Source organism: Trachurus japonicus, chromosome 11 (assembly GCF_045865225.1).
Source record: "Trachurus japonicus isolate A0001 chromosome 11, Traja_1.0".
In the NCBI taxonomy this organism is placed as follows: domain Eukaryota; kingdom Metazoa; phylum Chordata; class Actinopteri; order Carangiformes; family Carangidae; genus Trachurus; species Trachurus japonicus.
The window spans coordinates 11,586,739-11,647,686 of NC_140917.1; the positions used below are offsets into that span (position 1 = coordinate 11,586,739).

General features: G+C 42.2%; 8 protein-coding genes across 10 annotated transcripts; all 8 read left to right on the top strand.

The window, feature by feature from the left end:
• Positions 1 to 10,594: 10,594 nt before the first annotated feature.
• Positions 10,595 to 13,228, top strand: LOC146978278 (uncharacterized). The gene is made up of 6 exons (XM_085790956.1): positions 10,595 to 10,832; positions 11,464 to 11,606; positions 11,951 to 12,015; positions 12,657 to 12,836; positions 12,936 to 13,040; positions 13,136 to 13,228. Exons 1-6 carry the CDS (start codon positions 10,713 to 10,715, stop codon positions 13,171 to 13,173), a joined length of 651 nt encoding a protein of 216 aa, XP_085647082.1. The 5' UTR covers positions 10,595 to 10,712; the 3' UTR covers positions 13,174 to 13,228.
• A 5,486-nt stretch (positions 13,229 to 18,714) lies between these two features.
• LOC146978279 (uncharacterized) lies at positions 18,715 to 21,372 on the top strand. The gene is made up of 6 exons (XM_085790957.1): positions 18,715 to 18,952; positions 19,599 to 19,741; positions 20,086 to 20,150; positions 20,801 to 20,980; positions 21,080 to 21,184; positions 21,280 to 21,372. The coding sequence occupies exons 1-6, from the start codon at positions 18,833 to 18,835 to the stop codon at positions 21,315 to 21,317; spliced, it is 651 nt and encodes a 216-aa protein (XP_085647083.1). The 5' UTR covers positions 18,715 to 18,832; the 3' UTR covers positions 21,318 to 21,372.
• A 5,781-nt stretch (positions 21,373 to 27,153) lies between these two features.
• LOC146978280 (uncharacterized) lies at positions 27,154 to 30,272 on the top strand. Its single transcript, XM_085790958.1, has 6 exons — positions 27,154 to 27,338; positions 28,725 to 28,867; positions 29,020 to 29,084; positions 29,701 to 29,880; positions 29,980 to 30,084; positions 30,180 to 30,272. Exons 1-6 carry the CDS (start codon positions 27,219 to 27,221, stop codon positions 30,215 to 30,217), a joined length of 651 nt encoding a protein of 216 aa, XP_085647084.1. The 5' UTR covers positions 27,154 to 27,218; the 3' UTR covers positions 30,218 to 30,272.
• Positions 30,273 to 32,927: 2,655 nt separating this feature from the next.
• LOC146978281 (saxitoxin and tetrodotoxin-binding protein 2-like) lies at positions 32,928 to 43,792 on the top strand. The gene is made up of 13 exons (XM_085790576.1): positions 32,928 to 33,113; positions 33,386 to 33,531; positions 33,729 to 33,820; positions 34,604 to 34,732; positions 34,839 to 34,958; positions 35,079 to 35,127; positions 39,939 to 39,985; positions 41,298 to 41,473; positions 41,696 to 41,841; positions 42,031 to 42,122; positions 43,194 to 43,325; positions 43,415 to 43,534; positions 43,654 to 43,792. Exons 1-13 carry the CDS (start codon positions 32,985 to 32,987, stop codon positions 43,707 to 43,709), a joined length of 1,434 nt encoding a protein of 477 aa, XP_085646702.1. The 5' UTR covers positions 32,928 to 32,984; the 3' UTR covers positions 43,710 to 43,792.
• On the top strand, positions 35,440 to 37,453 carry LOC146978282 (saxitoxin and tetrodotoxin-binding protein 1-like). 2 transcript variants are annotated; one of them, XR_015037070.1, is made up of 6 exons: positions 35,440 to 35,687; positions 36,313 to 36,455; positions 36,615 to 36,706; positions 36,839 to 36,962; positions 37,080 to 37,199; positions 37,320 to 37,453. XR_015037070.1 is itself a non-coding variant. In XM_085790961.1 (6 exons), exons 1-6 carry the CDS (start codon positions 35,559 to 35,561, stop codon positions 37,373 to 37,375), a joined length of 669 nt encoding a protein of 222 aa, XP_085647087.1. In that variant the 5' UTR covers positions 35,440 to 35,558; the 3' UTR covers positions 37,376 to 37,453. The 2 variants fall into 2 exon arrangements, 1 of the variants encoding a protein (XP_085647087.1); XM_085790961.1 differs by having other exon boundaries at positions 36,839 to 36,967.
• On the top strand, positions 38,310 to 39,894 carry LOC146978283 (saxitoxin and tetrodotoxin-binding protein 1-like). The gene is made up of 6 exons (XM_085790960.1): positions 38,310 to 38,508; positions 38,771 to 38,916; positions 39,102 to 39,193; positions 39,295 to 39,423; positions 39,538 to 39,657; positions 39,743 to 39,894. Exons 1-6 carry the CDS (start codon positions 38,380 to 38,382, stop codon positions 39,796 to 39,798), a joined length of 672 nt encoding a protein of 223 aa, XP_085647086.1. The 5' UTR covers positions 38,310 to 38,379; the 3' UTR covers positions 39,799 to 39,894.
• A 639-nt stretch (positions 43,793 to 44,431) lies between the features above and the next one.
• Positions 44,432 to 48,922, top strand: psmb4 (proteasome 20S subunit beta 4). Its single transcript, XM_085790962.1, has 8 exons — positions 44,432 to 44,556; positions 45,534 to 45,660; positions 45,761 to 45,840; positions 46,571 to 46,717; positions 46,809 to 46,890; positions 47,587 to 47,703; positions 47,942 to 48,030; positions 48,760 to 48,922. Exons 1-8 carry the CDS (start codon positions 44,438 to 44,440, stop codon positions 48,770 to 48,772), a joined length of 774 nt encoding a protein of 257 aa, XP_085647088.1. The 5' UTR covers positions 44,432 to 44,437; the 3' UTR covers positions 48,773 to 48,922.
• Positions 48,923 to 49,586: 664 nt separating this feature from the next.
• Positions 49,587 to 58,424, top strand: rfx5 (regulatory factor X, 5). 2 transcript variants are annotated; one of them, XM_085790963.1, is made up of 11 exons: positions 49,587 to 49,697; positions 51,726 to 51,880; positions 52,468 to 52,501; positions 52,593 to 52,675; positions 53,412 to 53,534; positions 53,640 to 53,756; positions 53,894 to 53,972; positions 54,671 to 54,869; positions 55,602 to 55,684; positions 55,778 to 55,906; positions 56,715 to 58,424. In XM_085790963.1, exons 2-11 carry the CDS (start codon positions 51,759 to 51,761, stop codon positions 57,891 to 57,893), a joined length of 2,148 nt encoding a protein of 715 aa, XP_085647089.1. In that variant the 5' UTR covers positions 49,587 to 49,697; positions 51,726 to 51,758; the 3' UTR covers positions 57,894 to 58,424. The 2 variants fall into 2 exon arrangements, with proteins under 2 accessions (XP_085647089.1, XP_085647090.1); XM_085790964.1 differs by having other exon boundaries at positions 55,781 to 55,906; positions 56,715 to 57,959.
• Positions 58,425 to 60,948: the final 2,524 nt, after the last annotated feature.

The following is a 60,948-nucleotide window of genomic DNA, read 5'->3' on the forward strand; positions in this document are numbered from 1 at the left end:
CCCGTATTCGTGTGGACTAGGCCTAAAAGGTCAGGAGTCTGTGTTTGAAGTGACTGTTTACTATTTTGTGCTGGAAAGTCCACTACAAAGACCCCCCCCCCAAAAAAAAAATCAACAACTATGAAGTGATGTATAGGAACAAAGAAGAAGGCAAAACTGACCACAGAGAGAGATATATAGTCATCACAAAACATGCAAAATTGACACAATACATGACATTAAATGGTCACAGTTAAAATGTGACCATTAAGTGTTGTAAAATAATGGCAAAAAAGAGTCGTAACAACCACTGAGAAACAAAAATAAAATGAATGAGACATGAAAAAAGATGCAACACGGCAAAAAAAAAGACTAGAAACATAAATTGACCACAAATAGACAAAGATGATATGATATGTGGGTGGACTTTCCCTTTAAGTGCTTGCTGTTGGACTTGTGTCTGCCCTGAAACTGTGAAGTCTCTTGTTTTAAATGCTTTTTTTTTTTTTTTAAAGAAAAAACAACTTAATGACAAACTGCACCTGTTTTTGGTCTTTTTCAGTGTTGTGGCTTTGAAAAAGTTGTGTCACAGAAACAAACAATCACTCACTGTAAATTTCAGCGCAGCATTTTTCAGGGTTTCGTACGAATCACGTGTCCTTCTCTCTGCAGTGTGTCATTATCTGGTGACGACAAGGAAAACGGCATCTGTGATGTTTTCTCAGTCATAGCACTGTATTATACCTTTAACGTTGTATTTTATCAATGCAAAGTTTTTAGTTTTGATAAAGAATGTATGTTATGCGCTTCATGGACACGTGAGCTTTATTTCTGTCTTTGTTTTTATATTTTGCCTCTGCACTCAAAAACAAACCAAACACACAAAAAAACAGCCGGCCAGTGTAAGAAACAGTCAAGAAAAAAGTTAGTTAACCACTGAAATCACAAACCTTAAATCTTTAGACTGAAAATATTAATTGAATTTCTCTCTGCATTTTTAGATGAGGCAGATGACATGTTAAATATGTTCTGAAATGCTGAAATGCAAAAACCTTTTCATATGAAAATTTACATTTCAAACTTAAACTCAATTGTCAATGAAATTTAGGAAAGAATTGCTCAGTATTGATACTTGTGGGGTTTTTTTAATAGCGTTGTGTTTTGTTTTGTTTTTGACATTTGAAATGTAACCTTTAAAACAAGCATGTAGGCATCATGATTTCCAAAGTGTAACATCCAACTGCTAAATCTACTGTAAGTTTGACAAGACGTCTTTAGAGACTTTATTATTCAAGATCTTGAAAGTTTGAAATAATGTACATGTACAAAATGTATCATCCACTCTGGCTTAATGAAATCGGGACCTGGCTTGTTTCAAACAACACAACCAGCTGTTTTCCTTGCTGTTTTTTGTTTTTGTTTTTTTACAGTGTAGTTGACGTGCAGATTTCCTGGCTCTCTGTTTTTATTATTTTTACAGTATAAATGACGTGCAGATTGTATGTATCAGTGTGTGAACAGAGCTCCTCTATATTTTCTAAGTGGTTGAAAGTTGTCGTGTAGGTTTATCTTCCTGCCTTCAGTTGAGCTCCTTTATGAGTCTGCGCTCTTGTTTTGTAAAGAAATAAAACTTCCTGTTGGACCAAAATTAAAATTGTGTGTGCATGTGGGTTTTATTTTTGTTTTGTATTGTAGTTCATTTGTTTGTTTTGTGTTTGCATGCTAACATTAACTAGCACAGTGTGTAACTGAGATCAATGAGAGTAATGTCTTGAATTCTTTAGGTATTTTACAAACCAAATTGTTGGACAAATTAAAATGTGGCCTGAAGATGGCACTACATAAAAAAAAGTTATTTTATTTATTTGGTTACCAGTTTCATTTGAGTTACATTTTTAAAAAACCTGTGTGAATTTCAAACAGCCAAAGGAGAAAGACGTAAAGACTTTGAAACATTAAGCTGCTCCACCCTCCTCACTACGTGGACAGTTATATGGAAATCTAATATTAGCCTGTATTTCCATAATCTGCATGCGTGTGAGTCATCATACATGATGGTGGACAGATGGTCGGTGGGCAGAGTGACAGAACACAACATGCCTTTACAGGCACCATGTGTCCTTGAGTCCAGAGCCTTCGACATAACACACTATATCACTGTTCGGTCAACGTGGAAGACTTGAAGATTGTCTGTGTCCTCATTTTACCTTGGAGCTCATAGTTCAGCTCTACACATGTTCAGAATTTGGATCCAATCCACTCAAAACCCGACCTGGAAAAACTGATTTAGCCCCAGTTCATGGACGACCAGAACCAAACATCTGATGAAATTAGATTTAAAAACACAAACACCAGCAGCTAAACACTTGATATCAGAACACCAGATGCCAGGACTATTCAGATCCACCTGAGTCCGACCGTGTAGGATTTGTCCACGTCGGACTTGGGTTCTCAGTTGGTTCTTGGTTCCAGTCACTTAACCACATATGTGTGTGTGTTTGTGTGTGTTTCTGTTAAGCCATCCTATAGTGGACTCTTGCTAGTGAACACACGCCAACAGGCACACAATCACCATCACCACAACCCAGTGGCTTTTCATACCAATCCAGCTGTTCCCATGGCAACCAGACCTGGAAATAGTAGTAAGGATGCTAACATCTCCCACTGGCAGTGACACACACACACACACACACACACACACACACACACACACACACACACACTGTAAAATAAGGTGAAAGGTCATGGAAGGCAAAAAAAAACATAAAAATATCAGGTGGTGACATACAACCAGAAGAAACAATATTATTATTGTAATAAATACAGTTAGTGAGAATTAAGAATGAATAAAGAAACAATAGCTGTGGGTTTAATCAGCAGCTGGTGTGTCCACATCTTCATTTTTAATTCTATTTTTACAGAGCAGTGTAAATAACTGAGATCTTCTTCTAGCGCCAAAAAATGTTCAATCTTTTAATCCACAGCAACATGTCAGCGAAAATTAAATGGAACCACCCCAAGGACACAAAACAACTAGGAAAGCACACAAAACAACTATAGAGACACATAAAACAATCACAAAGGCCCAAAAGACTATCACAAAAACACAGAAAACAATCACACAGACACATGTAACTATCACAAAGACACATAAAACAATCAAAAAAAAACTGTAGAGAAACACACAGTCTCATAGTCTGAACAGCTCCGGTCTTTGGCTGAAGTCACACAGGTCAGTGTTTTGTCCCACGCTCCACCATTATCTCTCTGTGAGGTCACTGCCAAAGCCTCATGGGAGCTGTAGTTTTTCACCCTGACAAAATGTTTTATCTCAGAGGGCGACAAGGGAAAAGGTGGAGCCATTAGATCCCCAGGAAGAAGACTAAAGACTTTGAGTTATTGCACAAACACACACACACACACACTGAACAGACTGTGCTGTGTTGGATGAGTCAGCTGTGACGGACGGCTTCAGGGAGGGAAATGTGTTCCTGTTACAGGCATCATCGACACTGAGTTAAATTTCTTGTTAAATCCATAAAAAACCTCAAACACCTGCAGCAGTTGTAGTTTGTCACCAGGACTTTCAGAGGCGGAGACTGGAAACACTTTTCTGTATCAACACATTTACTCTTTTTAATTACATTTTTAATGAGTTCTTCTGACGACTAGAGAGCCTGTAGCCATCAGACTGATTCAGATGCTGCGTCGTTCAGATCCGTACGAATCAGCCAGTCAAGTGCCTACACAATACAGTAGCCTATACACTGATGAATATTACAGCCACCTGCCTGATAGATATATAGGCCTACACGTAGATGCCGCATTCGAGTTTGTCAGGCGCGTCAACACGGCCGCCATCTTGGGCAGGGCTTTCTGACCATAGACAAATTTCAGTGTATGTATGCATGTGGGTGTGTGTCTGAGTATGTAAGTGTATGTATAATATGAAAAAAAAAATCTATTTTGAATCATAAATATAGGCTCTGTCTGACATTTATAATAAACCAAACGGCTTGAAAATCGGTTGACTAATGCAGTAAGTAGGCATGGCTTCCCCCTGCCCAAGATGGCGGCCACGTCGACGCATCGTTCCAATGGACAGCAGCGTCAGAGGCAGCATTTACATGTATATATTTATGGATTAAACCACCTGACCTGTTGACTGTTTGTTGCTAGATGACATCTGGTGGCATGAGCAGAGGAAGACATGCACTGGCATACACTAGTGCTGTGTCTCAATTCCAATAGGCTACGTCCGTACTTATGGTGCGTTCCAGGCAACCCGTAACTGGTGTTTTTCCGACCCGTGAACTCATACCAGATCAATCTGGTTACGAGTTCACGGGTAGAAAGTTACGGGTTTGACTGGCATTCCAGTGCACTTTCACGGGTAACAGGTCGGAAAAACACAAGTTACGAGTTGCCTGGAACGCTAAAAAGTCGTAAGTCGTGACTTACTGTACGGGTTCAAAAGCCTGCCTGGAACATGGCATGTGTAAGTGCGTTCACAATATGGCAAAATGCAGTGTACTGTAAGAACCCGGATGGTGCACTCATAACAGTCAAAAAGTCCTCCACTTATTAATGAACACAGTTCAAAAATATATATCTGATGCACACAAAAATATTGTCTTAAATCGACAATATATTATATTCATATGTGTAATAATAAAAGGCTATAGTCATGTGGTTGGCTGAAAGACGCAAATTCAACTGTGTGTATAAAATCTCGCTAGACACATAAAGTTTTTTATGGATTTGCAAATTATTTTTAAAATGTGTATTTGTTGTAAATATATTTACATTTTACATATTCAAAACAAGACATTTGTAAGTGCATCAGTTTGTGAGCTGTATTGACTTCTATGTGGATTCTTTTTGAATGACGAATATTTTGTGAAGAGAGCCATTTAAATATAAATCTAGAAATACATTTGTGCATCTTTCTGTGTGAACTTATTGATTTTGAGCCTGATCTGTCTCCACATGTGAGCAGCTTAAGTCCTGTAAGCAGTGATGTCAGGTGGTCCCAGAAGATCCTTCAGACCACGGATCGAACCCACATGAGGAGAATGTGAAGGTCCTCGTCTTCCTCAGATCTCAAACCACTCCTGAAGGATGTGTGCAGTGCAGCGCCTCGCTCTTAAAGCTGATGTTTCTCTCTCTAAATGTCAAAGTGTCTCCAGCCCTCAACCTCAGATCTGGTTTCACTGACAGGCCTCCTTTAGCTCCCATATGTGTTATTAGTCGAGGGGTTTGCTGCTGTAAATGTTTGCGCGAGAACAACAAATTGATCTGTGTTAGTTTAGATATAGAGTATGTAGCTCAGATGAAGATAACATCGTATCTTAAGTCAAATTTAAACATAAATTCAGATGATTTCAAAGGTTCACTGCCTGTGTGTTTCAGGCTGAGGAGATGAGCTACTGAGCTCGTCTCTCCTCTGTGTGTTATATTAATGAACTGCCTGTGGACCAGCGTCGATAATGTAAATCAGCTGTAACCTGAATGTATGTGTGTGTGTGTGTGTGTGTGTGTGTGTGTGTGTGTGTGTGTGTGTGTGTGTGTGTGTGTGTGTGTGTGTGTGTGTGTGTGTGTGAGTGTTTTTTTTTTTCACTGATACCTGAGGGAGCTCCATTGATCACAGATATTTGATCAGTTCCTCAGCAGCTGTGGGACCTCAGTCCCTGCAGAGCATCATCCATTATGAATGAGCGAACACTTCCACTCAGCGCCGCCGTCATTTGTAGCTACACGACGTATCGATCAACTGCCTCATCAATGAGTGAAAACAGATTCAGGGACGAGCGACGAAACAGAGACTCAGTTAAAGACGAGATCCTCCTCTGATCCTGCACACTGTCTCATCTCACCTCACCTCATTCAGGTGTGGAGGATTTCTTGGTTTCCCTCATCGAACTCATCAAATACACAATCCAACAACTCCAAAACGCTCTTGTTGACAAGTTGTGACCTGCACATTTACCACGCTATGAGATAATAACAGAACGTCATGAGACAGAGTTGTTTTCGACGCAAATACAGAGACTTCTTGCTAAAAAACTGCCCCCGATGGGAATGTGCATCAGAGGTTTTGCATGAATTTACCTCGAAAATAACTCCGTCCTCATAGTGTTCCGTTATTATCTCATAGCGTGGTGAATGTGCAGGTCACAACTTGTCCATGACAGCGTTTTGGAGTTGTTGGATTGTGTATTTGATGAGTTTGATGAGGGAAACCAGGAATTCCAATGAGCCTCCATAGCGTAGCTCTGAGCAGCTCGCGGCTCTGCTCCGCCGTTCTAAAAACAGGTTGCACCGACAATTAAAGGTAACGAACCTACTGCTATGACTATAGGGATTATGGCAATGGGCCAATCAGAGGAGGGTCAAAATAGGATGAATTCATCAATAAAGACCAAGTTAAGAGAGAAAAAAAATCACGAAGCACTGAAAAAAAAAACAGATACAAAACAACAGCAATTAGACACAAAACAACAATAAACAAATATACAAAAAATTATACAATATACAACAACCATAGAGAGACATATAAAACAAGGGGACAAAAAGGGACGCCAAGTAACAACCGAGAGACACAAAACAACAATAAAGAGACAAAACAAACAAAGATACAAAATGACAACACAGAGACACAAAACATCTCTCTCTCTCTCTCTCTCTCTCTCTCTCTCTCTCTCTCTCTCTCTCTCTCTCTCTCTCTCCGTCGTCCTGATCAGAAACCTGCTCAGGTCTTCTCAGGGTTTCATCTCCTTCATTAAAATGCTTCGCCCTCGGGCGGCCGCATCGCTTCACAGGCCTTATGCATTTACACAGGTGTTAGATAAGGTAAGACACACACACTTTCTGTCTCTCTTTAATCAAGGTAAAAGTCAGGAGACAGCACAGACCTTCAGCAGGTTTTCAGAAGACGAAGAAGAAATACACACACACACACACAGGGAACTGAACTCTTTATGTAATCCATCCTGATCAGTGAAAAAACACACACACACACACCTTACTGCTACCTTGCTCAAAGACATGTCAGTTACAGTAAATATCAAATACCAACGTCACTTTAAGTACTTTATACAAGACTGTTCAGGTTTGCACACACACACACACACACACACACACACACAACTTCCCCAATGAGAAAAAATGTTAAATTTTGTGAAATATTACATTGTTGAATATCCTGAAAAATAACAAAGAAAAAGAGCATTTTAGAGTCTTTCAACCCCCCATTTTTAACTTCACACTTTCAAATCTTGCATTACATGAGCAGAAAAAGTAGAATAATAGAAATAAAGACTGTCGGGTCTGTGGCCGAGTAAAACCCTCAGTTATTGTTTTACAGTGCTGGCCGGCCTCTTGTGAAAGGTCAGCTCTGAAGTTAAAGAGAGAAATTAAAGTTAAGATTTTTTCTTTGTGCTCATTTAATGTTTTGTCTCTTCCTCAGACATGATGTCACTTCGTCCCTCGGGGACACGGTCGAACCTTTGTGGGCGTGATCTGCGCTGATGGTGGAAAACCGCTCTGTTCCACCCAGCATGTTGAAATCTGCAGAGACAGACAGTGAGGGTGTATTTACCCTTTAATTAAATTCTATTTAGTTCATTTTAATTCCTCATCAGCGCAGCAGGCAGCAGCTGCCAGTTAGTCTTTTGTTAATAATAATAATAATAATAATAATACTAACCGACGCTCCTCCGTCCTGTAACACAGTTTATATTTTGATTTAATTTTTGCTGGAAGAAGATGATTATTTTTTTCTGTCCTTTATTACTCAGCTGCAGTGTTTTTCCACATGAGGATTTAAAGCTTTAACTCTTTCACACTCTGTTGCTTTAATTAGGATATGGAGGCGACAGGACTGAATGGAGGAAAACAGGAGGATGTTTTTTTATTCGGTGGCTGCAGGTTTTATCAGTTATGTGCTGAATGTGCTGCATTCAATAATCATTAAAAAAAAATGTAATCATGACATAAAACTTTATTTCTTTCACTGCACTGAAACCAATTTTGGTTAATTTTCATGTTTTTTTCTGATGTCTCAGTTTAAAGCTCTAAAATATCCAAATTATAATGGCAAATGACAAACGGCACAGTGACATGATAAAAACCTACTAAACACAAGCCATAATCCCTAAAACTATTATTATAGAACAGCTAAGGCCTTTAAAAAATATCATTTGCAGAAATAAAACTACACCACAGTCTGTTAGTGAGGTGAGGTTAGAGTCGATAAGCCTCAGGTATCATCAGTTAGTGATACAGAAACAAACTAATATGCAGGTAATTTCATTTTTTGCTGTCTCATCACTTAACACTGGGTAATCTATTTTTCCCGTCATATACAGATCAACAATAGATTTCTGTATTCCATTTTATGTCTGAACACTTTGACAGAGATCATTCATTTTTTTGATATCAGATTCATCAATCTGAGAAAAGTGTCTTGTCGATGTTGGATGGGATAAGTCGACCCTCGTCATCTGCAGCAATAAATCACAACATTTCCTGATTCTGGAGAAAGTCATGGGGCAATCTGCAATGACTCCCAGCCAGGGCATCAAAGCTGAAGTTGTACAAATTGGGATAAATTAAAAAATGATGGTCTTTCTCTAGTGTTCCCTCTTTATTGTGGTAAATAAAGCCACTAGAGACAGAAAGTTGAGTGAAGGGAGAAAATTGGATTGAACGTATCAAATCTGAATCTGTGGTTCACTGTAAGTTTTATCTTTGGCTCCCTCTAGTGTTTATTAACACACAACACATACAGGAGGTGAAGCGACGTGTTTCTTCTTCGCTGACTCTGGGATGCAGGGGCACAGATATTGAAGTGATGATGTGAGTCTGGAGTCTTTGTCCCTGGAAAATAAACAATAGTGAGGGTTTTACATCAGCCAGTCCACTCTGATCGACTTCTGACACCTGACCACTTATTAACAAATAAGAAAAAGACATAATGAGATGAATAACAAACAACTATTTTCACTGATAATTTTTCCACTGATCAATGCAGCACAAAAACGAGTATAAATAAGTAAAAATAAACAGTAATATGATGACAACAATGGGCGTAATTCTTTATATTATAATGTCAGTTTTCTGTTCACCAGTGAATTTAACTAGAAACTGGATATAAGCCAGACCTTGCAAAAGACTGAGCTAGTCCAGGCAGTCCCACTGAAATTGATTGATTTTATCCTTTTAGATGTTTGTGTGACTTGGCCTTTGCTCAAAAGTTGTAAAACCACTCCATCAAAAGAGAAACTATTCCATATTATCTTTGTTCTAGTATAGTATTATCACAAGTAGGAGAAGTAAAAGTACTAATGGGGCCTGTCAGTATCAAACTGCTGTCTGTTCATGATGTTGGACTACTGTACTTGGCTACGAACACTGTTTGCAATATTTTGACGTCGCATTTCGTCAAAGTGGATCCAGAAACAGCAACCTCAGACTGGACTCTATCGATCAGTAACCTGTGGTCATCTGTGTGGGAGGTAAATCTAACAAGATAAGGAGAGTACATTTACCTTTGTCTCGATCATTCGTTAAAAATCAAAGTACTCAAGTGAATCTGCATTTATACAAATGTATGTAGATATTTAGTAAATGTAATCACACAAGCAGAGACACAAATGTTTTTTTCTTCTTTTTTTTAAATCACACATCAACATGTAAAGTATTAGTAGGCCTGCTAACAGAGGCTTGCTAACACTCTTGCCACCATTATAAGACCCTATGATCACCCTAAGATAAGATAAGATAAGATAAGATTCAAGCTGCTTTGCAGAAAGAGAGAAAATCTGATGTTTAAAAATTCCATTCTTACATTGACTCCAGTTGTTCACATGAGAGCAGAATTCAAAATGTTTTCAAAATTATTGATAGATAGTTATTGAGATAAAATTCTGATATTTTCAAAGTTCATCAACCATGACTCTTTTTTCAGGAAGATTGAAAATGTATTTAGAAAGAATTGGATGGTACATGTTTACAGTACATTTTCATGCACTGCAGGCTCAATTTTTCAACTATCAAAACGCCGGTTGGTATTTTTGTGGAGGACGTTCTGAAGATGCTCTAGCAAATTTGGTGACAATTGAGAAAAATTGGTTTAATAAGTTTTACATTTTTTGAAAAAAACAGAGTGATGGACCTCATAATTTGTACTGAGTTTAATCGTACAAAAGTTTCTGCAGTATTGGGGCTATACATTTTGGTGAAAGTTGCAAAACTGTAGCATGTACGGTTGGGTTGGTAGGAATTTTCAAAGTTTTTAAATTTAAACGCTTATTAAATTATTATTATTTATCACCCATACTTAACTGTCACCTTTTAGCTTCCGGTCAAACCGTATGTGCTCCTCATACCAACTACATTTCCAGCATTTCACTTATTATAAATTTTGCTGTGTTTTAGCTGCAGCAGAGGCAAGCAAAGGGTCATTCAATACACAGTAACTCATTGATAGGCAGAACTTTGAACCGGTAGAAAGATAACCCAACAGTGAAATACTTCTTGCTTAATTCTGGGTAAAAAAAGAAAAAAGAAAAACTGGGAACAAATGTAAATAATGGGAAAATCCAGACATACCAAACTCTAACCCAACCAGAAGGTATAAAAGCCAAGAGGCTTTGCAGGGCTCAGTCTACTTTACTTGGGTGAGGTGTACTTGGCGTGTCTTTTCAAAGCTGACCAGCTGTAGCATCATCATGAATCGTTTGTCCAGCAGTCTGTTCCTGGTCGCCGGGTTATTTCTGTGCAGCTCGGCTCTGACGCCTGAAGAATGCCAACCCTTGATCACGCCTCTGCCAATGGCCGACAGCTCCATGGTAAACCCTCCTCTGACCTTAGGTTTTGAATGTGTTCAATAGACATTTGCATTGGGGGCATCAAAGCAGCATTGCATGTGGGTAACAGGTTCAAATTATAACCTGCAACTCTAGTGTAGGCATGGTTTAAATTTCAAAGTACTGCTACCACTGAACAAATATATCGACACACTGAAAGGGTGACGGAGCATTTTACACCGTATATGTACAATATACAAATGATGCAGAAACAGATTTCTTCTGATTGTCATCCACTGTGAGACCGGTCTTTGTCTGTTATACAAATGTATTGGGCTTCACTACTCAGATTTTTTTTTTTTTTGCCTTTATTTAACCATGCAGAATCAATTAAGAACAAGTTCTTTACCAACGGGAACATGTTTGCAGTGGTAGGTTTTGAAAAACAAACGTCATAGTGCTTACTTATTGGCAATGTTCAGTACTGCAACACAATGCAGGACAAACAATTGTAAAGAAAGTGCCAGTAGTACATTTTGGGGGCCTGAATGTGTGTGAGTGGGTGGGTGGAAGTGACATGTATTTTTCTTTCGTTGAGTGAGACTAGAAAACATAGGTCCAGTCAATTTACAATTTTTCTGTTGTCACTAACTGATTTCATGTTTCTTTGCAGCTGCATGGAAGGTTTAACGTCTTCATGGGATACAGTGACCATCAAGCATTTATCGAATTGCTTAAACTCACTGACAGCTCCTGGCTTAAAAATGAACCATTAGACAAGCCCAGCAGATTTGTAATGACTGAGGAAAATAAAATGTAAGTTATTTGAGGGATGATCCCCCTTAAAATGAAATGAACAGTTTTCAGATTACAGTTACAACAAATGTAGAGAATTGGAAAAACGGATAAACAAGATTGATTTAGATTAAGTTATTTTTCAATGTAAACAATGAATTTGTCTTTATCTGTGTTTTAAAATCAATTCTGAAAATGTAGTAAAGAGGAATTATCCTGTGTTTACCATGAACCAAGCTCCAAGAATCAAAATCTGATTATATCCATCCCAACTCAAGATCCACTTCCTTCCATCACCCAGATTTGAAAGTCAGACGCAGCTTGATCAGAACGTAAAGCTTTCTTTCCTTGCATCTTTTCTCCAGGAATGGAAAGTGCTTCGGCTCCAAAGTCAATGTGACCATTGAGAGTAACACTGCTACAACAGACAGTGAGTTATGTCATCTAACACTCTTACACAACACTTAAGTTTCACATCCAGCAGTGGAGAACAAGTTTCAAACATCCATCAAATTATAAGATTTAGGTTCATCACATGTAGCCTATCATGCCTCTAGATGTCTATGAAGATTGAATTAACTGCAGCTTTTATTTGAGCCTTTCATGAAATATCTGATACATAATTGGTCAGGAATAAAACCTTTGAGGAAAATGATGTCAAGCTGTTGCAGTTCGCCTGAAACGTGACACTGGAGTAATGCTTGGTATTGTGGCTTCCTGTCTGCTAAACTAGATAGAGATTGAAGTAAAATTTGTTTTTTTACCATTTATGTAGTCTCTCCCCAGGTCAGGTGTTAACTCATCATTAGTCCCATCAGACCCAAAATCTACAACTGTATTTCTGATTGGTGGTTTCACATCTATCAAACGACAACTTTGAAGAATCCAGGAAACAGATTTCACCCAGTGATCTTGTAGACAAACCTACAGATGTGTCAACATGCAAAGAGGAATCTAGTAATCTGCTGCACACTGATAGCAAAGAATGTGATGATGAAGATAAACTGTACGATAATTTTCTTTGTGGTTGAGCTTTCACTATACTATCCTATGTTTTAATTTCCCTGACAGATATGTTGTCTTCAATGATCAACGCCACTTCATCCTTCCATGTGCTGCCAAGCTCCGACAGCTGTCTGGTCTTAAGCATAAACACCACTGCCAGCAATTTGAGCAATCTCTCTAAATTCTTGAACATGACCACCACAATTGGAGATGAGGAGATCCACGTTCACTCACTTTATCTGTTGGGTATGTAGGAACAATCCAGAATGAAAAAAAAGATACTTGACTGTATGGAAAACTTATTTTATTTTAATCTCTTACTTTATTGTTGTCATTTACCAACAGGCAAAGAGTCAACAGTGAAGGATTCAGACATTGAGAAGTACAAGCAGCAGGCAAGCTGCACCGGTTTTGACAGAGAACCAGACTTTGTGTACGACGCAAAGAACGGTGCGTCCTCTTTAAGTCTCCTTGCTCAGACAGGGATATCAAGATGTGTGATATCAGACATAAGTGGTTTCCTCATTTGTTCTTTCTCTCCACAGAGTTCTGTGCTGAGGGCGAGGGCATCAGGGTACAGTAACTCACCTGTTTCAACAGAAACAAAGACAGTAAAGTGACCAAATGATTAAACATCAGTCGTGTTGTCTGTGTCTTTATTATTTATGAGACTGCCTGTTTCTAACTTTTCTTTTGATTGGTTGGTTGGTTGGTTGGTTAGTTGGTTGGTTGGTTGACTCTTGTCTTTGTGGATTTATAGGTTCAGCACTTATACAGACAGAAGGTCTATAAAGTGAGGACCATTAAATAAAAACAGTCCAGTCTCTTATACTATGGGAAATTAAAATATGGGAATATCCCCCTCTGGACTGGTCTAACTGGAACTGTTCATCAGCTACAAATTGGTTAAAATGAGATGACTGAAGAGAATATGTGAAGGTCTAAATTCCTCTCATTACAATAAGAAGACAGGTCATATGTCACTCATCTAAACAAATACCATTGCCTTCCGAATCAAATCCAAATCACTGATTCTTCTTCTTTCATTCAACCCTCATGTTAATTTGGGAATACATTGAGATAGAGACCTCATTTACATTGTAGCCGAGGAAAAGATCAATCAAAAAGGTCCTGGACACAAAAAACAGCAATATCAAGCTTACATGAAAGTGGCAGGAGACAAAGACACAACAAAACTAAATGTGGCAAGGTGAAGAGGGCCTGGGCGGGAACTGAACCCACATCTCCCGGGTAATAGTCATACACGCTTGCCAGTCACCCAAAGGGACATCCCTTTGGCCAAGTAGCCAGGGCACATGATCAATCGGAGGCATAGTGACAGGACCTGTCAACTGTCACATAAAGAAGAGTCAAAAGAATGGACAGAAAAAGCCACAATCAGAGCAGGAGTGTCTCTCTCTGTCTCTTGTAGGAAAGGAAGAGAAGGTGCAATCTTCCAGGAGCACCTCCTTACTCTAATTTTTTCACACTAAGATAGGCAGGCAGTGTCTAATGGCTGTAGTAGGCTACTGAGTAGGTTGTTGTTGTAGGCTACAACCAAGGCCTACCGAGATTTTGAGTTTTTGAAAAAAAAAAACAATAATGGACTTAATGATTTGTACTGAGTTTATTCGTACAAAAGTTTCTGCAGTATTGGGGTTATACATTTTGGTGAAAGTTGCAAAACTGTAGCATATACGCTTGGTTTGGTAGGAATTTTCAAAGTTTTTAAATTTAAACGCTTATTAATTATTAAAGGGACAACGAGGAGTTTTGGAAAGCGAAGTGTTTTCATATTACATTTACCATGAGCCTCTGCGCGCACTGTGAAATTCTTGGACCGGCGCAAGACGGACGTCTTGCCAAGAATGTTTTCATTCATAAAGAATTAAAGTCAGAGGTTCAAAGACGATCAGATACCGCCGTAGTTCCGACCATAAACGGCGATTCGGCTGCGTTATTCTCATGTCCCGCCAGGCAGCGTCCGCGAAACCGAAAGTAAGGAAACACTTACTTACATACATTTTCAATCTGTCGTTTCAAACTGGGACATTTCCCACCAAAATGAAAATTGCCAAAGTTGTGCCACTGAGAATGGGGACACACATGAGTTTACCAATTACAGACCAATCTCAATACTGCCACAACTGTCAAAAATCTTGGAGAAGCTTTTCAACAGTAGACTAGACAACTTCATCAACAAACACAAACTGCTATATGACAGCCAATATGGATTCAGAAGGAACCACTCGACTGCCTTAGCTCTAACTGAGTCTGTGGAAATCATTACTGACGCTATTGACCGAAAACTACATTCAGTAGGTATCTTCATAGACCTGAAAAAAGCATTTGACACCATTAACCACGATATTTTAATAGCTAAACTGGAGAGATATGGCATTAGAGGTGTAGTTCTGGAGTGGGTTAAGAGCTACCTACACAAGAGATCCCAACATGTTAAAATAGGTGATAACACATCAACTTGCCTGGACTTAATCTGTGGGGTCCCACAGGGGTCAGTTCTGGGTCCAAAGCTGTTTATACTATATATAAATGATATATGCAATGTGTCTAATATTCTGAAATTAATATTATTCGCGGATTATACTAATATCTTCTGTTCTGGGGGTGACCTGAGCCAACTTGTGGAAACAGTAAATCAGGAAATGGCCAAGCTTCATGTGTGGTTTAATATAAACAAATTATCACTAAATCTAGGGAAAAGTAAATACATGCTATACGGGAAAAAAGGTTGTAATAAGAGTATTAACATCCAAGTAAACGGAGTGAATATTGAAAGGGTCAATGAGAATAAAGTACTGGGAGTGATTATTGATGACATGTTAAGTTGGAAACCACACATAAGACACTTAAAAAGCAAGTTGGCCAGGAGTGTGTCCATACTCTGGAAAGCACAAAAAATAATAAATCAAAAAGCACTTCACCTGCTGTATTGCGCACTAGCCTCTCCACACCTGCAATACTGTGCAGAGGTGTGGGGTCACACATAAAGGCTCCACTCATCCCTTGTTAATACTCCAAAAAAGAGCTCTGAGAATCTTGCATTATGCCAACTATAGAGCACACACAAATCAGTTATTCGTCGAATCAAGAATACTCAAACTATATGACTTAATAAACTATCGCACAGTACAAATGATGTACAAAGCTGCGAATAAAAGCCTCCCAAACAATCTGCAAATACTTTTCCTAGAAAGAGAGGGGAGACACAATCTTAGAGGGAACAAGATTCTCAGACAAAGAAAGGTTCGAACTACGTTAAAATCCTTTTGCTTATCGATCACAGGTGTGCAATGGAATGCATTAGAAGATGAAGTTAAAAAATCAGAGACACTGAATGTCTTCAAGAGAAAGTATGTAAATTCAACTTTTGACCGGTACAGAATAACACAGGAGGGCTGATAAAGGTCAGAGACACGAATCAGCAGACACTGACTGCGTTTACATGCACTTCAGTACCCCGATTTCAATCGGGGTACTGAAGTGCATGTAAACGCAGTCACTGTGTTGAGATGGCATGGGAGCATAACAATAACATTCTGAACCCAAACAATACGTTCAACCAGAGAAACTTGTATGTCAAAGGTCTAAGTCAGGTTGTTTGTAGCAGGATGTTGTTATAATGTCTATCAACAAGGTGGAGATAAATTAGGGTACTAATGCATGCTGTAACATGACTGTGAGAGATCAGAGAAGAATTCAACTGAGTCCTGTAAATCGACAAGCTAAGTTCAATCAACTGGTCCACGATGGATTTGCTGAGCTGGTCACTGAATGCCATTGACAGAGTGTTCTCAACAAGGCGTGCAGGTTCTGGTGAACCCAAATGCCCGGACGGGACCTTCATCTCCGGCTACATCCTGGATGGATGGGAAAAGTGGAGAGTCCTCTGCACTGGATGTGGAGGATGTTGAGGACGTGTACATATTCACGTTCATGACAATTGGAATGTTCACCCTGGGATGCGTAATTTTCATGCAATATCGGAAAATGAGGAAGATCACCACTGAGCAGAGCAATGCGAGGGGGGACAACGCCACTACTCGAGGTGCCGTGGTCGGGATGCGCTCCGACATCTCAGCAGTTTGTGAATTCGTGTCAATAATGCGAGCTGACATGGCCAAAACTCGGGAGGATATGGCGAAGTTAAATGCGGCGAAGGCTGCAGAGGAGATGGATGAATAAAAGAAAAAGGCAGACTCTCAGACCATCCCAACAAATAATAAGTACACTGGACTTTGCTCTCTGTCGATTGGACCATTCTGTGACTTTGTGACATGCCAAGCTACAAGATGAGACTGTTGTTCACTCATGACGGACAAATATGGACACATGTGCAAACACACACGTAATCTGTATGTACTGTCTAGAGCAGGGGTAGGCAACCTTTGTGACATGGAGTGCCAATTTGAAATTTTCTTGTCAATGAGTGTGCCACTACAATAAAACAATGTGACACAAAAACAACATGCCCGACCCAGTTATGTTGTTTTTGTATATATGGATAGATAAAATCATTTAATATAGCCCACATCTAATCATATTTTGAAGATATTTTCCCATTATTCACAACACCGCTTTTCAGAAACTTAGCCTATTATATCATATTGCAGTGGGAGGAAAATGCTGAAACAGAGACTACAGTGCATCCAGAATATCAATCAGAATGAAACAGTCACAACATTTCACAGACCTGGCTGGACAATCTGGACACTGTGAGTGACAAACAAGCAGCCAATCATTTAACAGCTGTGTAGTTGTGTTGCAGCGTCATCGTCAGGTTTATTGATAAAAGAACAGCTGGGGTGAGAACGTGAGGCTGAAGGAGAGGAGATTAAAAGGGGACACGTAGCTCATCGGTACGGTAACAGTGCGTCTGGCCCGACTCTAGCAGCGGCGGCGTTAATGACGCAGCGTCAGGCCGCTCACCGTCACTGAAACACTTGATTGAATCTCTGATTAAATACACCGAGCTGCTGGCGTCTTGCATTCCCCGCTGCATGAAAGCAACGTGAACGTACGTGCCGCTCACACTCAGTAGAGTTACGCCAAGGGAGGCAGCGTAGCCTCGGCCTCCCTCCCCCTCCCCCTCCCCAGAGCGACTATCGCTCCGCCCCTCCCTTGTCTCGCTCCAGCTGTCCTTTCAAAATAAAATGCACAGAAAGCCCGAAAAAAAAAAAAAAACTCTGACTCGTGAGCTAGTAGCGGCGTGCCAACCGTGGCACGCGTGCCGAGGGTTGCCGACCCCTGGTCTAGAGCTAAAGTTCAGCTCTGTTTACTACCTGCTGCCAACATGTTATGTCAAATGTCATAAGTAAAAGTATGTTATATCAAAATGTAAAAAAGCAAAAAGAAAAGAAAAGCAAAAAGAAAAGATTATGATAAATATTTTTTATTCTGTGGGTAATGGGGGCGGGACTAGATAAGCTTTGCTTCTCCCGCTTTCCCTTTCGGCCATGTGTATTGTATTATTTTAACTAAGATAAAGTGTGCTGACGATGATTTAAATTGACATGCCCGAAATAAACAAATTGATTGATTGATTGACACTGGTCGGCTCGCCCAGCACTTCCACCATTAATTAAAATAACAAAATCACAATAGAGACAAAACGGTATATTTATCGAAAATGGAGCCATTAACAAGTGTGGGTAGCGTAGATTCATCCACATTAATGTGAGACTTTTTTTATAACCAAATACAAACTCCTCGTTGTCCCTTTAAACTTTATCACCCATACTTAACTGTCACCTTTTAGCTGCAGTCCAAACCGTATGTGCTCCTCATACCAACAACATTTTCAGCATTTCACTTATTATAAATTTTGCTGTGTTTTAGCTGCAGCCCCAGTGCAGACCAGTGTTAGGTATTGTCATATTATGGCCAGACAAAAGCAGTCATACTGCTCTGTATATTCAGTGTATTTGTGGCATTAACAGCAAAGGGTCATTCAATACACAGTAACTCATTGATAGGCAGAACTTTGAACCGGTAGAAAGATAACCCAACAGTGAAATACTTCTTGCTTAATTCTGGGTAAAAAAAAAAAAGAAAAAGGAAAAACTGGAAACAAATGTAAATAATGGGAAAATCCAGACATACCAAACTCTAACCCAACCAGAAGGTATAAAAGCCAAGAGGCTTTGCAGGGCTCAGTCTACTTTACTTGGGTGAGGTGTACTTGGCGTGTCTTTTCAAAGCTGACCAGCTGTAGCATCATCATGAATCGTTTATCCAGCAGTCTGTTCCTGGTCGCCGGGTTATTTCTGTGCAGCTCGGCTCTGACGCCTGAAGAATGCCAACCCTTGATCACGCCTCTGCCAATGGCCGACAGCTCCATGGTAAACCCTCCTCTGACCTTAGGTTTTGAATGTGTTCAGTAGACATTTGCATTGGGGGCATCAAAGCAGCATTGCATGTGGGTAACAGGTTCAAATTATAACCTGCAACTCAAGTGTAGGCATGGTTTAAATTTCAAAGTACTGCTACCACTGAACAAATCATATCGACACACTGAAAGGGTGACGGAGCATTTTACACCGTATATGTACAATATACAAATGATGCAGAAACAGATTTCTTCTGATTGTCATCCCCTGTGAGACCGGTCTTTGTCTGTTATACAAATGTATTGGGCTTCACTACTCAGATTTTTTTTTTTTTTTTTTTTTTTAACCTTTATTTAACCATGCAGAATCAATTAAGAACAAGTTCTTTACCAACGGGAACATGTTTGCAGTGGTAGGTTTTGAAAAACAAACGTCATAGTGCTTACTTATTGGCAATGTTCAGTACTGCAACACAATGCAGGACAAACAATTGTAAAGAAAGTGCCAGTAGTACTTTTTGGGGGCCTGAATGTATGTGTGTGAGTGGGTGGGTGGAAGTGACATGTATTTTTCTTTCGTTGAGTGAGACTAGAAAACATAGGTCCAGTCAATTTACAATTTTTCTGTTGTCACTAACTGATTTCATGTTTCTTTGCAGCTGCATGGAAGGTTTAACGTCTTCATGGGATACAGTGACCATCAAGCATTTATCGAATTGCTTAAACTCACTGACAGCTCCTGGCTTAAAAATGAACCATTAGACAAGCCCAGCAGATTTGTAATGGCTGAGGAAAATAAAATGTAAGTTATTTGAGGGATGATCCCCCTTAAAATGAAATGAACAGTTTTCAGATTACAGTTACAACAAATGTAGAGAATTGGAAAAACGGATAAACAAGATTGATTTAGATTAAGTTATTTTTCAATGTAAACAATGAATTTGTCTTTATCTGTGTTTTAAAATCAATTCTGAAAATGTAGTAAAGAGGAATTATCCTGTGTTTACCATGAACCAAGCTCCAAGAATCAAAATCTGATTATATCCATCCCAACTCAAGATCCACTTCCTTCCATCACCCAGATTTGAAAGTCAGACGCAGCTTGATCAGAACGTAAAGCTTTCTTTCCTTGCATCTTTTCTCCAGGAATGGAAAGTGCGTCGGCTCCACAGTCAATATGACCATTGACAGTAACACTGCTACAACAGACAGTGAGTTATGTCATCTAACACTCTTACACAACACTTAAGTTTCACATCCAGCAGTGGAGAACAAGTTTCAAACATCCATCAAATTATAAGATTTAGGTTCATCACATGTATCATGCCTCTAGATGTCTATGAAGATTGAATTAACTGCAGCTTTTATTTGAGCCTTTCATGAAATATCTGATACATAATTGGTCAGGAATAAAACCTTTGAGGAAAATGATGTCAAGCTGTTGCAGTTTGCCTGAAACGTGACACTGGAGTAATGCTTGGTATTGTGGCTTCCTGTCTGCTAAACTAGATAGAGATTGAAGTAAAATGTGTTTTTTTTACCATTTATGTATAGTCTCTCCCCAGGTCAGGTGTTAACTCATCATTAGTCCCATCAGACCCAAAATCTACAACTGTATTTCTGATTGGTGGTTTCACATCTATCAAACAACAATGTAAAGACAACTTTGAAGAATCCAGGAAACAGATTTCACCCAGTGATCTTGTAGACAAACCTACAGATGTGTCAACATGCAAAGAGGAATCTAGTAATCTGCTGCACACTGATAGCAAAGAATGTGATGATGAAGATAAACTGTACGACAATTTTCTTTGTGGTTGAGCTTTCACTATACTATCCTATGTTTTAATTTCCCTGACAGATATGTTGTCTTCAATGATCAACGGCACTTCATCCTTACATGTGCTGCCAAGCTCCGACAGCTGTCTGGTCTTAAGCATAAACACCACTGCCAGCAATTTGAGCAATCTCTCTAAATTCTTGAACATGACCACCACAATTGGAGATGAGGAGATCCACGTTCACTCACTTTATCTGTTGGGTATGTAGGAACAATCCAGAATGAAAAAAAAGATACTTGACTGTATGGAAAACTTATTTTATTTTAATCTCTTACTTTATTGTTGTCATTTACCAACAGGCAAAGAGTCAACAGTGAAGGATTCAGACATTGAGAAGTACAAGCAGCAGGCAAGCTGCACCGGTTTTGACAGAGAACCAGACTTTGTGTACGACGCAAAGAACGGTGCGTCCTCTTTAAGTCTCCTTGCTCAGACAGGGATATCAAGATGTGTGATATCAGACATAAGTGGTTTCCTCATTTGTTCTTTCTCTCCACAGAGTTCTGTGCTGAGGGCGAGGGCATCAGGGTACAGTAACTCACCTGTTTCAACAGAAACAAAGACAGTAAAGTGACCAAATGATTAAACATCAGTCGTGTTGTCTGTGTCTTTATTATTTATGAGACTGCCTGTTTCTAACTTTTCTTTTGATTGGTTGGTTGGTTGGTTGGTTGGTTGGTTGGTTGGTTGGTTGGTTGGTTGGTTAGTTGGTTGGTTGGTTGGTTGACTCTTGTCTTTGTGGATTTATAGGTTCAGCACTTATACAGACAGAAGGTCTATAAAGTGAGGACCATTAAATAAAAACAGTCCAGTCTCTTATACTATGGGAAATTAAAATATGGGAATATCCCCCTCTGGACTGGTCTAACTGGAACTGTTCATCAGCTACAAATTGGTTAAAATGAGATGACTGAAGAGAATATGTGAAGGTCTAAATTCCTCTCATTACAATAAGAAGACAGGTCATATGTCACTCATCTAAACAAATACCATTGCCTTCCGAATCAAATCCAAATCACTGATTCTTCTTCTTTCATTCAACCCTCATGTTAATTTGGGAATACATTGAGATAGAGACCTCATTTACATTGTAGCCGAGGAAAAGATCAATCAAAAAGGTCCTGGACACAAAAAACAGCAATATCAAGCTTACATGAAAGTGGCAGGAGACAAAGACACAACAAAACTAAATGTGGCAAGGTGAAGAGGGCCTGGGCGGGAACTGAACCCACATCTCCCGGGTAATAGTCATACACGCTTGCCAGTCACGGGACACGGGTCAAGGGACATCCCTTTGGCCAAGTAACCAGAGCACATGATCAATCGGAGGCATAGTGACAGGACCTGTCAACTGTCACATAAAGAAGAGTCAAAAGAATGGACAGAAAAAGCCACAATCAGAGCAGGAGTGTCTCTCTCTGTCTCTTGTAGGAAAGGAAGAGAAGGTGCAATCTTCCAGGAGCACCTCCTTACTCTAATTTTTTCACACTAAGATAGGCAGGCAGTGTCTAATGGCTGTAGTAGGCTACTGAGTAGGTTGTTGTTGTAGGCTACAACCGAGGCCTACCGAGATTTTGAGTTTTTGAAAAAAAAAACCAATAATGGACTTAATGATTTGTACTGAGTTTATTCGTACAAAAGTTTCTGCAGTATTGGGGTTATACATTTTGGTGAAGGTTGCAAAACTGTAGCATATACGCTTGGTTTGGTAGGAATTTTCAAAGTTTTTAAATTTAAACGCTTATTAATTATTAAAGGGACAACGAGGAGTTTTGGAAAGCGAAGTGTTTTCATATTACATTTACCATGAGCCTCTGCGCGCACGGTGAAATTCTTGGACCGGCGCAAGACGGACGTCTTGCCAAGAATGTTTTCATTCATAAAGAATTAAAGTCAGAGGTTCAAAGACGATCAGATACCGCCGTAGTTCCGACCATAAACGGCGATTCGGCGGCGTTATTCTCATGTCCCGCCAGGCAGCGTCCGCGAAACCGAAAGTAAGGAAACACTTACTTACATACATTTTCAATCTGTCGTTTCAAACTGGGACATTTCCCACCAAAATGAAAATTGCCAAAGTTGTGCCACTGTTTAAGAATGGGGACACACATGAGTTTACCAATTACAGACCAATCTCAATACTGCCACAACTGTCAAAAATCTTGGAGAAGCTTTTCAACAGTAGACTAGACAACTTCATCAACAAACACAAACTGCTATATGACAGCCAATATGGATTCAGAAGGAACCACTCGACTGCCTTAGCTCTAACTGAGTCTGTGGAAATCATTACTGACGCTATTGACCGAAAACTACATTCAATAGGTATCTTCATAGACCTGAAAAAAGCATTTGACACCATTAACCACGATATTTTAATAGCTAAACTGGAGAGATATGGCATTAGAGGTGTAGTTCTGGAGTGGGTTAAGAGCTACCTACACAAGAGATCCCAACATGTTAAAATAGGTGATAACACATCAACTTGCCTGGACTTAATCTGTGGGGTCCCACAGGGGTCAGTTCTGGGTCCAAAGCTGTTTATACTATACATAAATGATATATGCAATGTGTCTAATATTCTGAAATTAATATTATTCGCGGATTATACTAATATCTTCTGTTCTGGGGGTGACCTGAGCCAACTTGTGGAAACAGTAAATCAGGAAATGGCCAAGCTTCATGTGTGGTTTAATATAAACAAATTATCACTAAATCTAGGGAAAAGTAAATACATGCTATACGGGAAAAAAGGTTGTAATAAGAGTATTAACATCCAAGTAAACGGAGTGAATATTGAAAGGGTCAATGAGAATAAAGTACTGGGAGTGATTATTGATGACATGTTAAGTTGGAAACCACACATAAGACACTTAAAAAGCAAGTTGGCCAGGAGTGTGTCCATACTCTGGAAAGCACAAAAAATAATAAATCAAAAAGCACTTCACCTGCTGTATTGCGCACTAGCCTCTCCACACCTGCAATACTGTGCAGAGGTGTGGGGTCACACATATAAAGGCTCCACCAAGGGGGCAGTTGTCGGTCTGAGAAGTGAAGCTCACTTCCGCGTTCAAAAAACTGCAATCCCCTCGGATTCCTCTGGGGGCTGGTGTCAGAAGGGAGCATTCTCCATAGACCCCCATGTTAAAATCGCCGACTTTACATCCTCAGTAAACATGTTAAAAGCCTGGTGTCAGAACGTTTTTTCGTCTCAATCGATAGTTTCTACCCCCGCACACACTCTGAGGGGGGTGAATTTTTTTTTAACTCTACAGTTTTACTGTTATTAGGTTAAAATTCTGGCCAATTAGGGCGCGGAAATGTTGAGTGACAGGTCCGAGCAGCTCCGTGGACAGCTGCTTCGAGGCCAGTGGGCGGGTTCTCGGCCGGCCAATCCAACATGGCGCTGTTCAGGCCGCCATATTTGAGTCACAAAAACGACTCCCCAAAACCAATGGGTGACGTCACGGACGCTACGTCCATTCTTTTTACAGTCTATGGGCTCCACTCATCCCTTGTTAATACTCCAAAAAAGAGCTCTGAGAATCTTGCATTATGCCAACTATAGAGCACACACAAATCAGTTATTCGTCGAATCAAGAATACTCAAACTATATGACTTAATAAACTATCGCACAGTACAAATGATGTACAAAGCTGCGAATAAAAGCCTCCCAAACAATCTGCAAATACTTTTCCTAGAAAGAGAGGGGAGACATAATCTTAGAGGGAACAAGATTCTCAGACAAAGAAAGGTTCGAACTACGTTAAAATCCTTTTGCTTATCGATCACAGGTGTGCAATGGAATGCATTAGAAGATGAAGTTAAAAAATCAGAGACACTGAATGTCTTCAAGAGAAAGTATGTAAATTCAACTTTTGACCGGTACAGAATAACACAGGAGGGCCGATAAAGGTCAGAGACACGAATCAGCAGACACTGTGTTGAGATGGCATGGGAGCATAACAATAACATTCTGAACCCAAACAATACGTTCAACCAGAGAAACTTGTATGTCAAAGGTCTAAGTCAGGTTGTTTGTAGCAGGATGTTGTTATAATGTCTATCAACAAGGTGGAGATAAATTAGGGTACTAATGCATGCTGTAACATGACTGTGAGAGATCAGAGAAGAATTCAACTGAGTCCTGTGACATTACTGAGAGAGATCAGAGAAGAATTCAACTGAGTCCTGTAAATCGACAAGCTAAGTTCAATCAACTGGTCCACGATGGATTTGCTGAGCTGGTCACTGAATGCCATTGACAGAGTGTTCTCAACAAGGCGTGCAGGTTCTGGTGAACCCAAATGCCCGGACGGGACCTTCATCTCCGGCTACATCCTGGATGGATGGGAAAAGTGGAGAGTCCTCTGCCTTGCCGCACTGGATGTGGAGGATGTTGAGGACGTGTACATATTCACGTTCATGACAATTGGAATGTTCACCCTGGGATGCGTAATTTTCATGCAATATCGGAAAATGAGGAAGATCACCACTGAGCAGAGCAATGCGAGGGGGGACAACGCCACTACTCGAGGTGCTGTGGTCGGGATGCGCTCCGACATCTCAGCAGTTCGTGAATTCGTGTCAATAATGCGAGCTGACATGGCCAAAACTCGGGAGGAAATTTTCTTGTCAATGAGTGTGCCACTACAATAAAACAATGTGACACAAAAACAACATGCCCGACCCAGTTATGTTGTTTTTGTATATATGGATAGATAAAATCATTTAATATAGCCCACATCTAATCATATTTTAAAGATATTTTCCCATTATTCACAACACCGCTTTTCAGAAACTTAGCCTATTATATCATATTGCAGTGGGAGGAAAATGCTGAAACAGAGACTACAGTGCATCCAGAATATCAGTCAGAATGAAACAGTCACAACATTTCACAGACCTGGCTGGACAATCTGGACACTGTGAGTGACAAACAAGCAGCCAATCATTTAACAGCTGTGTAGTTGTGTTGCAGCGTCATCGTCAGGTTTATTGATAAAAGAACAGCTGGGGTGAGAACGTGAGGCTGAAGGAGAGGAGATTAAAAGGGGACACGTAGCTCATCGGTACGGTAACAGTGCGTCTAGCCCAACTCTAGCAGCGGCGGCGTTAATGACGCAGCGTCAGGCCGCTCACCGTCACTGAAACACTTGATTGAATCTCTGATTAAATACACCGAGCTGCGGGCGTCTTGCATTCCCCGCTGCATGAAAGCAACGTGAACGTACGTGCCGCTCACACTCAGTAGAGTTACGCCAAGGGAGGCAGCGTAGCCTCGGCCTCCCTCCCCCTCCCCCTCCCCAGAGCGACTATCGCTCCGCCCCTCCCTTGTCTCGCTCCAGCTGTCCTTTCAAAATAAAATGCACAGAAAGCCCGAAAAAAAAAAAAAAAACTCTGACTCGTGAGCTGGTAGCGGTGTGCCAGCGTGCCAATGATTATGCCGAGGGTTGCCGACCCCTGGTCTAGAGCTAAAGTTCAGCTCTGTTTACTACCTGCTGCCAACATGTTATGTCAAATGTCATAAGTAAAAGTATGTTATATCAAAATGTAAAAAAGCAAAAAGAAAAGAAAAGCAAAAAGAAAAGATTATGATAAATATTTTTTATTCTGTGGGTAATGGGGGCGGGACTAGATAAGCTTTGCTTCTCCCGCTTTCCCTTTCGGCCATGTGTATTGTATTATTTGAACTAAGATAAAGTGTGCTGACGATGATTTAAATTGACATGCCCGAAATAAACAAATTGATTGATTGATTGACACTGGTCGGCTCGCCCAGCACTTCCACCATTAATTAAAATAACAAAATCACAATAGAGACAAAACGGTATATTTATCGAAAATGGAGCCATTAACAAGTGTGGGTAGCGTAGATTCATCCACATTAATGTGAGACTTTTTTTATAACCAAATACAAACTCCTCGTTGTCCCTTTAAACTTTATCACCCATACTTAACTGTCACCTTTTAGCTGCAGTCCAAACCGTATGTGCTCCTCATACCAACAACATTTTCAGCATTTCACTTATTATAAATTTTGCTGTGTTTTAGCTGCAGCCCCAGTGCAGACCAGTGTTAGGTATTATCATATTATGGCCAGACAAAAGCAGTCATACTGCTCTGTATATTCAGTGTATTTGTGGCATTAACAGCAAAGGGTCATTCAATACACAGTAACTCATTGATAGGCAGAACTTTGAACCGGTAGAAAGATAACCCAACAGTGAAATACTTCTTGCTTAATTCTGGGTAAAAAAAAAAAAGAAAAAGGAAAAACTGGAAACAAATGTAAATAATGGGAAAATCCAGACATACCAAACTCTAACCCAACCAGAAGGTATAAAAGCCAAGAGGCTTTGCAGGGCTCAGTCTACTTTACTTGGGTGAGGTGTACTTGGCGTGTCTTTTCAAAGCTGACCAGCTGTAGCATCATCATGAATCGTTTATCCAGCAGTCTGTTCCTGGTCGCCGGGTTATTTCTGTGCAGCTCGGCTCTGACGCCTGAAGAATGCCAACCCTTGATCACGCCTCTGCCAATGGCCGACAGCTCCATGGTAAACCCTCCTCTGACCTTAGGTTTTGAATGTGTTCAGTAGACATTTGCATTGGGGGCATCAAAGCAGCATTGCATGTGGGTAACAGGTTAAAATTATAACCTGCAACTCAAGTGTAGGCATGGTTTAAATTTCAAAGTACTGCTACCACTGAACAAATCATATTGACACACTGAAAGGGTGACGGAGCATTTTACTCCGTTTGTATGCACAATATACAAATTATGCAGAAACAGATTTCTTCTGATTGTCATCCCCTGTGAGACCGGTCTTTGTCTGTTATAAAAATGTATTGGGCTTCACCACTCTGGGGAACATGTTTGCAGTGGTAGGTTTTGAAAAACAAACGTCACAGTGCTTTCTAATTGGCAATGTTCAGTACTGCAACACAATGCAGGACAAACAATTGTAAAGAAAGTGCCAGTAGTACATTTTGGGGGCCTGAATGTGTGTGAGTGGGTGGGTGGGAAAAACATAGGTCCTGTTGCAGAGTGAATGTAGATCACTGCTGCGTTAGAGGGCTTCGCCCCGGAACCTTTGCAGTGGGCTCGTGTTACCCCGCCCTGGTAAAATAAGCACACCTGTTGTGTTGCACATGCAAAGTTCCGGCTAAGGTATGTATGTAGCTAGCCTCGTAAACCAGCCTCTCGCGGAAATGCATTTCATTTCATTTCTCGGGAGAGTCTGGCCTCATCCCCCCTGTAAAGCGTTTGGGGTGGGCGGGAGCTGGGCGGGGGTAGTAGCAAAGACGGTTTAATATCTTTGGTAGTAGCGTTGACAGACAACCCCATTCAGCCAATCAGCAAGTTGTTGTAGTGACGGGGCTTTGCACCAGTCGGTCCCTGATTGGCCAACGTGCTGTGTCAATCACAGCGGGCGACGCTGATTGGCTCGGCCTTCTGAGGGTTTCAGTCCAAACGCTTAGAAAGGGGATGAGGGGGCGGTGCGTGGTGCAGTGGTTAAAGCGGCCGCCCCATGTAGAGGCTACAGTCCTCACCGCAGGCGTCCCCGGTTCGAGTCCCGCGTCGGGCAGACGTTGTCGGGCAGACCTTTCCTGCATGTCATTCCCCCTCTCTCTGCCTCCCCCTTTCCTGTCTATCTCTACTGTGGACTATTGAATAAAGGCAAAAAGCCAAAAAATATACTTTAAAAAAAAAAAAGAATGGGGATGAGGCCAGACTCTCCCGAGAAATGAAATGAAATGCATTTCCGCGAGAGGCTGGTTTACAAGGCTAATATGTAGCTGCCACTGTGAGTAAATGAGCAAACGTGGTATCCTATGTCTGCGTGTATTATTGCTAAGCAAAGCAACCACTCGGGTTATTACAGGTCCAGTCAATTTACCATTTTTCTGTTGTCACTAACTGATTTCATGTTTCTTTGCAGATGCATGGAAGGTTTAACGTCTTCATGGGATACAGTGACCATCAAGCATTTATCGAATGGCTTAAAATCACTGACAGCTCCTGGCTTAAAAGTGAACCATTAGACAAGCCCAGCAGATTTGTAATGACTGAGGAAAGGAAAATGTAAGTTATTTGAGGGATGATCCCCCTTACTGTACTAAAATTAAATGAACAGATTACAGTTACAACAGAACAGAACAGTTTTCAGATTACAGTTACAACAGACACAGCTTGATCAGAACGTAAAGCTTTCTTTCCTTGCATCTTTTCTCCAGGAATGGAAAGTGCGTCGGCTCCACAGTCAATATGACCATTGACAGTAACACTGCTACAACAGACAGTGAGTTATGTCATCTGACACTCTGGAGAACAAGTTTCAAACATCCATCAAATTATAAGATTTAGGTTTATCACGTGTCATGCCTCTAGATGTCTATGAAGATTGAATTAACCGAAGCTTTTATTTGAGCCATGAATGAAATATCTGATACATAATTGGTCAGGAATAAAACCTTTGAGGAAAATGATGTCAAGCTGTTGCAGTTTGCATGAAACGTGACTCTGGAGTAATGCTTGGTGTCGTAGTTTCCTGTCTGCTAAGCTGTCAGATAGAGATTGAAGTTAAATTTGTTTTTTACCATTTATGTAGTCTCTCCCCAGGTCAGGTGTTAACTCATCATTAGTCCCATCAGACCCAAAATCTACAACTGTATTTCTGATTGGTGGTTTCACATCTATCAAACAACAATGTAAAGACAACTTTGAAGAATCCAGGAAACAGATTTCACCCAGTGATCTTGTAGACAAACCTACAGATGTGTCAACATGCAAAGAGGAATCTAGTAATCTGCTGCACACTGATAGCAAAGAATGTGATGATGAAGATAAACTGTACGACAATTTTCTTTGTGGTTGAGCTTTCACTATACTATCCTATGTTTTAATTTCCCTGACAGATATGTTGTCTTCAATGTTCAACGCCACTTCATCCATCCACTTGCTGCCAAGCTCCGACAGCTGTCTGGTCTTCAGCATAAACACCACTGCCAGCAACTTGGGCAATCTCTCTAAATTCTTGAACATGACCATCACAATTGGAAATGAGGAGGTCCACGTTCACTCACTTTATCTGTTGGGTATGTAGAAGCAATCGAGAATGAAAAAAAAGATACTTGACTGTATGGAAAACTTATTTTATTTTAATCTCTTACTTTATTGTTGTCATTTACCCACAGGCAAAGAGTCAACAGTGAAGGATTCAGACATTGAGAAGTTCAAGCAGCAGGCAAGCTGCACCGGTTTTGACAGAGAACCAGACTTTGTGTACGACGCAAAGAACGGTGCGTCCTCTTTAAGTCTCCTTGCTCAGACAGGGATATCAAGATGTGTGATATCAGACATAAGTGGTTTCCTCATTTGTTCTTTCTCTCCACAGAGTTCTGTGCTGAGGGCGAGGGCATCAGGATACAGTAACTCACCTGTTTCAACAGAAACAAAGACAGTAAAGTGACCAAATGATTAAACATCAGTCGTGTTGTCTGTGTCTTTATTATTTATGAGACTGCCTGTTTCTAACTTTTCTTTTGATTGGTTGGTTGGTTGGTTGGTTGGTTGGTTGGTTGGTTGGTTGGTTGGTTGGTTGGTTGGTTGGTTAGTTGGTTGGTTGGTTGACTCTTGTCTTTGTGGATTTATAGGTTCAGCACTTATACAGACAGAAGGTCTATAAAGTGAGGTCCATTAAATAAAAACAGTCCAGTCTCTTATACTATGGGAAATTAGAATATGGGAACTGGTCTGGTCTAACTGGAACTGTTCATCAGCTACAAATTGGTTAAAATGAGATGACTGAAGAGAATATGTGAAGGTCTAAATTCCTCTCATTACAATAAGAAGACAGGTCATATGTCACTCATCTAAACAAATACCATTGCCTTCCAAATCCGAATCAAATCCAAATCACTGATTCTTCTTCTTTCATTCAACCCTCATGTTAACTTGGGAATACATTGAGATAGAGACCTCATTTACAATGTAGCCGTGGAAAAGATCAATCAAAAAGGTCCTGGACACAAAAAACAGCAATATCAAGCTTACATGAAAGTGGCAGGAGACAAAGACACAACAAAACTAAAGAAGGGTAAAAAAATTTAAAAAAAAATGGACAGAAAAAGCCACAAAACGTCCTACCAAAGCCAATCAGAGCAGGAGTGTCCCTCTCTGTCTCTTGTAGGAAAGGAAGAGAAGGTGCAATCTTCCAGGAGCACCTCCTTACTCTAATTTTTCACACTAAGATAGGCAGGCAGTGTCTAATGGCTGTAGTAGGCTACTGAGTAGGTTGTTGTTGTAGGCTACAACCGAGGCCTACCGAGATTTGGAGGATTTATTACAACCATTTGCAACCAAAGGGAACAACCAGTAAATAATAAACAACAATCATCAAAATAAAGACAGAGTCTTACCATTCGGCCAGTTGGGTGCACCTTCTCTCAACCACAAAGGTCTCAAGAGTCTGAACACCCACTGTCAGAATGACTGAACTTTATATACAAGATAGTTACAGTGTGAGGGACCCAGCAGTCGACACAGGGACGCAGACTCAAAAGTATCAAAAATAGTTTACAGCTGTACATTTATTTTTCTTTAGTCAAACATAAGTCAAACTCAAAAAAGGTAACAAAAAGATCTAGGGCCCAAGGTAAACTTAACAAAACCAAAAAGACACAACACAACCACCCTCCACCTATCTCCTGCCAAATGAAACAAAGAAACTGCTTAAATACTACTTGACTAAACCAAAATAAATGACAGGGTAATTATCAAATCAATTAAGCTTACAAAAGAATCAAACAATTGTGAAATAGACAAACTAAAGATTTCTACAGAAATAACCTATTTAAACTAATATTTACATATATACACAAAATTATCTAACTCAAATTAAACATAGCAAAATCCCAACAAAATCTTAAATCCCCCCCCCACGACTGGACAGCAGTTGGATCATGCTGAGCAGGTCTTAAACTGGCGGAACCTTTCTGCCCATCTTTTGGCTGGTTTCCGCCCGACCCCAATCGTTGCAGCACGCCCCACCACGACGCCGGAGTTGGCCAGACTCAGGACCCCCGCGGCGGGCATGGTAAATAAAACAGAACAGAAAGAATTAACAAACAAATTACAGCAAAACCATAGTCAATACAAATGTGTGCACTTGCAAATGTGTGACCATGATGTGCTTAAAGTAAATAAAGTCTGTATGATGTATGAAATCAAAAGACTATTGTGTCGTGTGTTTATTTGTTTACATATGATGTTCAATGATGTATGCCGATCCTAATAATAATAACAATAATAATAATAATGTGCAGGAATAAACCTAAATTATACTAATGATTAAAGCATCAAAACATGAGTGAGTGCAAGGGGAGGGGTTACCGACAGGCAGACCGTGTTTGCCGTGGTGTAGACGCGTCTGCCAACAGTCCAGAGTATATAAATACAATTGTCTAGAAAGACAGTCCAAAGTGACTGTCGACATCAGCTACAACTCAGAGTAGCTTAAACAGATCAAAAACACAAATTCCCTTACAGTCAACAAAACACAGGACTTTCACCCAAACAGACTGGTGTTTTTTTTTTCCTGAGTGAAGAAATCTGGGTTGTTTTTTTAAACCACGATCATTACACAACCTTTATGTAACCATGACAATGCAGGTTGTCTATTTCAAACCAAACAACAATCTAACCCAGTAGTTTTGTGCCTGAACCCCACAAATATCTCATAACACTATAGCTGCCTCTTTGTTATTGTAACAGTTAGTGACAAAGATCTGGTGCATCCGCTCTTGTGTTATACAGAAATCATCAGATCAAGAATCAACATAGATCCTTTTAAGGTTCTTGCAGCAATCTGGAGCGTATCTGGACATTTCTTGATATAATTCCATACAATGCCATGATCAGAGTATGTCCAGACCAGATCCCATCATACATGGGGTCATGGTGTAAGATCAGCAGGGGAAAATCAGCAGTCTCTAAAGACTGTGAGTGACACATTAGTCTATCTGCATATCTGCAGGGTCAATAACACTCTGGGCACATACACACACATGCACTTTACACTGATTCAGCACCTTTGCCAAATGTCATGGGTCTTTATAACCAGACCAGCTTCCCTCCTCGGACTGCACTGTCCTGACAGAGCGAACTGCAGGGTGTGTGTGAATTTTATTCTCAGAGCAGGATGTGTTGTGTTGTGAAGCAGGCTACGTTGCTGCTGCTGCTGTTGGCAGTGACCAGCTACAGCTCATTGCAGGCCGCTGATGATTGTGAGGGTGTGAATACACTTCTGCCAGCGAAGGACCTGCACAAGGTGAGTCTATAGTCTACCTGTGTCGGCGAAATCCAGGAGACAGAGCTCCTCAGGAGAGAAACTGAAGCTTTTAAAATCTGCTGTCTTGGCCTGGGTAGATCTGTGCGTTCAGAGCGGTGCTACACTCGGTCTTAATGTAGACATTTATTATGGTCCAGATTGCATAGTTTGAATAGTCCTGATTCTCTCTATGTGTAAAGTCAGTCAGGATATCCTCCTCACTGCAGCAGCTGCTGTCTGTCTCACTCTAAACTGTCTCCCTCCCCCTCCAGATTTTCGGAGACTGGGTCCTGGTCTGGTCCGTTTCCGACTATCAGGACGTCTGGGACTTGTTTGCAAATATAGCCAGCTCCCACGTGGAGTTCCGACTCCTAGACAACAACAAAACCATCATGTTCGATGAGAACAACCTGTATAAGTGAGTGCTTCCCCTTTAGATCATTCAGTCAGTGGTGCAGGTGAGGACGACCCTCTGTCAGTCTGCTCACAGATCTGTTTACAGAGGTTCAGCAAATTCCAAAGTACATAACCGACTGTGGACCTCTGCTCAACATCTGCATCAAAACACTGTTGTGTGTTCATGTCATGGCATTTGACTGCTGTGTTGTTTTACAGTGCGAAGAACTGTTCAAACTACATCATCAACATGTCCATGCCCTCTGACCCCACATCTGATGAGCACCACCCACTGGTTGCCTTCGCTGGCAGTGAGTCACATAAGCCAGTGCAGTGATTTAAAGCCCCAGTGTGTAACTTATTTGGCTTATTATTAGCAAAAATCAAATATTGCTTTCATAAATACGTATTTCACTATAGTCGAATCACATCCGCATACAAATGAAAGCTTTCTCCAAGTCGTTACAAATATACAAGGGGCACGGAACCTTGGCTGCCATGTTGAATCACCACTTTTTACGTTCAGAGGCAGCATGACCGTAGGTAACCACAGAGACTCGCCGGAGCTGTTGGCTCGGGGAGAAAGTTTTCAAAGTAGCGCCTGTTAAAATCTGGTTAAAACTGTGTAGTGTGAGGAAGGATGGAGGCACTGATGTTGCATTCAGGTGCAGTCAGACACCTGAAGGACGCCGTCGGCAAACCAACCGGATGTCATTTTACTCGACGAGAGAAAGACGGTAAAACGAGGGTCAGGTTAGGTAAACAATACGACATCACCATGACAACACATTGTCACGCCTGTATTGTTTTGCCTCGTGCTGGCGGACCACTTCTTTACATAGACGCTTGTTTATCCTGTTACATGCAGCGTCTGTCGTCTGTCTGACGTCTGCCCGAGTTCACGTGAACGCAACATCAAGAATACGTTCCGATATGCAACCGCACCGTTTGATGGGGGTAATTCATACTGGGGCTTTAAGGCTAATAGTGCATATCTCATCATCATCTTCTTCATAATCATCATCATCCCTGTGGTGAATCCTCATTCTGCGTGTGTGTGTGTGTGTGTGTGTGTGTGTGTGTGTGTGTGTTAGCTGTGCAGGAGAACGATGGAGTTGTTAAACCATACAATGATTCAGGTGTGGTAGACGTGTATGTCAGCTGCCCCGACTGTCTGACAATCCTCTACAGGAATGTCCAGGGCAGATTTCTGCTGATGTACAGTAAGTTCACACACATACACATACTAGATTATTCCAAAGACTTAAAGGAAAAATTGGGGGAAATGAATGGAAGTGTTGTACGATCTCAGTATTGTGTGTTTATCAGAGAGGGAGGGACATCATTCAGATGTGGAGCAGTTGAAGGCCGCCCACGATGGCTTCAAGAAAAAGGCTGAGTGTCTGAACATCCCTCACGACAAACCGTTCATCTATGGCGGCTTGGCCGGTCAGTGAGTCCTTCAGCTCTCCAACAAGTTTCTGTGAATTCTCCAAATGGAGATTCAGGTGCAGTCAGGTGGAAAGAAAAAACAACAATGAACTGAATGTGACTCTCTTGTCCTTTCAGGTTTTTGTCAAATGAAATCTTCTCCAGAGGTGAAGCAGGAAGAGGAAGCGTCCTGAGTGCAGCTCAATGCACTGAGTCAGGAAATCAAGAAAAGTCATGAACAAACAACAAATAAAAATAATAAAAACAGATACGAAAGCCTGTGTTTTTCTTTTAAGAAGTTGAGAAACATCATAATTCATAGCTTTAACACTCATCTCTGGATCTCTGGATCTCTGGATGGTGTAAAATATCAGGGCAAATCAGCAGTCTCTACCAGGGACTGTGAGTGATGCAACAACAGAGACATCGATCTGCATATGGACATGGGATCTAAGGGTCGATAACACTCTTGGGCACATACACACATGCACTTTACACTGGTTCAGCACCTGTGCCAATGCCATGGGTCTTTATAACCAGACCAGCTTCCCTCCTCGGACTGCACTGTCCTGACAGAGCGAACTGCAGGGTGTGTGTGAATTTTAGTCTCAGAGCAGGATGTGTTGTGTTGTGAAGCAGGCTACGTTGCTGCTGCTGCTGTTGGCAGTGACCAACTACAGCCCATTGCAGGCGGCTGATGATTGTGAGGGTGTGAATACACTTCTGCCAGCGAAGGACCTGCACAAGGTGAGTCTATAGTCTACTTGTGTCTGCAAAATCCAGGAGACAGAGCTCCTCAGGAGAGAAACTGAAGCTTTTTTACTGTCTTGGCCTGGGTAGATCTGTGTGTTTAGAGTGCTACACTCAGTCTTAATGTAGACATTTATTATGATCCAGATTGCATAGTTTGAATGCTCCTGATTCTCACTGTGTCTTTAAGAAACATCACCTGGATGCACTGGGACGCATCATCAGAGTTGTTTCCTGGGGTCATAGGGTGTTTCCGGTCTCGCAACAGACACCCTCACCCAGGCGACCCAGCCGGGGGTGATCAGGCCCCGACTTGCGTCCCAGTAGCAGCCCACGGATCAGCCCTCTTAATCCATAGCCACCTTGTAGCTTTCTCTGCGGCTTCACTAGCCGATTGAATGGCCCTCTTCTTGGCCGCCCCTGTAATGCCCAGCCGACCAAGTACTTTGCAGAGCGAGCGTCCTGCAAAGCCTCTGCAGCCGACTTCTACAGGCTCGTAGACTGTCCTCCAGCCCCTGCCTCTGTACTCCTCCACCAGTTCCCGGTACTTCGCTTCCGGATATCCTCCTCACTGCAGCAGCTGCTGTCTGTCTCACTCTAAACTGTCTCCCTCCCCCTCCAGATTTTCGGAGACTGGGTCCTGGTCTGGTCCGTTTCCAACTATCAGGACGCCTGGGACTTGTTGCCATATGTATCCAGCTCCCACCTGAAGTTCCGACTCCTAGACAACAAAACCATCATGTTCGATGAGAATAACCTGTATACGTAAGTGAGTGCTTCCCCTTCAGATCATTCAGACAGTGGTGCAGGTGAGGACGTTCAGCAAATTCCGACGTGCATAACTGAGGGCCTGTGCTCAATATCTGCATCAAAACACTGTTGCATGTTCATGTCATGGCATCTGACTGCTGTGTTGTTTTACAGTTCGAAGCACTGTTCAAACTACATCATCAACATGTCCATGCCCTCTGACCCCACGTCTGATGAGCACCACCCACTGGTTGCCTTCGCTGGCTGTGAGTCACATCTATCTAAGCCAGTGCAGTGATTTAAAGCTTAGTGCATATATCATCATCATCATCATCATCTTCATAATCATCATCATCCTTGTGCTGAATCCTCATTCTGCGTGTGTGTGTGTGTGTTAGCTGTGCAGGAGGAGGATGGAGTTGGTAAAACATTCAATGATTCAGCTGTGATAGACGTGTATGTCAGCTGCCCCGACTGTCTTACAATCGTCTACAGGAATGCTCTGGGCAAATATCTGCTGATGTACAGTGAGATCACACACATACACACACATACTAGATTATCCCAAAGACTTAAAGGAACAATTGGGGGAAATGAATGGAAGTGTTGTACGATCTCAGTATTGTGTGTGTTCATCAGGGAGGGAGGGACATCATTCAGATGTGGAGCAGTTGAAGGCCGCCCACGATGGCTTCAAGAAAAAGGCTGAGTGTCTGAACATCCCTCATGACAAACCGTTCATCTATGACGGCTTGGCCGGTCAGTGAGTCCTTCAGCTCTCCAACAAGTTTCTGTGAATTCTGCAAATGGAGATTCAGGTGCAGTCAGGTGGAAAGAAAAAACAACAATGAACTGAATGTGACTCTCTTGTCCTTTCAGGGATTTGTCAAATGAAATCTTCTCCAGAGGTGAAGCAGGAAGAGGAAGCGTCCTGAGTGCAGCTCAATGCACTGAGTCAGTTAAATCAAGAAAAGTCATGAACAAACAACAATAAAAAATAAAAATAATAAAAACAGATATGGAAGCCTGTGTTTTTCTTTTAAGAAGTTGAGAAACATAATTCATAGCTTTAACACTCATCTGTTATCTCTGTAGTTTCTTTGTTGCTAAACGCATGATCTGATATCACCAAGTAATTAACAGCCCAGGAGCACTGTTATAACCAACCGGTTAGGGTTAGGGTTAGGGTTAGTCCTGGGCAGTTGTTTACTTGGTGATATCAGATCGTGCACCATTGCCCCCCGAATCAAGTCAAAATCACTGATTCTTTCATTCAACCCTTATGTTAACTTGGGAATACATTGAGAAAGAGACTTCATTTCTAGTGTGACCGATCCTGGACACAGAAAACAGCAATAACGAGTTTACATATGTCAGGACCACATATTAGTGTCAACTGTCTGTTGTTAGGTTTTAAGTTACGTTTTCTGTCTTTGTCTCGTCACTTCCTGTTTTATTTTGAAGCCTGTGTCCTGCCCTCGTCTTCCTGTGTGATTGTCTTTCCTCCCCCAATGTGTTACACCTGTGTCTCATTGTCTCCCTAGGTTGTGGCATATATGCTGTGCTCCCCATTCCTACTGTGCCAGATCGTCTTGTCCCTTTGCCCACTGACTTGACAACATGAAAGTGGTAGGAGACGAAGACACAAGAAGGGTCAAGAAATAAATGGACAATAAAAGCCACAAAAACATGCTACGAAAGCCAATCAGAGCAGGAGTGCAGGGCAAATCAGCAGTCTCTACCAGGGACTGTGAGTGATGCAGCAATAGAAACATGAGTTTACAAGGGTCAATAACACTCTGGGCACATACACACATGCACTTTATACTGATTCAGCACCTGTTCCAAGTGCCATGGGTCTTTATAACCAGACCAGCTTCCCTCCTCGGACTGACAAGAGCAAACTGCAGGGTGTGTGTGGATTTAATCTCAGAGCAGGATGTGTTGTGTTGTGAAGCAGGCTACGTTGCTGCTGCTGCTGTTGGCAGTGACCAGCTACAGCTCATTGCAGGCCGCTGATGATTGTGAGGGTGTGAATACACCTCTGCCAGTGAAGGACCTGCACAAGGTGAGTCTATAGTCTACCTGTGTTGGCGAAATCCAGGAGACAGAGCTCCTCAGGAGAGAAACTGAAGCTTTTAAATTCTGCTGTCTTGGCCTGGGCCTCAGTAGATCTGTGTGTTCAGAGCGGCGATACACTCTTTATGCAGTCTGGACTATAATATTTGTTGAATGCTCCTGATTCTCTTTCTGTAAAGTCTGTCAGGATATCGTCCTCACTGCAGCAGCTGCTGTCTGTCTCACTCTAAACTGTCTCCCTCCCCCTCCAGATTTTCGGGGACTGGGTCCTGGTCTGGTCCGTTGCCGACCATCAGCTAGGCTGGGCCTTGTTACCACATGTAACCAGCTCACGCGTGAAGTTTCGACTCCTAGACAACAACAAAACCGCCATGTTCGATGAGTCTAACCTGTATCTGTGAGTGCTTCCCCTTCAGATCATTCAGTCAGTGACGTAAAGCTCTATTTACAGAGGTTCAGAGAAAAGTCTGGTCAGACTATCTGACTGTACATAACTACGTTTAGTACCATCTGAGGGACTGTACTCATCAAAACACTGTTGCCTGTTCATGTCATGGCATCTGACTGTTTTGTTGTTTACAGTGGGAAGAACTGTTCAAACTACATCATCAACATGTCCATGCCCTCTGACCCCACATCTGATGAGCACCAACCACTGGTTGCCTTCGCTGGCAGTGAGTGATTTAAGGATGGTTAGGCTTATAGTGCATGTATCATCATGATCATCTTCATCCCTGCGGTGAATCCTCATTCTGCATGTGTGTTTGTGTGTTAGCGGCGCAGGAGGACGGTGGAGTTGTTAAACTATACAATGATTCAGGTGCGATGGACGTGTATGTCAGCTGCCCCGACTGTCTGACATTTGTCTATAGAAATATCCTGGGCAAATATCTGCTGATCTACAGTAAGATCACACACACAATTCGATTATCTATCAAAGATGTACATGAACAATTGTGAAAAATAAACTCAAGAGTTTTTTTATCTCAGTGTTGTGTATGTTGTGTGTGTTCATCAGGGAGGGAGGGACATCATTCGGATGTGGAGCAGTTGGAGGCCGCCCACGATGGCTTCAAGAAAAAGGCTGAGTGTCTGAACATCCCTCACGACAAAGCGTTCATCTATGACGGATTGGCAGGTCAGTGAAATCTCCAAATGGAGATTCAGATGCAGTCAGGTGGAAAGAACAACAACAATGAACTGTGACTCTCTTCTTCTTTCAGGTTTTTGTCAAGTTAAACCTTCTCCTGAGGTGAAGCAGGAAGAGGAAGCGTCTTGAGTGCTGCTGATCAATGCACTGAATCAGGAAATCAAGAAATGTCATTTACAAACAACAAAAAATAAATAAAAACAGATACAGAGCCTGTGTTTTTCTTCCATGAAGCTGTGCAACATCATAAATCATTGCTCGTTTTATAGCGCTAAGATTTTGGCATGTACCTCTGCCATCCAAGGACCTGCACAAGGTGAGTCTACTTGTGTCGGCAAAATTGAGGAGACAGAGCTCAGGAGAGAAACTGACCCTTTTCAAGCAACACTATGGTTTCTCGACCTTAAAATAATGTTTCTAAATTCAAGTGGTAGAAAAACGGATAATAGGAGGAATTGTGCTGCTGCTGCTGCTACAGCCTGAATGGGGTCGCGCCGGCTGCAACTGCACTCTGTAACTTTCCTGTGAGAGTAGGAACACAGCCGGTGTTGGAGGAAAGCAAAGAGGATTTTGTTGAAGGAGGCGAAGGAAAAAAAGGGGGACAGTGATCGAACATGAGCCTAGTCAGAGTTTTGTGTGTTGGCGGAGCCCTGGAGGGGAGGCTGGCCAGCCGTATGCATTGTCTTTATTATTCATGTAGATCTCCTGTTTCTAACTTGTCTTTTGGTTGGTTGGTTGATTGGTTGGATGGTGGGTTGGCTGGTTGGTTGATTGGTTGGTTCCCTCTAGTCTTTGTAGATTTTATTCAAATATAACATTATACAAATAGGGTCAGCATTATACAGAGATCATCAACAGTTTATCACATACAAATTGGTTAAAATTAGGTTACTGAAGAGTATGAAGGTCTAAATTTCTCCCATTACAATAAGAAGACAGTCCACGTGTCACTCATCTAAACTGAAAAAATTTGAGTACGGAGGGGCTCCTGGGAGATTGCAACGCTTCTTACTATCCTACAAGAGAAAGAGAGGGAGAGTGAGGCATGTTTTTGTAGTTTTTATTGTCCCTTTATTTCTTGCCCCTTCTTTGGTTTTGTTGTGTCTTTGTCTCATTTTCATGATATTGTTGTTTTTTGTGTCGAGGACCTTTTGATTGATCTTTTCCTTGACTACATTGTAAATTAGGTCTCTATCTCAGTGTATTTCCCAGTTAACATAAGGGTTAAATGAAAGATTCAGTGATTAGGATTTAATTTGGAAGGCAATGGTACAGCCATGTCGCGTTTGACATGGTGTACTGTGCCATTCCAGTCTATGGCGGTTTCCCTTCCAAAAACGGGCCTTAACGATAAAACACAGTACTCTCACCCAAACAGACTGGATTTCTTGACATGATTTCTTACAACGCCATGACCAGAGCATGTCCAGCATAGATCCCATCATACATGGGGTCATGGTGTAAAATATTGGGGCAAATCAGCAGTCTCTACCAGGGACTGTGAGTGATGCAACAATAGAGACATCTATCCACATACAGTAAGGGTCAATAACACTCTGGGCACATACACACATGCACTTTAAGCTGACACAGTACCTGTGCCAAGTGCCATGGGTCTTTATAACCAGACGAGAGCGAACTGCAGGATGTGTGTGAATTTTGGTGTCAGAGCAGGATGTGTTGTGTTGTGAAGCAGGCTACGTTGCTGCTGCTGCTGTTGGCAGTGACCAACTACAGCCCATTGCAGGCTGCTGATGATTGTGAGGGTGTTAATACACTTCTGCCAGCGAAGGACCTTCACAAGGTGAGTCTATCTGTGTCGGCAAAATCCAGGAGACAGAGCTCCTCAGGAGAGAAACTGAAACTTTTAAAATCTGCTGTCTTGGCCTGGGTAGATCTTTGTGTTCAGAGCAGCGCTACACTCTTTATGCAATCTGGACCGTAATGGATGTCTATATTGTTTGGAAGGTCCTCACTGCAGCAGCTGCTGTCTGTCTCACTCTAAACTGTCTCCCTCCCCCTCCAGATTTCCGGAGACTGGGTCCTGGTCTGGTCTGTTGCCGACCATCAGCTAGGCTGGGCCTTGCTGCCACAAGTAACCAGCTCACGCGTGAAGTTCCAACTCCTAGATAACAAGAAATACGCCATCTTCGATGAGACTAACCTGTATATGTGAGTGCTTCCCCTTTAGATCATTCAGACAGTGGTGCAGAGATCTGTTACAGAGGTTCAGAGCAAAGTCTGGTAATCTGACTGTGCATAACTACTTTTAGTAGCCATCTGAGGGACTGTACTCAACATCTGGATTAAAACACTGTTGCGTGTTCATGTCATGGCATCTGACTGTTTTGTTGTTCACAGTGGGAAGCACTGTGCAAACTACATCATCAACATGTCCATGCCCTCTGACCCCACGTCCGATGAGCACCACCCACTGGTTGCCTTCGCTGCAAGTGAGTGGCTCATAGTGCATGCAAAGACGGTTTAGAAACCAAGACGCCCCATGACGAGTCAGCTTCCTGTGTAACGGAGGTCCATGGGTATAGTCACAGTCATGAGGTACCAGTAAGGAGAAGTGACGGCGTGTGGCCGTTAGTGGTACTGAAGTTAAACTCACTCACCCATAAAAGGCATGCTAATCCACTTGCCAAGTGGTCACTGACCTCTTGGCGAAACGGTTAGCATTGTCGCTCGCAGTGCTTGAGACCCGGCTTCGAAACCCCCTCAGGGCAGGGCAGGTGAACAACATCAGTCACAATGGTGCCGTGACACCCGATGCCCCGGATGGAGTGACCCATAAAAGAAGTGATAATCCACTTGCCAAGTGGTCATTGACCTCTTGGTGAAACGGTTAGCATAGTTGCCCGCAGTGCGGGAGACCAGGGTTCGTAACCCGCTCAAGGCAGGTCACAGAACAACGTTATTCACATCTGTATAATTTGGGATTATCCACGGCCCCGCCCCTTTAGGAGACTAGAGGCAGGTTTAAATCTATTGACTCCAATGAGAGAAATGAACAGATTATGGTCGATTCTTTCGCCCCATAAGTAAGTAACTTCAGTAAATATTGGACTCATTTTTCGCATTTCTTCTGAACACTTCTGACACTAAAATGGAAATTTTCAGATGGACACATCAGGAGAAAATTAACTTTGTTCCAGACCTGTCTCTGTCTCAACAACACACTCTCGCGAGGTTTGGCACAGATCTCCTAGGCAACGTCAAACAAACGTTCGCGAACGCCCGCACTATTTTTAAAAAATATCAAATATGACTGTTAGCTGTGAAAATATTTAATGTTATCATAAGAAAATATAAATATCTCACTTTAGTCTACCTACAACTTTTATAAATCCACACAACCCGAGAGGACCAGGCCCACTTATGGGACAGGAAGTGTCTACCATATCATATCATTGGAGCAGCTTCTCATGGGGTATCTTGGTATCTTTGGTGATTGTAGCATCATGATCATCATCATCCCTGCAATGAATCCTCATTCTGCATGTGTGTTTGTGTGTTAGCGGCGCAGAAAGAAGATGGCGTTGTTAAACCATACAATGATTCAGGTGTGATGGATGTGTATGTCAGCTGCCCCAACTGTCTGACAGTCGTGTACAGGAATATCCTCCTAGGCCGAAATCTGATGATCTACAGTAAGCTCACACACATACACGCACACACATAAACTTAAACTTAAGTGTTGTGCGATCTCAGTGTTGTGTATGTTATGTGTGTTTATCAGGGAGGGAGGGACATCATTCGGATGTGGAGCAGTTGAAGGCCGCCCACGATGGCTTCAAGAAAAAGGCTGAGTGTCTGAACATCCCTCACGACAAAGCGTTCATCTATGACGGCTTGGCAGGTCAGTGAGTCCTTCAGCTCTCCAACAAGTTTCTCTGAAATCTCCAAATGGAGATTCAGGTGCAGTCAGGTGGAAAGAAAAACAACAATAAACTGAATGTGACCCCCTTCTCCTTTCAGGTTTCTGTCAAATGAAACCCTCTCCTGAGGTGAAGCAGGAAGAGGAAGCATCCTGAATGCAGCTAATCAATGTGCTGAGTCAGTTAAATCAAGAAACGTCATTTGCAAACAACAAATAAAAATAAAAACAAATAAGGAAGCCTGCGTTTTTCTTTCAAGAAGCTGAGGAACACCATAACATAACATCTGCTCTGACAGTCTCTGCCAGAGCAGTGCGGACCCTGTGGCCTGAACATGGATGTATTATATTAACGGGCCTGAAGCTCGGCCATATACAGTGCTACTTGAATGTTTGTGAACCCTCCAACATGGTGCCTGTGATTGTGGCCAAATAATTACATTTTAGACACATCTGTCCTGACCTGAACTTCCAGGAGGCCTCTGGTTTGTCCAAGTGATCTCTGGCAACTTTGTTGGGTTGGCCTTTGCCTGATTTATTCTTCATCTGGTGCTTCTTGCTGAAAGTTTTGATGGCCGTCCATTCTGGGGTGAGTTGCGGTGGTGCTGAGTGTCCTCCATTTATAAATGATTTGTCTTACAAAACCGTTCCTGTCTGAGGATGTCTCAAGTACCCAAAATGCTAGTACAGTGGATAACCATCATGGATGTATTACCCATGGATGTATTATATTAAGTATTACATACCGTATATTAATATTATGTATTACCATGCTGTGGTAGCTAGTTCCTCCCAACAGCAGGTGGCGGTAAAGCCCCGCCCCCCGTGACGTCTCAACTGCTCGCCAAGAAGACGCTGTGTCGTCACATCCCCCAGACTTTCAACATGGCGTCAGGTTTGAAGCTAAATTTCTGGGAAGACGGACCCAAACCCGGACAATTTTACTCATTCCCCGGCGGCAGCAGCGGACCGGGCACATCATGCGGACCTGTCAGACACACACTGTGAGTGATCCCGTCCGAAACAACCGGAGGCTGTTTCCCGTTACGTTAAATAGGAGCTCCGCTGTCGGTTTCGGTTTGAGCTCCGCCGCCGATGCTGTATCATCATGGAGGCAGCTAACTGAGCTAAGCTAACTGTCGGTTTTTGTTTTTCCTTGCATTTTTGGGTGCTCATTACTGACAATTCAGGCCTTTTAAATCATTAAACAATTAAAAATAGAAACAGTTAAGATTAATTTCAAGCTGTAAACAACGCAGTTTGTTCTGTTTGTCTCCGCTTTGCTGACTAATTGTTAGCCGAAGTAACGTTAGCTTTCCTCATATTTATTCTAGTTTCCAGACCTAAAACAACGACATAAATTATCCTTACCCCTCTACAAGTCGAAATAATACTTATGTTTTTTCTTTTTTTTTTAATTGATTATGGAAATTATTTCTTACTTGATAATGGCAAGTGATTCACTTTGTTATTTTATTTGTGGGGATCCCCATTAGCTGTGCTAAAGCACCGCTGTGGGTCCACATTTAAAATCAGTCCACGTAAACACACATTTACAATCATGACATGAATAAGACTAGCCAAGTCAACAAAACTGGCATTAAATCTTTACAATACATATAAATCATCATCATCATAAGTCAAAAACACATAGGTTATCTCAGGTAGGAAACTGATTAAATGACGCTTGGGGAGACAGTGACAGGTTTATTACTTTTACACTGAGTTGCTGTTCCTGGTATTTTTTCCTGTGTTCACTGAGAAAACTAAACATCACACAACCACGAGATAAAAAATAAAAAGGCAAATGCACCTGTTTTTGTTAAGTGAACATTTCCTGGCCACAGCTTCAGTGACAATAAACTGGGGATTTTAAGGTTTGGAGCTGTTGATCAAGCAAACAAAGAAGTGTGAGTTACATCACCTCAGTATGTGTGAACCATTATTATTCACCGTTTTTATGTTCTGTCTTTCTCCACAGTAACCCGATGGTCACCGGGACGTCGGTGCTCGGTGTGAAGTTCACCGGCGGCGTCATCATCGCGGCAGACATGTTGGGTTCCTACGGCTCTCTGGCTCGATTCAGGAACATCTCTCGCCTCATGAAGGTGATGATCGCCACTGACATTCAAAACATGAGCCGTAAATGTGAATGAACATGATCTGTCACAATGTCTGAGCAAAGGTGAAGAGTTGTTTCTGTTTCAGGTGAACAACAACACCATCCTGGGAGCTTCAGGAGACTACGCCGACTACCAATACCTCAAACAGGTCATCGAACAGATGGTGTAAGCTGCTGTCAAAAATACCTATTACAGAGAATCCACTTAAAGGGATAGTTCAATATTTTGGCAAATTGGCCCATTGCCATAATCCCTACAGTTTTAGGAGTAGGTTTGTTACCTTTAATTGTCCGAGCTGATGCCACGAGCTGCTCAGAGCTACGCTGCTGAGGCTCATGGGATTTCTTGGTTTCCGTCATCAAACTCATCAAATACACAATCCAACAACTCCAAAACGCTATGAGATAATAGCGTAACGTTACGAGACTGAGTTGTTTTCGAGGTAAATGCAGAGACTGCTTGCCGAAAAACTGTCCTTGACAGGAACTCGCATCAGTGGTTTTGCATGAATTTACCTCAAACAGCTCTGTCTCGTAACGTTCTGTTATTATCTCATAGCGTGGTGAATGTGCAGGTCACAACTTGTCCACGAGAGTTGTTGGATTGTGTATTCAATGAGTTTGATGAGGGAAACCAAGGAATCCCATGAGCCTCCGTAGCGTAGCTCTGAGCAGCTTGCGGCTCTGCTCCGCCGTTCTAAAAATAGCTTGCACCGACAATTAAGTAACAAACCTACTGCTATGACTATAGGGTTTTTGGCAATGGGCCAATTTGCCAAAATGTTGAACTATCCCTTTAAATTTAGGATATTTTGCTATGGACTCTTATCATCTAACTTTAAGTGTCAGGACACAGTTGTTGAGAGATTCATCCACTGTTGTGTGTCTCTGTTCAGGATTGATGAGGAGCTGCTGGGTGACGGTCACAGCTACAGTCCGAAGGCGGTCCACTCCTGGCTGACCAGAGTGATGTACAACCGCCGCAGCAAGATGAATCCTCTGTGGAACACCGTGGTGATCGGAGGTTTCTACAACGGAGAGAGGTGAGAGCTCCGACTGCTTCCTCTAGTCCGCTTGTGTGGCCCGTTGGTTTTAGCAGAACGATATTAATTAACCTGCCGATCTTCTCTCTAGTTTCCTCGGTTATGTGGACAAACTGGGTGTGGCTTACGAGGCTCCCACGGTCGCCACTGGTTTTGGAGCATACTTGGCTCAGGTAAAGAGAAGAGCTCCTCTTCCTTGTTGTCAAATTTACACAGAGACATTGCCACTATGACAACTGTGCTCCAGTATAAATGAGTTATTTAAAGCAGATATCAGTGGAATGTTTTTGTTAATATAAGTCCTAAATAGTCCTATTTTCCGTCAGCAATCACTTACATGAAGTATTTCAGCCTAAACACGAGTCTCTCCGTCACTCTGCTCTGCTGTAACCCGAGGAGAAAATTTTCCTTGTGGGATACAAGTGTTATCCAATGAGGGGAGAGAACGGCATGAAGGGCTGTGTGTGCAGCCAAGGGATGCGCGTGAATGTGGTGACGTAGCACGAGGACCAATTGATGCCTGACAAGGGCGGGGGCTGCTAACTCATGGTGCGTTCAAGGAAACTCGTACTTTGTGTTTTTCCTTCCTGTGAAGTCATACCAGTTCGATCTGGTACGAGTTCACGGGTCGGAAGTTACGAGTGGCCGTTATAGGGAACTTTCACAGACAACAGGACGGTAAAAACACGAGCTACGGGTTACCTGGAACGCTACCAAGTCGTAGTTGTGACTTGAAGCTGTAACTTACGGTTTCAAAAGCCTGCCTTGAACACAGCATTAGCCGAAACGGCCGTGCCACTGATATCTGCTTTAATTAATTAATGGACTGAAATTAAGTACATGATCTGTGTGTGTGTGTCTGTGTGTAGCCTCTGATGAGGGAGGTGGTGGAGAACAAGGTGGAGATCACCAAGCAGGAGGCCCGGGAGCTGGTGGACCGCTGCCTCAAAGTGCTTTACTACAGAGACGCTCGTTCCTACAACAGGGTGAGTTCACCTGTCCTTTCACTGATCCCAGGTCTGCTGTGCACGATATAACTCCTAGATAACTTATATTTTACTTAGTTTACAGTTTGTTACAGTTATTTAAATATTGAACACAAAAAAAACTAAAGTTGAATTGTTTTGACAAAGGCTGAACAAGAAGATGATGATGTTATCTTTTGACAGAACTGCAGTGAGTTATTTTGACTGTTTCAATTGGACGTTTGTTTTTCTATTTCAGCACGAGATCGCCATAGTAACAGAGGAGGGCGTGGAGATTGTGGGTCCCCTGTCTTCTGAAACCAACTGGGACATCGCTAATATGGTCAGGTAGGGTCAAAGGTCACCGCTCTGGATTCTGGGAAACAGAAACAGTGCTCCAGCATCTATAGACATGGAGTTTTCCTTAGTAAAAAATGACAGTGCCACAGTCCTGCATGCACCCAGTTTCATTAACTTGGGTCCAAGTCACATCGTCGCACACTATGAACTCATCAATATTGTATTGACTCAGGCTCTTGATGATGCACTGTAACTTGTAGAAGTCTGGATTTGCTCCCACCTGTTGCTGATCTTATAGAGAATTGATGGTGCGGTGATCCCTACATGCTCCAGACAATCAGTTTAAATGAAATAAAAAATAACCACAAAAAAAGGCAGGTGATAAAAATTGTTCTCTTCTTGTTTATTTAATTTTCTATCAGTCAATCTCAAGTGAAATTCGCCTGCTGTCGTCTTTAACTTGTAAATAAATATGAACATATCGTTCAAATAAATATAAATATACAGTATATTTAGCTACCCCTCCCCCTGAACTGGTGCAGGAAATTGCCTGAATTGCTACACTAAATTGAATCAAAAGAACTACAGCGAAAAGGTCATCATATTCTCTGTTGATAATATTAACCATGACAGGATGTTTTGTAATAAAAGAGCTCAGTCCTAAACATGTATAATTCTGTATTCCTGGTCGACTGAAGTGAATCCTGTAGTCTTAATGTTATTGTGATTCCTCTGGTGTCACGTTGTGTTAACTTGTGTTTCCCTCTTACTCTGCAGTGGGTTTGAATGAAGATAAGCTGCAACTGATGAAGCTTCGGTTTGTCTGCTGCGTCACAAACGACCGCTTACATACATCTTATCTATTCCACTTTAGGTTTTTTCTGATGTTCAGTGTCTGTTTTTGTATAATGAAAAATAAATGCCATCAATGAAAAAATAATTGTTTTTGTGGTGTTACTTGGGTCTTATACATTCAGGGGTGGTCACTGTTAAAAACTGGACCTTAATTAAACATTTCTGCCCAGTAAATTGTTTACATCTCACAGTCTTTCACATTTCAGAGTTGGATAGTGCTATTCAAAAAGTGATGGTGTTTTTTACATGAACATGTTATTATCCATGAATCATACCTCATATTTATTCAGAAATGGACAAACATATAACCAGCTAATATGTTTTATTATTTTTTAAGGAAATAATTTTAAAAAGATCTAGACCAACCGATCAATAACATTTCAGTTAGTCAATGTGCTTTTTATCAGATACATTTTAGATAAATAATCAACAATAAAACTATGAGATTGCCCTCGAGTCTAGTATGCATTATGTAAAACTAGCCTTGTTTAGCCGTGTCTGCCTTCTCTGAACTGTGTAATCTTACATCATAACGACACGTCTAATACATTATTGAATGTTTATATGAAGTGCTTTCGCTTTCATTGTCTTAACCGACGGTTGTTGCTATGCAGATTTCACGAGATAAATTCATCTGTTTTGTAACTGGGCAGACCAGGAAAACGCATCCAATCAGAATAATCGCTGTCAGAAAAATAATTCTAGTCGACGAATAGAATTTCACACGCTTTTGGTATCCGGGTAGATTTGTGACACTGCACCAATCGGAATGGACGTCGGCTTTGTAGTCAGGCAGACATAACAAAGTCGGCCAATCACAAAAAAATCTGAAAGGGGATTTTTGCTGTATCTTGGCTCAGGTACTTTCTTTTTCTTTTTTAAAATAATTACTCAAATGCGACTCACCGAACATATCATACATTAATAACAGAATAAATTAACTGTCACCGGGAATTGTTCTGAAATTAAAAATAGCGTCTTAAAATATATTTTACAGGTGTTTCAGTGCTTGGTGGCTAATGCTATCCGATAGCAAGTAGCTAGGCTAGTCGGTTAGCATCCTATGGTTCGCAGCAGCTTGTAGCTACTAGCAATGTCGGAGCGCGGCAAACATCAGCGTTTGCCCCAAACTAACTCCCGTCGACCTTCGTTTGACGCGGTTATGTTCGTTTACAGAAACGTTTGTTTGGTGTAATCTGTGAAATAAAACTAAGTGGGGTGTTAAGAGTGTCGCTGTCTGAGGGAGCTAATGCAAGCGGGTGTCTGCGGTCCGTTAGCCCCGCTAGCTGGGCAGTAACATGTTGCTGCTGGGTCGGTGTGTGTTCATAGTAAATGTCAGGGCACATGACTACCGGCGCTACGCCCGCTGTAAACACGGCTTGTCAGGCATGACACCGGGACCACGGCGGCCACACATCGGCCGCTGACATGTTTTTGTTCCACCTCCAACTCATGTTAGCGGGCGTGTGGAGTGAGCATGGCCGGGGCAGTGTTTTTGCTCCACTGAAACGACAACATGCCTCCCGCTCCGTGGTGGTGGTGGTGGTAGTAGTAGTAACGTCTAACGGCACCGTGACAGCCGGCATGTGTCACTGGTACTCCGGCAGCCAGTCGGCCTTTTCTAGCAGTTGGTTACCGGGTTGAAATCTGAGCGGAACAAGCTACTGTGTGGTGTTAAAATGCAGGTCCGGTACGTCTGCAGGTGCTGCAGTGGGCGGTTGTCTGTCAGTCAGTCAGTCTGTCAGTCAGTCTGCATGCCTGTGGTCAACAGACAACAGTGTCACTCAGGGTGTGTGCTGTTTTTTAAGGCTGAAAAGCATTGAATCCAGAATCCCCCCCAACAATGCCCTGATTGTTCGAGTTTTATATTGAATTTATAGAGTAATTTTTTTCCTCTCCTACTTTGACAGCGACAGCTCCAACTCCTCCACTCTGAATGCACTGATTTCAGCAGAGTTGAATCGACATATTAATTTATTATCAGATATCTATCCATTGATTGAGTCAGACAGAGTGCAAAACAATAAGCACCTTGGCACAGACATAGAAGTAAAAGCCCTCATGCCTCTTTTCTAGGATCCCAGACTGACTCTGTCATGTTGTATGTAGATGAGTGTTGCTCTTTGTCTATTTACTCTTACATGTTTACCTCTAGGCAGGTTGTCGACAGTTGTGTAGATGAGGTTGTGGCGTTTTACTCAGGTTTTATTGCACTTATTAACAGTAACAGAATCAAATGGGGTCGCCTGAAATGTCTAGTAATTGATAAAAGAAAATTACTGATAAAAAATGTTTTTATTTAACTAATTATTATTCTTTTAAAAATTCAGATTGGAAACACCACACACAATCTTAAACAACTGTATTCTATACTTTCACTTTATTGAATATAGGTAAAGTTCAAATAAAATGCAGCATATAAAAATATCTGAGCTGGCGCATCTTGATTGACGGCTGCAATCACGTGACTGCACATGATCGCGGGGTCACCAGAAATTTGGGATGTCAAAATGGTTTCACAAGCCAGAAAAGGTTGGGAACCAGCGGGTTAAGAAGACCCCAAGGGTCTGTTCAGTAATAGATAATGGATATCAAGCTGGGAAGAGTAGGCAAAAATGTAATTAATCTTATAATAAATGCATGTACTACTAACAGCATGTTCTACAATTATGAATAAATATATGCCATTATTCTGTTCTTTTATTTTAACTAATTGATTGATGAAAAAAAATGTATATTGATACACGTTGATATTCAATGAAATATCAATTGAAAGTTTAGTGACTGTTTCCTGAGCCTTCAACTAGATCTCAGTGAAGCCAATTCTCATTTATGGAAAACAGTGTTGTCACAAATCTATAAGCGAGTCATGTGCCCTTTCCCCTCAGATGGTGGTGCTCAGCACTGGTTAGTTGGTCCAGATGTCGGAGGACCAGCGGCACCCACGGGCTGAAGCCTCCCGTCGGGGAGAGGCCGGACTGGAGGCGGGGGAGGGCGACACGGAGCCCAGCATGCTGCTGCAGAAACTCAAGAGCAACATCTCGTAAGTCACCTCTTTAAAAAATATATATGATTAAGGTCTTGAAAGATTTTGAAAATGAATTAACGTGTTGAAAGAGCTAATTTTTTTAACACACAGCCTGAACTGAGCTGAACATGAATTCAGTTTAGAAACTAAAACTGATAAATAAAGGTTCAATCTGTAGATTTTCCACCTCACTCTCTGTTGAAATAGTACATAATTACTACCAGGGATCTTTAAACTCTTGTTCATCGTCCTGGAAAAGTCCTGAAAATTTATTTTGGGAACCCTGAACAGGGTTGCTCTATAAAGAAGTTTAGTTTAGTTTAGGTTAAGTTTATTTCGGACATGTTAAAATAAATAAAACATAATACAGAAATGGACAGACATAACAAATAAAAACTTTGCAAAGACAACATATGAACAACAAAAAAATAAAATAAATTGAAAATAAAGATAATTTGATTTTTTTGTTTTTGTTTTTTTTCATATCCGAAAAGGAGTGGGAAGAAGTAAAACTTATTTACTCCCACCCCTTATTCATAAATTATCTATCAAGTTATCTAAGAAGAGCAGGTCTCTGACTGCTGTGTCCTCTTCTTTTTCAGTAAGAGTGTTCAGACCAAAGTGGATCAGATCCTGGTAAGAACGTCACAGTAAAATGAATCAGATACGTGATTGGTTCGTCTCCCCCCAGAGCTCGTGTTTGATCTGTTCTGTTCTGCTTCAACAGCAAGACGTTCAGCGTTTCTCTGACAATGACAAGCTGTACCTGTACCTCCAGCTGCCCTCGGGACCCAGCTCTGGAGACAAGAGGTCAGTGCTGCTTGTTGACAAAGGAAAGTTTTAAAGGGATAGTTCAACATTTTGGCAAATTGGCCCATTGCCATAATCCCTATAGTTTTAGGAGTAGGTTTGTTACCTTTAATTGTCGGTGCAAGCTATTTTTAGAACAGCAGAGCAGAGCGGCGAGCTGCTCAGAGCTACGCTACGGAGGCTAACGGGATTTCTTGGTTTCTCTCATCAAACTCATCAAATACACAACCCAACAACTCCAAAACGCTGTCGTGGACAAGTTGTGACCTGCACATTCACCACGCTATGAGACGGAACGTTTCAAAACAGAGTTGATTTCGAGGTAAATTCATGCAAAACCGCTGATGCACGTTCCCGTCGGGGGCAGTTTTTCAGCAAGCAGTCTCTGCATTTACCTTGAAAACAACTCTGTCTGGTAACGTTCCGTTATTATCTCATATCGTGGTGAATGTGCAGGTCACAACTTGTCCACCAGAGCGTCTCGGAGTTGTTGGATTGTGTATTTGATGAGATTCAGCTCGCTGCTCTGCTCCGCCGTTCTAAAAATAGCTTGCACTGACAATTAAAGGTACCTACTCCTAAAACTATAGGGATTATGGCAATGGGCCAGTTTGTCAAAATGTTGAACTATCCCTTTAATTAACAGTCATTTGACAGGAAATACAGAAGTGTGTCTCATCATTAATTCTGGTGTATGTGTGTGTGTGTGTGTGTGTGTGTGTGTGTGTGTGTGAAGTGGTGGTGACTCCACCTCGTTCAACACCGCCGACCAGCTTCACACCTGTAACTGGATCCGCAGTCACCTGGAGGAACACTCGGACACCTGCCTGCCCAAACAGGATGTCTACGAGACATACAAGTCAGAAAACACACAGACACACAATATTCATTTTCTTAAGTTGTTGCTGTTGCTGTTGTGGCTGTGATCGGGTCATGTGATCTCTCCCGACTCTGCGTCCTGCAGGAGATACTGCGAGAACCTGCAGCATCGTCCTCTGAGCGCCGCCAACTTTGGGAAGATCATCAGAGACATTTTCCCCAACATCAAAGCCCGACGGCTCGGAGGCAGAGGACAGTCCAAATATCCTTTCACCCTGACGTACTTATTTATTTAACACATTTAAATCTGTGGCTGAGTTCGTGTAGATTTGACTGATGTGGTTTCTATGCTGAAGTCTGGTGCTGCTGGTTGAATTCCCTAACCTTCCTGGCTGATACGTACTGTTACAGCGGCATCAGGAGGAAAACTGTTCTCAACATGCCTCTGCTGCCCAACCTGGACCTGAAGAATGACCCGGTACACACACACACCCCATAGTGTCTGCCTGAGTGGATGCTTCTTGTATTCTCAGGAGCCTGCTGTGGCATTCAGGGACCTTAGCTATTAAAGGGATACTTAAAATACTTAAAATAAACAAATTAAACTTCACCCAAAATCAATATATCACCAATTTTCTACTCACCGTCATGCCAAGGAAGGGTTTGGAGAACTTTCAGAGTCATCAAAACGCATTACGAGTTCCAGGGGGGGTCCGGCTGGCAACGGATTTTCAAATAATGGCGGCGGATAGAGTTCAGTTTTGAATCGTCCAAAACACACACTATGAAACATCTAGATACCTCCATACTGCTCGTCTGTCCTGAAGCCATGACATGAAAAAGTTGTTCCAAAAAAAATAATTTGATCTCTGTTTTCAGCCTTGTTCTAGTAGTAGCTCCCAGTGGCTGTTGATGTTTTTGCGCATGCGCATGATTTGCTTCGAGATGTTCGTTCGTCGTTGTAAACCATCGGATGTATGATGTAAACACGGAAGAACATCTCGCAGCAAATCTCGCGCAGCCACTGGGAGAAAATTGGTGAATTATCGATTTAGGGTGAAGTATCCCTTGAAACTTTTTCCATTATAACATGTTCTTTTTATTTACATTGATTCCTTTTGTTGTTTTAAAAGTGAATGGCTGATGTTTCTTCCTCCTCCTCCTCTTCATCCTCAGGCGGAGCTGACTGAGCTGGTCCAGACGTACAAGCAGGAAGTGACAGAGGCGGCGTGTGAGCTGATCTGTGATTGGGCACAGAAGATCCTGAAGCGTTCGTTCGACACGGTGGTGGAGATCGCTCGTTACCTGATCCAGGAGCATATTGTCAACCCTCGCTGCAGCCAGGCCGAGCTCGTCACCTCCGCAGCACTAGCAGGTCGGTCACGCACAATCAACACACAGTCAAACGTTGATATGGAAATGAATGGAATTAATTAATTAATTCTTTCATCTTTAGGGATATTTCAACATTTTGGCAAATTCACCTATTGCCATAATCCCTAATGTCTTGGGAGTAGGTTCATTATCTTTAGTTGTCAGTGCAAGCTGTTTTTAGGACGGCAGGGGAGTACACAAGCTTCACGGTATTTCTACGTTTCCCTCATCAAACTCATCAAATACACAATCCAACAACTCCAAAATGCTCTCACACATTCACCACGCTATGAAATAATCACGTGTAATTATGTAACATTACGACACATGAAGCAAATACTCTCAACTACTTTCGCTTTTGAAATCACTCCGCCCAGCAGCTGTGTCTGGAAAGCAGTTCTGTCTCTGCATTTGCCTCGAAAACAACTCTGTCTCGTAATGTTCCATTATTATCTCATAGCGTGGTGAATATGCAGGTCACAACTTGTCCACCAGAGCGTTTTGGAGTTGTTGGATTGTGTATCAGCAGTTCCTATCTCTGCTCCGCCGTTCTAAAAACAGCTTGCACCGACAATTAAAGGTAACAAACCTACTGCTAAGACTATCAGGATTATGGCAATAGGCGAATTTGCCAAATACGGCAAATACAGTTGAGGTCAATAGTCACGTGTCCTCAACTAAGTAGATGTAACGACTGCTGTCCACTCAGGGATGACTGTTTGTCTGTCTGCAGGAGGTCCAGCCAAACCCCACAAGGTCATCAAGAAGACGCCGGTCATCTCTAAAGCGGAGGGTGATGGAGCTGCAGACCAGAAGGTGCTCATTCGTGTTTCTATTCAGTCATTGACTGTCACGTTCAGACTCAGTCTGACGCTGCTCGTTGCTTCCTGTCTGTCTGTCTGTCTGCAGAAGGAACTTGGTGATTCGTCCTCCTCATCTTCACTGAAGCCGCCGTCCGGCGACAAATCAGCAGCAGCCAAACCCTCCACCCTGGACGCTCCTCCTCCCTCCTCCTCCTCTTCCTCTCTGCGTCCTGCTGTAGGTCAAACTTCCCCCCAAATCAGATTCAAATTTCGAATGCTTCTTATGTTAAATATTTATATTTTTTATGTTGTTTTTTTTTAGCTCATTATTACATCCCACGTCCACTGAAGGGCATTCCTACCAAATCTGTTACGTAACTTTTGCACACGCTTAAGTTTTACCAACTCAATATAAAACTGTAAGAAGGGAAATTGGAATATTATAAATACTTGTGCGACGAATCACAGTTGATCTGATCCAATCCATTTTATTTATAAAGCACAATTTTAAATAAGCACAAAGGTTTCAAAAGTGCTGTATAGTAAAATAAAAATCATAAAACACAATAAAAAGACAAAATACTAAAGATAAAAGACACAATAAAATATAACAAATAGACTGTCCACCCTAGATAAAATATCTGTGCACATAAAATCAACAACCTACTAAAGCCAAAGAAAAGAGTGATCGGTAAGCACATGGTGTATAGTGTGGGAAAACGTAGGCTCTGCCCCAGCCGAATAAACAGGCAATTAAAAAAACTCTATGTCGCGCACAACAACAAAATTGTTTGTTTTATTAACATGTTCACTCCCCTGAACGTCATAACGCACAACGTTAATTTGCGTCGTTGTGGAAGGTGCACGTTTCCACCTTCGAATGTTCTAATTTTTAAAATAATCGAATTCTGTTTGAATAGCGAAGTTCGTTCCGATACACCTCTGCTGCCTGCACCTGTGTCTACCAATGCTGTTAACTTCCTTGTAGTAATTTAAATCACTGTTGATATTGTGGATAACTGATGTAAACATCTGGCGAGCAGGTGGAGGCCTTCATGAAGCAGCTGCCCAGGATCCTCCCTCGCAGCTCCATCCCCGACAAGACCCAGCTGTCGGTCCGCTCCTCTCCGCCCTCGCTGGCGCCCAAAGATGCCTCAGGTGTTGGGGTGGCATCCGGACCCGGGGGCCCGGCCGCCGCCGCCGCAGCTAGCGGTGGTGGGGTAAAGGTCATCGCCATGGCGACACTGCCCCAGCAGCAGGGCGCGCCGGTCCCGCTGATGTTCCTGCCTCAGAGCTGCCTGTCCTACGAGAGGGACAAAGTGGCGCCGCCTCCGCCGGCCGCTCCTCCTCAGCAGCATCACGCCCCGGCGGCCCCCACCTCCGTGGTCCAGAAGGTACGAGGGAACGCCAGCAAGCGCCCGCTGGAGGCGGTGGCGTCGGGCGGGGCAGCGGGCGCGTCCGGCGGCTCTGCTGGCAGTACTCCTGTAAAACGGAAACGTGGAAGACCGAGGAAACCGCGGCCCGAGGACGCCCTGCCGACTCCTCCTCCTCCTGCTGCTGCTGCTGCTCTCCCCCCTCAGCCCCCTCCCCCCGCGCCGCCCGCACACCCCTCCATCATCACCCCGCTGACCGGTGGCGTCATCCAGAAAGCCTCTTCCTCGTCCTCCTCCGCGCAGCCGGTACTGGAGCTGGTGATCCAGGACCAGTCCGGGCTGGTTCTGAGCCAGCTGCCGGCGGTGGCGGAGCACCGCGGTGTGGTGGTGCAGTGCCAGACGGGTGGCGGCGGCGGCACGGTAGATGTGGAACGCCACGGTCGGCCGCTGCTGCTGCTCCAAAGCCCGGGGAACCCCAGCAGTTGGGAGCTGGCGCCGTCGTCGGGTCGGACCCCGATGGTGGAGGTGATCCAGAAAGCTCCGAGACCGAGCAATAACAACAACAACAGCAGCAGCGCCGTCGTCGCTCCGCCCGCGGTGAACCTCCACCCTCCTCCTCCTCCTCCTCCTCCTCCTCCGCCGCCGCCCGTGGTGCACGAGGAGCGAGGGGAGGTGGAGATAACGCTGACGCCGATGGAGTTTCCTGTCAATCCGCTGCTGCCTCCCATCACCCCCACTTCTTCTTCTGCTGCTGCTCCCGCCACCTCCTCCTCCGCCCCCGTGGGGAAGGGTGAGGAGGAGGAGGGGGGAGAGAGCAGCAGCACCTCCTCAAAGAGAGAGGGACATTAGCTCCCATCTCTCTTTTTCTCCCTCCTCTGTCTTTTTTATCAGCCTCCCTCCCCCCGCTCACTAAGCTTTTACCTCACCTGCAACACAACCCCGCCCCCCCCCCCCTTTACCTTTTACCTCCCCTCCTTCCTTACTGGTGGAAATCCCAGATTGGCGACCACAGAGAGCCAGTCGAGGAGGATAAATGAAGCCTAAATGAAACCTGATATCCTTCCTTCCACCGACCCCCATTGCACTTGTAAACAACAGACTGGACGCTGTTAGAAACCTGTGATTCTTTAAATTGCATGTCTGTCTGTCTGTCCGTCTCTGTCTGTCTGTCTGTCTGTCAACTGTGGCTGAAAGAGGACAACCACTCCTCGGGCGGATGAGCCTGAAATCAGACCTTCCTCTTTAACCTGGCTTTCTTTCTTCCTCGCTTCCTCGCTCTCTAAACTTCCCATTCTCTGTGCTGAGGTTTTGTCGTCTGCTGCGTCGCTTCCACCGCTTCAGATCAGTCGATTTGTAAAATTAAAGAAAAAACAAAAAACATGACATATAAAAGAAAAGATGAAAAGAGATGTGGAGGAAAGGTGAAAGAAAAGAGGAAGAGGGGAAGGAGGTGTGAAAGAAGAGTTCAGCCTGAAGTCGATAGATACAGTAGGTACTACGGGTCAGAGCCTTGTAAAGGCTCTATGTGCTTAAAATGAAAGAAATGACCTCTTTAAAAGAGCTCGACCTCGGTTCATCTTCAGTCAAGGTCATTGGGATGAGGGAGGAAACAGATTTGAGAATGTGCAGCCGTCGCTGAAGAAAAAACTGAAGTTAACACAGTTTGAATCTTTGACTGAATGTGAATTGAAGCTCAGCTCCTCTATTTTAAACTGCTTGGATTAGTTGTATATTGTTATCGGTGTTGGTTTAGTAGCTATCTGTGTGTGTTTGTGTGCGCGTGCGTGTGCATGTGTGCGTGTCTCATAATTACTCATCACCCAGAAGTATGGTGTAAAATGAGCCATTACATGTAAAATTAGAGATATTTTTAAATACTTTATTAGTTCAGGTCATTTATTAGAAACAACTGCGAATTTGGTCTCAGATCAGTTTCATTGAACTTAAATGACAAAGATTTATTTTAATAAATTAAAAAGACACACAAACACCTCATGTCGGGTGACGGGTCTGTGGCGGCCGTGGCCACGTTTGTTATTGAGACGATGAAGATTTCCATTTTATGCCCATGATCGTCAGGGCTGGGTTTTATTTCAAATTACCTGTTATTGGTTATAAACATAGATTAAGTCTTTTTCAAATATCAGCTCTTAATAGTTAATAGATCCAGGTGCAAGAAAAATATTTGACCTTTATTGATTTTTGACTATGTTCTGATGTTTCATATTTAAAATAATTAATTTAATTTTTTTTTAAATGTAACAAGCTGATTTTATGACAGTGCCACAAATAGTTTTAAACCTTGAACCAGCTGGTTAGTTTATTGTAAAGCCTTGTTCGTAACAAAATCCACTTCTCAGCTCCTCTAAAGTCCACTGGTGGACCTGCACTGTAATTTATTTATTTATTGTGTGAGATAGATAACATTTTTTATAGATTGTTTTACTGTAAATCTAAGTAGCAAGACAGTAAATCTAACAACAATCTCTGAAGGAATACTGAAGAGGTTCTGAGATGTGATACCCAGCCCTCGCGACCACATTGAGGCTCGATGGTATCTTTTTGTTTGAAGTCTCATCGCTCTTTTGCCCTGAGACTGAAATACGTAAGACTGACGTTAGCACTTAATTTGCCACAACCCCACCCCCCGTTCGCCACCTCTTCTTTAGCTGAGCTCGCGGAGATAAACAATTTGGTGTAACATGCTCGTTTCATCGTAGCCTCTGTAAACGTAAACAGAAGTGAAAGTTCAAAATGTGTCCTTTCTTGTTGACAAAGGCCTCAGCTCAGGCACAGAGAGCAAAGCACAAAGTTAGCTGCCACGTGTTCACGATGAGCTTCTGTAGCAAACAGCCGACATGATTAGCCTGCTTTAGCCGTTGTCGTACGTTGCCATACGCCCTTTGCACTAACTCCTTGATCACTGTCTAGATCAGCAATGTGACATGACCACTCAGACAGGCCGTGAAATGAAGGTTAATTCTACCTGTAAAATGTAAGAAAATGACTAGTACAACGGTCTATTATTTAAATAATTTCTGTCAATTGACTTCTGCTTTGAGCAAACTGCACCATTATTTTGAGTAGAATTTAAGAAGAAGCAGGAAAACGACAACCTGTGTTCATCAGTAATGAGTTTGAAATTGTTTCATCATGTTTAAAATGACCAAACCAGCACTCTGGTTTATCAGTGAGACAACGGGCTTCCCAAACTGTCTCCTTCACTGGTTTTCTGGAGGAAGAGTTTGCTGATACATGTCACATTGCTGTTTCTTTCACCTCTGCCAAACTGACTCTCACTCTGAGTGAGGGCATCTTCTTCATTGTTGGTGCTACAAACTGCAGGGCTAGGTGTTAGTACTGTGCGCCCTTGCAGTTTTCCATTCTGTCATCAAATTTGTACAAAAAAAAAATCAACTTTTTGTCGAGGTGTGAATACAGCCGCGTGTGTGTGTGTTTTGAATGTGTGTGTCCTCGTTTTCCTCTCCGTCCTGTGACAACGAGAGCTTCAGGTCAGTTAAAGGGACACCGAAAACTTTTGACTGTTAGAACCAAACTTGTTGCATACTTGCATAGTTGTTGATGGTAAAGTGAGTTTCAGCACCTAAACTTTGCCATGAAGTGAGTGTAGCCTAGCTCAGATGTTTGCTACTACAACACTACCAATAATTTATAATTAACAGGAGCACTTATAATGCTAATATGTTGTTTTCTATCACTAAAGTGAAGTGCCAGTATGTAAAATTTTTTCCACCAGGTGGAAAAATGCCTCGACTAAAATATCTCGGTCTCCCTTTAACCGCCAAGCCTCAGCCCTTTTCAGACAGAACTGAAACAAATGAAAAGTTGCACTGTTAAAAAGTTGAAACAAGAAAGTCCTTGTACGTTATGAATTTATTGTTAT

Bases quoted from the DNA above. Each gene is read 5' to 3' on its own strand.
- LOC146978278 (XM_085790956.1), top strand. From the start codon at position 10,713: ATGAATCGTTTGTCCAGCAGTCTGTTCCTGGTCGCCGGGTTATTTCTG. The intron at 11,607-11,950 runs GTAAGTTATTTG...TCTTTTCTCCAG, and splicing joins ATGACTGAGGAAAATAAAAT to GAATGGAAAGTGCTTCGGCT. The intron at 12,016-12,656 runs GTGAGTTATGTC...TTTCCCTGACAG, and splicing joins TAACACTGCTACAACAGACA to ATATGTTGTCTTCAATGATC.
- LOC146978279 (XM_085790957.1), top strand. From the start codon at position 18,833: ATGAATCGTTTATCCAGCAGTCTGTTCCTGGTCGCCGGGTTATTTCTG. The intron at 18,953-19,598 runs GTAAACCCTCCT...GTTTCTTTGCAG, and splicing joins CAATGGCCGACAGCTCCATG to CTGCATGGAAGGTTTAACGT. The intron at 20,151-20,800 runs GTGAGTTATGTC...TTTCCCTGACAG, and splicing joins TAACACTGCTACAACAGACA to ATATGTTGTCTTCAATGATC.
- LOC146978280 (XM_085790958.1), top strand. From the start codon at position 27,219: ATGAATCGTTTATCCAGCAGTCTGTTCCTGGTCGCCGGGTTATTTCTG. The intron at 27,339-28,724 runs GTAAACCCTCCT...GTTTCTTTGCAG, and splicing joins CAATGGCCGACAGCTCCATG to ATGCATGGAAGGTTTAACGT. The intron at 29,881-29,979 runs GTATGTAGAAGC...ATTTACCCACAG, and splicing joins TCACTCACTTTATCTGTTGG to GCAAAGAGTCAACAGTGAAG.
- LOC146978281 (XM_085790576.1), top strand. From the start codon at position 32,985: ATGTGTTGTGTTGTGAAGCAGGCTACGTTGCTGCTGCTGCTGTTGGCA. The intron at 34,733-34,838 runs GTAAGTTCACAC...TGTGTTTATCAG, and splicing joins CAGATTTCTGCTGATGTACA to AGAGGGAGGGACATCATTCA. The intron at 35,128-39,938 runs GTCCTGAGTGCA...CTCGTTTTATAG, and splicing joins GTGAAGCAGGAAGAGGAAGC to CGCTAAGATTTTGGCATGTA.
- LOC146978282 (XM_085790961.1), top strand. From the start codon at position 35,559: ATGTGTTGTGTTGTGAAGCAGGCTACGTTGCTGCTGCTGCTGTTGGCA. The intron at 36,707-36,838 runs GTGAGTCACATC...TGTGTGTGTTAG, and splicing joins ACTGGTTGCCTTCGCTGGCT to CTGTGCAGGAGGAGGATGGA. The intron at 36,968-37,079 runs GTGAGATCACAC...TGTGTTCATCAG, and splicing joins CAAATATCTGCTGATGTACA to GGAGGGAGGGACATCATTCA.
- LOC146978283 (XM_085790960.1), top strand. From the start codon at position 38,380: ATGTGTTGTGTTGTGAAGCAGGCTACGTTGCTGCTGCTGCTGTTGGCA. The intron at 38,509-38,770 runs GTGAGTCTATAG...CTCCCCCTCCAG, and splicing joins CAGTGAAGGACCTGCACAAG to ATTTTCGGGGACTGGGTCCT. The intron at 39,194-39,294 runs GTGAGTGATTTA...TTTGTGTGTTAG, and splicing joins ACTGGTTGCCTTCGCTGGCA to CGGCGCAGGAGGACGGTGGA.
- psmb4 (XM_085790962.1), top strand. From the start codon at position 44,438: ATGGCGTCAGGTTTGAAGCTAAATTTCTGGGAAGACGGACCCAAACCC. The intron at 44,557-45,533 runs GTGAGTGATCCC...CTTTCTCCACAG, and splicing joins GGACCTGTCAGACACACACT to TAACCCGATGGTCACCGGGA. The intron at 46,718-46,808 runs GTGAGAGCTCCG...TCTTCTCTCTAG, and splicing joins GGTTTCTACAACGGAGAGAG to TTTCCTCGGTTATGTGGACA.
- rfx5 (XM_085790963.1), top strand. From the start codon at position 51,759: ATGTCGGAGGACCAGCGGCACCCACGGGCTGAAGCCTCCCGTCGGGGA. The intron at 52,676-53,411 runs GTCAGTGCTGCT...GTGTGTGTGAAG, and splicing joins CCCAGCTCTGGAGACAAGAG to TGGTGGTGACTCCACCTCGT. The intron at 55,907-56,714 runs GTAGGTCAAACT...TCTGGCGAGCAG, and splicing joins CTTCCTCTCTGCGTCCTGCT to GTGGAGGCCTTCATGAAGCA.